The sequence below is a fragment of the Furipterus horrens genome, unplaced genomic scaffold (assembly GCF_987537825.1).
Source record: "Furipterus horrens unplaced genomic scaffold, mFurHor1.1.pri manual_scaffold_17, whole genome shotgun sequence".
Lineage (NCBI taxonomy): Eukaryota > Metazoa > Chordata > Mammalia > Chiroptera > Furipteridae > Furipterus > Furipterus horrens.
In genome coordinates, this window is record NW_028327187.1 from 97443554 (window position 1) to 97515642 (window position 72089).

Consider the following 72089-nt stretch of genomic DNA (forward strand, 5'->3'; position numbering starts at 1 on the left):
ACAATCATTCATTCTATAGTATAAAGTTATATATTGACCTTGTACCTGTATATATCTGAATTCTCTCTTCTCACCACACTGTGGAATCTTGGTCATGCATATATTATTCTGGTCACCTACCTATAAGTGCTTGTATACTAAAGTCTGTTGGTGTACTTTCCACCATCTGCCTTGCAGTTGGAATTTGCTAAACAGCAACTGTTCTAAGGATGTCCTTCTAGTTTTTCCTTCTGTATTGTAGCACCCCAATGAAGTATGATTTTCTGAGTGGTTTGAACCAATGTTAGACTCATTTCCCTGTAATTAGTTCAAATTCAGTTTAAATTTCACAGCATTGATAATAATAAAATAAATATCATAGTTTCACTTACCTATATATAATATTGGGTTGGCCAAAAAGTTCCGTATGGATTTTCCATAAAAAAAAAGAGACACATTTTTCATTTTCTCCAATAACTTTATTGATTTGGATATTTTGAGTATGCCAGCTATCTCCTGCATGGTAGAACATTGATTGTTCTCAATTAATGTCTCAATTTAATTACTATGATCTTCAACTGGTCTACCAACTGTGGAGCATCATCCAGTGAGAAATCTCCAGCACAAAACTTCACAAACCACTTTTGACATGTTCCATTAGTCACAGCACCTTCTCCATACATTGCACAATTTTTTTTGTGTTTCAGTTGTGTTTCCACCTTTCTTGAAATAATAAAGCATAATATGCTGAAAATGTTACATATTTATTTTTTTCACCTTCAATATTAAAATGGCTGCACAAAAATTCACCAATTTTGATAAGTTTTTTTTTTTTAAACGCAGGCTGATGTGACAGCTGTCACAATACAATCTAACAAAATTGTTTTGAATAAACTTAGAGACAGCTAAGCATTACTAGAATCATTATATGGAAAAAACTAAACAAACTTTTTGGCCAACCCAGTTATCTCCAAAGAGCTACAATATGACTTCTTATTATTTTTAAAGGAAATAGATCTTAATGGTAGTGGAAACTTTATTCTAGACTCTTCTGAGAGTTGTACATTTATTTGAATATTTTTCTTAAAATAGAGCCTGTTTTGCAGTTTTATTGGTTATGTAGTCCCTTTTTCAAATTATAGAGAATCTGTAAAATTTCCAAAAGAAGAGAAAATCCTGAAACTGTTAACTGTGTTCATCCCTGGGATTCATGGTTAGGAACACATGAAGCAAGAGAGAATTAGAAGATGGAGACATTTTATATAATTCATATTTTACTATATATTTAAAATTTTACATTGAAAGGATATAACCTTCTAAAATTAAAAATAATAAGGGCACTGTTGAATTTTTTCTATACTTCATCAACTCATTTATTCATTTTTGCATTCATTCATTCAATTCATATATATTGGGTACTTCATAAGTTATCACTCTGATGAATAAAAGAAAAAGAACATAATCTATGTTAACAGTCCAGAGAGCAAACATATGGTCACAGCAATAACTCTAGTACTTATGTCATAAAATTTGAAAATTATTGCATTATAGTGGTTAATAATGTGGCCTTTGTTATGTAAGGCTTTGCATCCTCACTGTATTATTTACTAGCCATATGTTGGGAATGTCACTAAACCTCTTTGTGTCCCATTTGCACCATCTTTAAAATAGGAATAATTAAAGCACCTACTTCATTATGTTGATGGAGAGATTAAATGAGTGAATATATGTAGAGTAGTTAGTACCATGTTTGGCAAAGGGTAGATAACCAATAAATTTTTAGCTATTTTACGGGGAAGTACAAAAAAACATCCAAAGCACTTTTCTTGTAAAGAAGAAATTAGAGAAGGCTTCCTTAGTGATGTTGGTAACTAAGTTAAATGCTTAAGAATATTTAGGACTTTCTGTGTGAAAAAAGACTGTATGGTCTGTTGAGCTTGTGAACTAGAATCCAGACTGCTAAAAAGCTTCATTTTATTTGCCGAATGTTTTAAGTTTGTAAATATTTTCTTCCAATATTTAATATCATGATATTTCACATAAAAATCAGATTTTATATTGTATACAGGTGATGTATTTTAGAATTATACACTTGATACTATATAATTTTATTAACCAGTGTCATCCCAACAAATTTAATAAAAATTTTATTTAAAAAATCATTTCATTTATTTATCTTTAGTGTGAGGGGAAGGGAGGGAGAAAGAGAGGGAGAGAAACATCAATGTGCGGTTACCTCTCCCACATCCCCAACCGGGGACCTGACCAATAAGCCAGGCATGTGCCCTGACTGGGAATTGAACTGGTGACCCTTTGGTTTGCAGGCCAGCGCTCAATCTGCTAAACCATACCAGCAATGGTCAATACAAATTTTAAAATAAAAATGTAAATAAATAATTTGTATTGAATTTATTGGGGTGATATTAATAAAATTATCTCAATTTCAGGAATATAATTCTATAATAACTCATCTCTATATTGTATTGTGTGTTTACCACCCCAAGTCAAGTTTTCTTCCATGATTATTTATCCCCCTTTTATGCTCTCCTACCTCCCCCTACCCACGTTCCCCTCTGTTAATCACCATACTCTTGTCTGTGTCTATGAGGTTTTTTTTTCTTTGCTTAATCTCTTCACCATCTTCACCTAGCTCCCAACCCACTTCTCATCTGAGAGCTGCCAGTCTGTTCTCTGTAACTATGAGTCTGTTTCCATTTAGCTTGTTAGTTTATGTTTCCATTAGATTCCACACATAAGTAAAATCATATGGTACTTGTCTTTTTCTTAGCATAATACTCTCCAGGCCCATCTATGCTGTCACAAAAGGTAAGATTTCCTTGTTTTTATAACTGAATACTATTCCATGCGTAAGTGTACCATAGTGTGATACACCAATAATGAACTATCAGGAAAGGAAACCATGAAAACAATCCCATTCACAATTGCTTCAGAAAGAAGAAAATGATGAGGAATAAATTGAACCAAGGATGCAAAAGGGATACAAAAGTGGAAGCATATACCATATTCATGGATAGGAATAATTAGCATAATTAAAGTGTCCATACTGCCCAAAGCAATCTTTAGATTGAACACAATTCCTATGAAGATACCAGTGACATATTTCATAGAGCTAGAACAAATATTCCAAAAATTTATATGGAACCACAAAAACCCAAAAATAGCCACAGCAATCTTGAGAAAGGACAAAGTTGGAGGAATTACACTACCTGATATCAAACTATACCACAAGGCCATAGTAATCAAAACAGCATGGTACTGACATAAAAACAAGACATAACAATGGAACAGAATAGAGAGCCCAGAAATACATTCATATCTTTATGGTCAATTAATATTTAACAAAGGAGGCAAAAGCATACACCAAGTAAAGACAGTCTCTTCAATAAATGGTGTTGGAAATATTGGACAGATATGTGCAAAAAAATGAAACTAGGCCACTTTTTTATACCATGCATAAGAATAAACTGAAAATTAATTAAAGGATTAAAATTTAGACTTGAAACCATAAATATTCTAGAATAAAACATAGACAATAATATCTCAGACATTTCTCATTGCAATATTTTTTATGTTGTATCTTCTCAGGCAAGGCAAACAAAAGAACATAAAGGGGACCACATCAAACTAAAAAGTTTTTGCACAGCAAAGGAAACCATCAACAAAATGAAACAACCACCTGCAGAATGGGAGAATATACTTATTGGAACATCTGATAAGGGCTTAATATCCAAAATTTATAAGGAATTTATACAACTCAACACCAAGAAAAAAAAAAAAAACACAATCCAATTAAAATGTGGACAGAGGGCCTGTGTAGACATTTCTCCAAAGAGGACATACGGATGGCCTATAGACATGAAAAGTTACTCAGTGTCACTAATAATCAGAGAAATGCAAATTAAAACCACAATGAGATATCACCTCACACCTGTCAGAATGGCTATTATCAATAAACCAACAAACAAGCGCTGGAAAAGATGTGGAGAAAGGGGAACCCTTTTGCACTGTTGGTGGTAATGCAGATTTATTCAGCCACTGTGGAAAGCAGTACAGAGTTACCTCAAAAAATTAAAAATGGGTCTGCCTTTTGACCCAGCAATTCCACCTCTGGGAATATATCCAAGGAGACCCAAAACATGAATTTGAAAGAACATATGCTCTCCTATGTTCATAACAGAGTTATTTACAATAGCCATTTTATTATCTACCCATATACTGATGCTGCCCATCAGTAGATGAGTGGATAATAACTACAATTCAAAAGAAATAAGATCTTGAAATGTCAGAACTATTAAATCCATGCCCAGAAGGCAGTCATGGGTCAGAGCTGTAGGACAGTGGCATAAGGTCCTTTGACAAGGTCTTCCCTTTCTCTTTCCCTGGCACACCTCTGGACTCCCAGCACTGGAGACTTGGATAAAATGCACTGTACTGTTGTTTTTCTTTCATGTCGTGTCCTCTGTACACACCCTGAAGCACTTCAGTTGTTCACCCATGATAAAAGGGATCCTACTGGTGATAGCTGAAGTAGATGATAAAGAGGTAAGCCGAGGTCAAATTCATGAAGAACCTACTGTTTATGATTGGGGAGTGGAAATTGTGCCCTGAAAGTTTCAGGGAGGCGCTGATGCTTATAACATGGGGCATTGAATGATATGTGTTCTTTGGAAAGGCCATACTGACATGACTTCGGGAGGTAAATAGGAAGGGTTTAAAGCAGTTTCACTTTTTTAAAAAGTTGACTTTAACATGGCCAAAAGATATATGCAAGCTGAAATCATTGTGTAAGTCTTATGACCAACTTTAATAGCTTAAGCCCTAGAATTGATGGGGTTACCCAGATGAGGAAGGGGAGAAGGTTGGAATTGAAAAGACAAGTGTATTCACAGTACTCAGACTAGGATATAGAGAATCTAGGGTCACAGGCAAACACAACTACTCTAAGACTGCAAACCATATTCTAGTTTTGCTGAAATACTGTTTATATACAATAAACTTCACCTATTTCAAGTGTTCAGTTTGATGAATCTTAGCAATTGTATGTAGGCATACAACCACCATCACAATTCAAATGCAGAATATTTCATCACACTAAAGTTTTTCCTCTGTCATTTGCTTTCCTTCTTTCATTCCCCTCATCAAGCTATGGAAGCAACATGGGTGGCCCATTTGTTTATTTTTGCTTTTGTTTCCCTTGATCAAGGGGACCTATCCAAAAAGGTACCCACCACTAACACTGATGTTAAATAGTTCACTACCTTTGTTTTCTTCTACAAAGTCAGCATTAGCCTGATAACAAAACCAGACACACACACACACACACACACACACACACACACACACACACACACACACACACACACACACACACACGAATTGCAGCCCAATATCCCTGTTACCCGTTTAATTTTTGCAGGATCTACAGTGATGTATTCTTTAATCCCAGATATTGCTATTTTCTGTTGTATCTCTCTTTGATGTCTTCTTTCTAGGTATAAGATTATAAGTTTTATTTACTTTTTCAAAGAACCAGTTTTGTTTTCATTTATTTTTTTTCTGTTTTATGATTGTATTGATTTCTGCTCATAGCTTTATTAAGGCCTTCCATCTGGTTATGTTGAGTTAAATTTGTCTTTCGTTCCTGATTTTTAAACTGAGAACTCGGATAATTGCTGGTAAATTTTTATTGTTCATGCTATTACAGTCATCTCCGGTTTCTCTCCCTTCTCCCGCCTCCATGTAGCCCCACCCTCTCCTCACCCTCAGTCAATTTCTATATTGCTGTACATGTCCATGGGTCAGATAATTGCTTTTAAATTCTCTTCTTTCCTTACATGAATGTTTAAAGATATAAATTTTCTTCTAATGCTGCTTAAGCAGCATCTCCCAAACTTTATATGATTTATTATTATTCACTTCAACATATTTTCTAATTTCCTTTTTTATTTCTTTTCTGACCAGTCTACGATTGAGAATTATATGTATTTATCAATGATATATATGTATATATCAATTATATATAATATATATAATTCCAAGTATTTGTTGCTTTTCTACTTATTTATACTGATCTTTAGTTAATTTGTGGTCAGAGGACACACCTTGGATGACTTCATTCTTTAAAATGTAATAATGTATTGCATTTTGATTTATGGCTCAGTATTGTCTATCACAGTAATATACTATGTACCCATGAAAAGAATATGTATTCTGATGTTATAGTGTTTAAGTTCTGTAGACACCAATAAAGGCTAGATGGTAAATATTTTTGTTTTGTTTTCTATGTCCGAATTTTTGCACAGATCTTTAAAAATTATAAGGGGGATAAATGGTAATAGAAAAATACAATAATAAACGCACAACTTCTATATTAATGTGAAATTTTATTTTTAAAAATCAATAGAATTTTAAAATAATTGTATATATTTAAGGTGTGCAATATGATTTTTTGATACACATATTCATTGTGAAATGATTATCAAAATAAAACTTATTAACATACCCTCATTTATCAAAGTTACCTTTTTTTGTGTATGTGTGGTGAGGACAATTGAGATCTACTCTCTAAGCCAATTTCAAGCATGCAATCCATTATTAATATTTATAGTCGGGTGGTGAAAGACAAATATCATATGATCTCACCTATAAGAGGAATGTAATGAACAAAAGAATCAAATGAGCAAAATAGAACCAGAGGCATGGAAACAAGGAACAGATTCACAATGACCAGAGGGGAGGGGAAAGAGGATAAGGGGGAAGTAGGGGAAGGGTCTCGTCAAGGAACTAGTATAAATGACCCATGGACATGGACAACAGGGTGGGGAATGACTCTGGGAGAAGAGGTGGGCTGGGTAGGGGGCGGGGAGCGATGGGGGAAAATGTGGGATAACTATAAAAGAACAACGATTTTTTAAAAAGACAAAACAAAAAGAATAAAACTACAGGGGCTTAAAAAATATTTATAGTCACTCTTAGGTCTCCTGTACTTATTCATGTTATAACTAAAAGTGTCTACCCTTTGATTACTACCTTCCATTTTCCCATCCGCAACCCCCTGGCAACTACCATTCTATTCGCTGTCATTATAAATTTTGTGTTTTTTTTCTTTTTAAAAAATTTCTCCTGTAAGTCAGATCATGTGGTATTTGTATTTTTGTGTCTGGTTTATATTTCACGTAGCATCATTCTATGAACTGTTAAAATCTTCAACTCTGATTTGAGAATTATTTATTTCTTTAATTATATTAATTTTGCATCATGTATTTTGAAACTGTAATTAGAGGCATACACATTTATGACTGCTTTCCTATATAACTGTGACTTTATCACTATGAACTATTCCTCATTATCTTTGTTACAATAGTATTTTATATCTTGATATTTATTTCATCTGTTATTAAAATGGCCATTAAGCCATCTGATATTTATTTACTATTTTTATGGTATATCACTTTTCACCTATTTGTTTTTTACCTATTCGTGACTTTATTTAGTTTAAATAATTTATTTATTTGTTTATTTATTTATTTATTTTTAGACAGAGGGGAAAGGAGAAAGAGAGGGAGAGAAACATCACTGTGTGGTTGCCTCTCACTCGTGCCCCCAACTGGGGACCTGACGTGCAACCTAGTCATGTGCCCTGACTGGGAATCTAACCAGTGACACTTGATCCACAGGTCGACGCTCAATCCACTGAGCCACAGCAGCCAGGGCTTCTATTTGTGACTTTAAAGTGCCTCTCTTGAAGAAAGTAAGTTAGGTCTCTCTTTATTTAATTTTTTAAAAATCTCTTCTTTTTTACTGTAGTTTGTTAACATTAAGTGTATTTATATGGTTTTGTCTCTACAATTCTGTTATACCCTTTTCGTTTGATTTCCATTCCAATTTTCCTCCCTTCATTTTTGGGGATTATTTTAAACATTTTTAGATTTTTAAAAAATTTTCCTACTCGCTTTTTAGCTATGTGGCTTTGTATTTTTAAGTGGTCATTCTGAGAATTATGATAAATATCTTTTACAGTTCACTGTACAGTTACAGTAAACAGTTTACCACTTCATATAAATTGCAGAATCTTTGAAACCTGATAGGTACATATTTCCCTCAACCTTTATGCCACAGTTGACAAACAATGACATAACTACCTGTTTTGTAAATAAAGTTTTATTGCAACACAGCTATAAATGTCCACTTATATATTATCTATGGCTGCTTTTGTGCTACAATGACAGAGTTGAGTAGCTGCCACAGAGTCCTTATGAACTTCAAAACCTCAAATACTTATTATTTGATCTTTATGGTTATAATATGTGTCATAATTTATACATTACAAATCCCACAAAATGATGTTTCAGTGTTTGTTTTACTTAGTTTTGTGTATAATATTTAAATTGAGAAAAAATAAGGCAAATAATCATTTGCATATCACTAGAAATTTATGATTTCCAATGATGTTTATTCCTTACTAAGCATCTGAGTTTCCATCTGATATTACTTCACTGTGGAACTTTCTTTAGCTTTTTTTATGTGTTTGCTGGCAACAAATTCTCTTATTCATTTGTTCATTTCCTGATTTATTTGGTTAATCTGACACTGTCTTTATTTGGCTGTGACTCTTGAAGAATGTTTTATAGAATATCCTGTGTAATGAATTCTGGGTGAACAGTTTTATTTGTTTGTTTGTTCTAACACTCTATCATTTTCATTGAATTTATTGGGTTGACATTGGTTAATAAAATCATGTAGGTTTCGAGTGTATAATTCTATAATACATCATCTGCACATTGTGTTGTGTGTTCACCACCATAAGTCAAGTCTTCTTCCATCATCTTTATCCCCCCTTTACCCTCTTCTCCCTCCCCTCACCCCCTTTCCCTCTTGTAATCACAAAACTATTGTCTGTGTCTATGAGTTGTTTATTTGGGGGGTGGGATGTTAATCCCTTCACTTTTTCCACCTAGCTCCTCAACCTCTCTCTCCTCTGACAGCTGTTCTAGCAGTTTAGTACTGCTGTTCCCATCTTTTCTGGCATACATAATGTCTGGTGAATAAGTCAGTTGTTAATTGAATTGTTGTCCTGCAGTAATGGGTTGTTTTTCTCTTCCTGCATTCAAGGTTTTCTCTTTTCTCCACCTTCAACAGTTTAATTGCTGTTCTTATGGAATCTGATTATAAGTTTCTATCTTTAATCAATTTTGGGGAATTCTTGCATGTTATTACCTCAGATTTTTTCTAACTTATTTTTTCATTCCTCTTCTTTTGGGATTCCATTTATACATAAAGTGGACTGTTTAGTATTACTGAACATGTCTTTGAGACTCTGTTCATTTATTTTCAATATTTTTATATCTGCTTTATACACAATTGGATAATATCTATTGATTTTTCCTCATGTTCACTTAGTCTTTGCTCTGTCATTTTCATTTGTCTGGTAAATCCATCAAAAATAATAATTTTTTTATTTCAGATTTTTTTTTTAAGTTCTGAATTTCCATTTCAGTTTATTTTGTTGCTTCTATTTTTCTAGTAGCATTTACTGTATTTTCAACCATTGTATGGATATTTTGTTTTATTTCACTTAGGGTTGTTATAATAACTGCTTCTAAATCCTTGTTTGCTATTTCCAAAATCTGGGTCACCTAAGAGATGGTCTTTGATTTGTCTTTATTTCCCTTGTTCCTTAGTAGTTCAGCTTAATTTTCTATTGCATATTGAAAATATAGATATTAAGTTTTAAGGATTTGGGTTTTTATTATTATTTTCTCAAGTGGGTTATGTTCTTTACTTTTAACAAGTACTTATCTTAGTTGCATTTAAATAGCAAAATCTGTGTTTTGAATGGCAGCTCTGGCCTTGGTTCAGATCTTTTGTTTTTAGGTGAGCTATTCTGAGTCTTTTCTGAGCATGCATGTGTCCAGGGTTAGGCAGAACTGTCAGCAAGAAGAATTAGCAATTTCCCATTCTTGAATTTCCTCACTGTTCTTCCACACCAGTTTTCCCGCCTTCAGGTTTTCAGTTCTCCAGACCAGAAGTTTTTCAGTTTTTCCAATACCTTGCCACCTGAATGAATCACTTGACTTCAGGCTAAAATTAATAAAAATGGACTTTTAATTTATACAACCCCTCTTGTGAGCATGTAGTAACCACTACATTCTGACAGCTGCTGTTCATTTTCCAATGCCTGCAAGTATGCACTCTTGGTATAATGTCAAATTTGTGTGTGTATGTGTGTGTGTGTTTATTTTCTGCCAAAGAGCCATTCTGGTAAGGTCATGTTCAGTCATAACTTAGGTAATTCTTGAGTTTCAATACATTTGTTTTATTAATATATAGTTGTTTCAAATATGATGTTTCCATAGTGATTTTTGCACTTTCATTCTCTTTGTAATTGTAATTAACATATTTTGTAGAAATTGCCCATCACTGATATATTACAAGACTGTGTTCTGTATTATCCCCTTTTAATGTTTTTCCTGTATTTTTTCTATGTTCTACAATAAAAAGTACATATTATTTTCACAAAACTTAAATTTGTGAAGCTTAAAATTTACAACAAGGTAAATATGTATTGCAATGGTACTTTATACAGATATTTGTGGGATTATTAATGTAAATTTACATCAGGCTTAATTGTTATAATTAGAGGAAATGAAAATAGAATTTATTCCTTTATCACTAGGCTTTCTTTGTCATATCTTTTCTGTACCACATCAACTGAATATCATGCTTGCTTTTAGGGAAATTTTTAAAATAAATATTTATAGCATTATGAGTTACATATGTTATGTGGTAAGTCAGCTCAATAGTAGATATCATCTTGAGTGATAGAGGCCCCATGGAATATCTGTGGGGGGAGCTCAATATCATTTAAAAACACACATATTTTTCTAGAAATGTGTTAGGAACTGATAATCACTTTCCTGTACAAACACCTCTTTTACTTCTTTTTAGTGCTTATAAATAGCTAGTGGATCATTAGAGTAATGCCCTGAGCAAGTTTAAACAGCTATTTCAGACACAGAGAAAGGAAACATCAATGCAGCAGAGATTTATTTTTAACACTGACTTCCAAGTCAGAATCAATTTTTCTTTTGTACATAATGGTGATCAAAAGGTGAGGGATAGGAATCAGAATCTAAATTTTATCTCATTATAGCTTATGAAATATGAGTGTTTTTAAGAGTAAATAAAATTCTGTGCAGGGATGTAATTGATATCAATCTAGAGAGTATTTTAGTATTGTGTGTTGTTTAAGATATCATATAAGTAGGATAACTTAGTGATTATTCTTTCAGTTACTCATCTATACAGCTTATTAAGTAATAGCTACCTCATAAGATTTTGTGGAATTTTCAAATTTTTGAAAAGTTGTAATTGTCAAGTAACTTAAATTTTTTAATTAAATTTTTGTCTGTGAAAACCTACATTAAAAATATTTTAAATCAATAACCTTTCAATCCACTTTAAGAGACAGTGAAAACTATAGTGAACTAAATCCAAAGGAAGCTTAAGGAAAGTCATAATTGAGACCATAGTTAACATAAATAAAGTATAGAATAGAAATGCAATACAGTAAAGTCAGTAATAGAAGTTGTTCTTTCAAAAGATTGATAAAATTAGTAAGCCTTTCACTAGACTGATGAATAAAAAAGGAAGACTCAATGAAATCAGGAATGAAAGAAGGAAATCACTATCAACCTACAAAAGAAAAATCTCTCTCTTTTTTAAAAAATGTTTTATTGATTATGCTGTTATAGTTGTCCCAATTTTCCTCCCCTCTGCTCCCCTCCATCCGGTGGCCCCCCTCCCTCCAGTTGTCCCCCCCTTTTAGTCCATGTCCATTGGTTGTGCATATAGTTCTTCTCAACCTCTTCCTGTCTATTCCATTCCCTCCTACTATGCTTCTTTTTCTTTTTCCAATTCAAAAGAAGTTATATCAGATTTTTATACATGTTCTTTTTTTAAAATTATATTTTATTGGTTATATTGTTACAATAATTCCAATTTTTCCCCTTTGCTCCCCTCCACCCAGCACCCCCTCCCCCAGAAATCCCCCATCAAATCCATGCCCATGGTTCATACATACAAGCTCTCCCACTTCACCCTTTCATATATTGTTCTTCTTTTTTAAAAATAAATAAATGATTAATTAATTATTTTAACAATAAGAAATAACAATCCCTCCCTCTCAGATATTAAGACCCTTTATAATCTTATAAAGGACAATGGGTGAAGGTCTCAAGCTCCTCTAACTGCTTCAAGCTGGACATGGTCATTGTCCTACCTGCCCTTGGGTTCAGAAATCCCTATTAAGAGTGGGGGTGTGGAGGGGAGGGTGGCCTTCCCACATGGGGAAGGATCATGAAGACTCTAGGTCAGTTGGCTGTCCCCGGACAATGCCGTGCTTGTTTTAACACACTGGCATCATTGTTGTATACTGGGGGCAACAGATTTGGCAAAAGGGTTAAAAGACATCATTTAATCCGTAACTACTAGATGACAAAAGGCAGGGATTAATTTTTCAATGTCCCACATTAGGGAAAAAAAGAGGCTTCTTTGGAGGAAGGTGTGCCAGGCACATCTCACCTGTCCAAAACCCTTTTGCCCATTATACTTAGTTTGAGCTGAGGGAAATATTTTAGGTTTTCCCCCTCTCAGACCTCTGAGCCCTTTCGGTCCAAGCCATTAGGAAATAATCCAGGCCCAGATCGTTTCACTGATAAATCGTACCAGAAGTTTAGAGAAAAATAAATTCCATCCCCTTAAAAATTTCCCAGAAAAGCGGTGAGAAGACTTTCCTAATTCTATATGAGACCAGCGCCAAAAGCAGACAAAGACATTAGTAGAAAAGAAGATTACAGGCCATAAGCTTTATGATTATAGATGCAAAATTTTTAAACAACTGAATATTAACAGTATATGAAAAGGAAATAAAGAAGTGTCCACATGTGGGTGTGGGTACAATGACCAAATGGGATTTACCCTAGGAATGCAAACTTAAAATCCAGAAATCACTGTAATGCACCATATCAATAGAGTAAAAGACAAAAAACACACGATCATCTCAGTAGACACACAGAAACCACCACCATTTCACAACAAAACTACTCAACAAACTTAGAGGACAACTTCCTGAAAATGATAAAGGACACTAAGAAACAGCCATATCTAACAGTACACTTATAGGTGAAGGACTCAACACTTTCCCATTATTATTGGCAAATAGAAGTGGTGTCAGCAGATGTCACTCATGCCACTTCTTTATAATACTGTACTAGACATTCTAGCCAGGGTGATTTGGCAAGAAAACAAAGGCATCAACATTGGACAAAAGCAGTAAACCACTATTTATTTGTATATAATGTTTTATCATATATAAAATACCCTGAATAATCCACTGAAACCTATTAGAACTAATGATAAATTTAATCATCATGAGTGGAAGACTTGTACACTAAGTAGTACAAAATATTGCTGAGAAAAAGTTAAAGAAAATCTAAATAAATGTACAGACATCCCATGTTCATAGATTGGAAGACTTCATATTGTTAGGATGGCAATATCCCCCAAATCAATCTTCAGAGTCAATACAATCTTCATAAAAAATTTTGGCATCATGTTTTAGCAAAAATTGACAAGCTGATTCTAAAATTTATATAGGGTTGCATGGGATACAGAGTAATTAAAATAACCTTTGGGGAAAAAAAGAAATTTGGAGGACTAACATGTCCCAATTTCAAAACTTATCCATAGTTGTAGTAATCATGACAGAGCAAAACTGGCATCACTGCAGGAATTTGTGTCATTAGAATTGAATTGCGAGTCCAAAAATAAGCCCTCACATTTTGGTCAATTGATTTGACATGGGTGCCAAAACAATCTAATTGAGAAAGTACTTTCTTTTTTATTAATGTTGCTGGAACAACTGGATATCCATATACAAAATAATAAATTGTCATTCCCAACTCACACCATTTGCAAAAATTAACTCTAAAAGGATCATAGAACAAAATACAGGTGCTGAAACTATAAGAATCTTAGAAGAAAACACAACAGTACATCTTGATGAGCTTGGGTTAGGGAATGAATGGTTCCCTTGATATGACACCAAATGCAAAAATGACAAAAGAGAAAAGATAAATCAGTTGTCATCAAATCTAAAGCTTCTATGCTTGACATCACCAATAAGTAAATTAAAAGACAACCCAAAGAATGAAGAAAGTAGATTTGCAAACCTTAGTAGGGGACTTGTATTCAGACCACATAAAACATTTTTACAACTCCAGTCAAAAGAACAAAAAAATTAATTTAAAATGACAAATTATATACATATATATCTCCAAGAAGATATCCAAAGACCAATAAGTCTATGGAATGATGCTTAACATCATTATGCATTAGGGAAATGCGGTGGAAACCATGAAATGTTATTTAGCACCTTCTAGATTTATCTATAATGAAAAATACAGAAAATAACAAGTGTTAGTGGAGATGAGGAGACATTGTTTGTGGAAATGTAAAATAGTCCAGCTGCTCTGGAAAACAGTTCATCAGTTCCTTAAAATAGTCAACATAGATTTACCATTCTACACCTGCAGATATGTCAAAAAGAATTGAAGACAGGTGTTCAAAACTTGTACACAAATGTTCATAGCAGCATACGTGTATTCACACTAGCCAAAGGCCTGAAACAACTTGAATGTCCATGATCTGATAAATAGATGAACATGTGTTATATCCATACAATTAAATATCAGGCAGTCATAAGAAGGAATGAAATGATATATTCTACAACATGGATGAACATTGTAAACATTATGCTGAATGAAACAAGCTAATCAATAAATGCCACATGTTTGATTTCTTTTATATGAAATGTTCACAATAGGTAAATATATAAAGACAGAAAGTAGATTTGTGCTTTCCTGAGGCTGAGAGGAGAAGGGCAAATGGAGCGTGACTGCTACTGGGGATGAGGTTTCTTTTTGGGGTGATGAAAATATTCCAAAATTATATTGTCCTGATGGTTGCAGAACTCTGTGACTGTACTAAAAACCATTGACATGTCCGGTTTCAGTGGGCATTTTATGATTTATAAATTATATCTCATTAAATCTTTTTTTTTAAATGTAATACCAGAAGAGGACACACTGTATAAGGTGATATAACTGGATCTTCTATTTCAAGTACTGGGTCCTGTATGGTTCTCATTCCCTGGCTGCTGGTGTTTGAGTTGTGGCAATTGACTATTTTTGACCCAACTACTTTTCTTTGATGACTCAGTCATTCTGAAAACCTAGCTCAGAATGTTTGTGCGCTGACCCCAGAAGGTAATGAAATGCCTACACTGCTGTCAAGAAGAACCTGTGCTTTTGGTTGCCAAAAGGACATAGGCATCAAAAAAAAAAAAAGATGGCTGAATACCCACCGACTGGATCATTTACCATTTGACAGAATTGGCCTTTCCATAATTAGACCAGCTCTCAGTTTTATAAGTGAATTATAAAACTGGATTATAGAATGTGAAACCTGAAATATTTCTTTTATCATTAGACTTCTCAACCACCCTCCGCCCATTCCTAATTTGTTTCCAAACTTAATGAGAGCTGTGGTGACTTGATAATTAATTTATCAGTTTAAAAATAATGAAAGTAGAGAAGCTAAATAAACAAACAAAAAAAGTGACCAGAGTTAGAGACACACAATAACTAGACTAGACTGGATGTCCAAGATGGTCTACTCACATGGCCAACAGCTGATGCCATCTGGCAGCTGAGAACACAGTTGTGGCTCTCAACCATAAAACTACACATGGCCTCTGTATTTAACTTGGACTTTTCATAGCAAGGTGACATATATACCAGTCTCTCTCTCATTTTATCTTTCTACCCTCCCCCCAAATAATTCCATAATCACACAAAGAAACTCTAGGACAAAAAACAAACATTTTCTTATTCCCCACTCTGGCTATTGCCCCAACTTTCTCTAATTTTAGCTACTCTTCAAGTGTATCTTATAAATTAATTTTGTTTTTATATCAGCATAGCATAGCTCTTAATAGTTAGGTCTCTAGAATCTGACCACCTAAGATTAACAAAACATGTGCAAAATGCATAGATTCTTACCTTCTTGTGGTCTTTTATCAATGGTCAGAAATGAGTTAAAAAAGAACTTTGTGTTTGTGTTTAAGAATAATAAAAATCATTTTTGACTGGTTTCTGATTTTAAAGGAAATTTATCTCAAATATTTCCAGTAAGTGTAATTTTTTCTGTAGACTTTTGAATATAACCACTTATCAAATTTAGTAAGTTCTCTTTGATTCAAATTATTATGAGAATTCTACTATTGAGATAGTTATATTTCTCCTTTCATGTGTAATATAGAATATAAATTCCCTAACGTTGAAACTATACATTTTATGATGCATTTCTGGGCAAAACTCTTTACCCGAAATTATGTTTCTAAAATATTATCATTCGATTTGCTTAAGTTAGATGTGATTTCTATGTTTATGGATGAATTAAGCCTGTAATTTTATTTTATTTTAATATCCTTAAAGTGTTCTGGAGCCAAGGTTGTACATTAGCCATACAAAATTGTCAACTTTCTTTTTGTTAAATATGATTTATTTCTCCCCTTTACTTTTTCACATACTGTATTTCTTGTTTCATTTTTGCTCATTTACTGCCTTACATTATAGAGATAAAATGTCTTCTGCTGGTAGAAGCTGAAATACCTTACTTTTATTGTTCTCATTCTTTTTGTGGAGTTTCTAGTTGTTTAGTAATTAATCAGTAACTTCTGTAATTTTGCTTCATACTCTATGCAATGAAAGTCTTTTTGATTTGATTGATTGATATTAAATTTGGTAACTTTTCACTCATCCCCTACCTGTCCCCCTCTTTGACAACTATCAGCTTCCTCTTTCTGTGGGTGTGTTTCTCTTCTGTTTTGTGTATTTGTTTTGTTGTTTTATATTTCACATCTAAGTGAAATTATGCGGTATTGTCTTCCTCCATCTAACTTGTTTCATGCATCATAATGCTCTGTAGGTCCATCCATGTTGTAGTAAATGGAAATATTTCATTTTTTATTGCTGAGTCATATTTCATTGTATATGTATACCACATTTTTTTTCTGTTCAGTAATCAATGGACATCTAGATTACTTCCAAATGTTGACTATTGTAAATAATGTTGCAATGAACAAAGAACATCATTTTTTAACAAAAACTTTAAATTAGTGTTTTTATTTTCTTCAGACCAGCACCCAGATCTGGGTCCTATGGTAACTCTATTTTAAATTATTTGAGGAATCTCTACACTTTTCCTTAGTAGCTGTATTCAAAATTCTGTATACATCTTCTTAAACAAGGCCACCAAAATTGTATAAACTTTGGGCATCACAAAATTTTTTATCTAACTCTGGGAGTCAAGGAAGAAAGACAGGTTGGGGAGAATTAGAGTCAGACAAGATGACTTTAATGTACCATGCATGGCTACAAAACAAGACTGAGGGTTATGTGACAGGAAAGCCAACTGAAGCAACAAACTTTTCTTTACAAGTGGGTAGCTTTTAGCTTCTCAAAGAGAGAAGTGTCTTTTGGAGGGGTTGAGGAGTGCTTTTGAGAGTGAGGACAAGAAAGGTTGATGGTTATGGCCATACAATTAGCTATTATTAAGTAAAAACAATCAAACACTTTCAATTCTATATGCCCCACAAAATACATATTCCAGGTGTGGCAATACACAAAGTCCCAAGCTGATAACTTAGCTGAGAATACCCCTATTTTGTGGCTACAGATACAACAAATAAGATTATTTGAACCATCTAAGACCTCACACCTAGGAAATAGCAGGATTATGCAGTGTGCACACTCTCTCTCCAAATGAGGTTAAGCACATTCTGAGAAATATATTGAAAATACATGCACCTTCAGAGATTACTGTTTAATTCTTGCTGCTGTGTACTATTGGCTTCATTGTTTCGGTTTCCATTTTATTTATTTTTTAACTTCAAATAGACTTCTGTGTGTTTTGTTTTGGCCATGTTATTACCTCTTTTATGCCAATTATAATACAAAACATGCTACTACAGCCAGAGGGAAGAATAGAAGGTTAAAGTAAAAATTAGGCATTTATGCTTACCCTATATTTACTGATTTTGTGCTACTCTTACTAGCAAAGCCATTCATATCCCAGAGCATTCCCTTTAATATGATTTGTAATTTTTGAATTTTACTTTTTCTGAAACTAAGCAGTCTTCTGGAATGAGTATCTGATCCTGCCAGTCATTTATACAGGGAGAAAGATGGTAGCCAAATATACTGCCATAACTTTGGAAGATTCCCTCAAGAAAAATGAGAGGGACCAACACATAATAAATTTCTTACACATCGATGGGAACATACAATTGGTTTTAGATGAAGTACTGTTCTTTCACATTCTTTATTTTTGTATACAGTGAGTATCACTTTAAATGGTGTTCTTCCCACCCATCTGACTTTTTTAAGTGCTGAAGTTTTTGTATTTGTCTTCCTCACTGAAGTACCGGTCAGTGAAGTGGAGACAATACTTGTTGGGATTTCTGAGGAAATAGCTTAAATCCCCTTTCAGTAAGGGAAAAAACAAAGCTCTTGTTGTAGAGGCTGAAATAGTTTGTACTAACCAAAGCATCACAACAGAAGGTACAGCATGCACACATTATGTTTAGTAGTAAGGCTATACTACTAGCTTCTAGTGCCTGTAATTTATTTTACTTTATTTTTATTGTTTACACTATTACAGATGTCCCCATTCCCCCCTCCTTTGCCCTTGTCTCTTTTTCCCTCTGGACATCACCACACTGCAGTCTGTGTCTTTTTTTTTTTTTGCATTTATTTATTACAGATAAAAACAGGTATGATGAGATCTATACTCCTAAATTTTGGAGTATATAGTACAGTATTGTAAACTATAAGCACAATGTTCTACAGCAGATATCTATAAATTTTTCATCTTCATGACTGAACCTTTACGCCCATTGAAAGGCAATTCTCATCCCCACCCCAGCTGCTGGCAGCCACTATTCTTTCTACATGAATGAGCTTGACTAGATGCATCATATAAGTGACTTCATGCAATATTTGTAATTCTTAACTGGTTTATTTCATTTTGGATAATGTCTTCAAGGTTGATGTAGCATGGAACAGACGTTCCTTCATTTTATGGCTGAATAATATTCCATTATATTCTTTTTAAAGTATATTTTATTTATTATGGTATTACACTTGTCACAATTTTTTTCCCTTTACCCCGCTCTGCCTGGTACCCCTCCTTGTTTCCAGCGGTTCCCCCACTTAGTTCATGTCCATGGGTCATGCATATAAGTTCTTTGGCTTCTCCATTTCCTTTACTATTCTTAACATCCCCTTGTCGATTTTGTACCTACCAATGATGCTTCTTAATCCCTGTACCTTTTCTCCCATTATCCCCCTTCTGCCTCCCAGCTGATACCCCTCCATATGGTCTCCATATCTATAATTCTGTTCATGTTCTCCTTATTTGCTTAGTTTGTTTTTATTTTTGTTTTTGTTTTTTTAGATTTAGTTGGTAGTTGTGAGTTTGTAATCACTATACTGTTCATAGTTTTGATCTTTTTTAAAAAATAATTCCCTTTAACATTTTATATAATAAGGGCTTGGTGATGATGAACTCCTTTAGCTTTACCTTGTCCGGGAAGCACTTTCTCTGCCCTTCCATTCTAAATGATAGCTTTCCTGGATAAAGTAAATATGTGAATTCTTGAGCCAATTTAGTTGTTAGAATAGAAACTATGCAGGGAGACCCCCCAAAATAAAATTGTGTATTGATTCCTGCATGTTTAAACTTCAGTCACCTTCAAAGTACTCTCCATTTGATGCAATACACCCATCGACACACTTTTTCCCACTGCTCAGTTTTGAATGCATCCGTTTTGATGCCTTTTAGCACTTCTGCCAGTTTTTGTTTCATTGCTTCCACATTGGCAAAATATTTCCCTTTGAGGACTTTTTTCATCCAGGGAAACAAAAACGAAGTTGCTTGGAGTGAGATCAGGTGAATAGGGAGCATGGGGCATATGGGTCATGCCATTTTGGGTCAAAAACTGCTGAACACTCAGCACAGTGTGGGCAGGCGCACTTGTAAATCACCCATCACGAAATGGGCAAACATGTTGAAAGTCTTCAAAAAAGGTGCACTGAATCTGAACATAGCCTCTCACAGCAACACCAGCTGGTGCACTGATACAGATGGGCTACTAGAACACTCATCCAGTGGGGGAAGCGTGTCCTACATGGGACCCACCCTCCAGAGGATAATTCCTGGTTGTTTGGGGTCCTCCCTCATAATCTTGCCACCAATAACCTTGTGTTTTCCACTGGTGTTCATTATCCCTCCCTCCTCCATACAACAAAACATGTCGTTTACTATATTGTACACCTAAAACTCATGTAACTTATATAATATTGTAAACCAACCATACTTAAATAGAAAGTAGACATTTTAAGTAATCATTTTAAAGGCAAACTAATTCACACATAGTTCTGCAAGGCTACACTCTAAAGTTAGTTAGCCTTAAGCCTTAAAGTTTTTTTTTTAAATAATACTTTGACATAGTGCTTATTTCAGATTATTTAATAATGCTTAAGTAACAAGAACTTGTGGAAAGAACATTATTTCAGAAGAGGTTCCCAGATGTTCAAGAGAATCATTATACCTGAAGGCTGTCCAGTGGTTCACATAGGATTGGGATTTTCACATGGTAAGAAGAACATTCTGTGTAAAATGAAAGAAGACCAAGGAAGAAGAAAAGAGGGCCAGGGAGAGAAAACACAAGCATAGAAATAAGAGAACCCCTCAATACTTCTTTAGTATCAGAAAGGGGAATGTGGTAAATACCATTTTTTTCTTTTAAATGCTCATGTTCATTTCAAATATCACACTACAGTCTGTTGGTATTTATTATTCTTCCTGATTTAAACTTTTAAGAAAATCTTCAATGCTTTTTTGGTGAAAAGCATATTGAAATTAAATTGTGTTTTCCTAATAGAAGAAATGGCATAGTCACATTATTATTATTATTATTATTATTATTAAGAAGACAGGTGGGATGTAATTGTGTGGGTTTCAAACACTGAGATACTTTTGAAGGTCTCAATGCCTTGAGACCCTCATTGCCACATCCATGGTAATTACTCTCCACAAGTGTTTGAAAAAGCATGCAAGAAAAGGTAACTTATGTGGAGTGTATCTTACTGATAAAAATGGTGTAGTAGTAATATCAGCCTCGGTATAAATGCATGTAGGCTTGCTGAATATTTTTCATGAGCTGTCAAGGTGTCTTCATTAATTCTTCCTATTAGAGTGATGTGATAAAATAATTTAGCATAAAATATAACAATATTTTAAAATCATAATATGATCCTCATACTTAAAACTTTGGCAATAATTTTATAACAGATATTAACAGGTGCACTTTTTTTTTTGTAGGAAGCCAAAAAATAATACTGAGATGGTGATACTTAATCTTAATTCCTACTATTAACTTAAAACTGTAGTTCACAAACCACAATCACCAGAATTGTTAAAACATAGATTTCTAGGAAACACTCTAAAGGAATTTGCATTGCTTTCAATAGCTTTTTTATTGACCTTGGCCACTGATAACATTTAAATGTAGAAATATCTTTTTAAAATTATTTATTGGGGTAATGAGAGGTTTTCTCTCCCGCAGCTCCCCTGGCGCAGATGAAAGAACTGACTCAGAAACATATTGTCTGAGGAGAGAGAAGGGTGAGTGTCTCTCATAGGAGATCACCAATCACTGTTTTCTCAATCAGGGTTTTTATTGAGTTTGCTGCGTGCGGAAATGCACGGGGTAAGCATGCAGACCCCTACCAAATGGTTGGGAGTAACAACAAAGGGAAGCATAAATCAGCATAGGGAGATAGGTAGCAACTGTGAGGCGCCGAGGCATATATTGTAGAAGTTCAGATGCCTCTTTTTAGTTAAACATTTTGTTCTCACATTCTACTGACAGGAATTTGGGGCTACACAGAGCAAGCAGGCTTCATTAGCTTCAAAGAGTACATTGTATTCCTATTCTACTTCTAATGCACACAACCACCCGGAGTGTGGGACTGGCAGTACGGCATGTGGGGCACATTTGCCAGCCGGTTAAGGCTTACAGGTCCAGATTTCTGGTCCAGGTGCCACTCAGAGGCTACAGCCCTCTGTACCATACATACCAGTCTCCCACACAATAACATTGGTTAATAAAATTATATAATTTAAATATAATAATTTTGTCTTATTATATTGGAATATGTACTCATTCCTACCCTGTTTCTCACGCAGAATTACAATAATTCTGTTAGTGTTGTGTATTTTCTAGTCAGTAGACATAGAAAAACCCATATGTATAACTTGAATAACTTGGTAAGTTACCTAAAGTCTAAGTTACGTCATTTATTATATGGATATTTAAAATCTTAAGTATTCTTCATGGGCCTTTGTTGATTATTTATTAATATGATAGGCTAAATCTAACCTTTAACGCATAGTATTTATTTACACTAAAGGTTAGTATAAGTAGACACAATTTTAATTCTAAATCCTGAAAATAAGACTACATTCCAACATTGTCACATAAGCATGAGCAAGCCCAAAGGACAAAGAAGTGACATGTATTTTCATGTAGCTACTCTCTTTCTCGCTTGGAAAAGTCATTTTTGTCTTAAAACTTATAAGGAGTATCTTTCTCATTTTAGTGTTTTTAAAACAATGTATTAAGAATATCATTTACTCTCATTGCCCTTTTGATACATATTGTACCAGTACTTAGCTCACCTTACAAAGGGAACCATGCAACACTTCTGATGGACATATTTCATACATTTTCTCTTCAGTATTTGGATTATAGAATGTAGCACCAGTTCCATGGTATAAAGTTTTGATTTTATTAAAAATACAAAGTATTTAAGTATAATTATACTAAGTATGTGGTTTTTAGTTTTGAATAAATAATATAGCTACGTGATTTACAATTTCAAAGTTATAAATAGCTGATATGGCCCCTCCCATTCCTATCAACCAATCACTTAGTTTCCTTCCCCAGAGGTAAACAAAGTAGGCAGTTTCTTCCCTGTCCTTTCACAAACATAAAAATATTCTAACTATATACTAAAATCTAACTGCAGGGATGAGCAAAAGTAGGTTATGTTTATTTTTTATGGAAATAAATTAATAATAACACAAAAATAAACTTTGTTTCATATACATACAACTGTAAACCTACTTTTGCCAACCCCTGTTCTTTCCTAATTTTACATGAATGCTAAACTTTAGTATTATATACATGGTCCTGATTTTTAAGATTTTTAAAGTTAAATTTCTTGGGATGATATTGGTTAATAAGATTATATAGGTTTCAAGTGTACGATTTTATAATATATCAGCTGAATATTGCATTGTATACCAAACAACCAAAGTCAAATCATCTTCTGTCACCATATATTTGACCCCCTCTACCCTTTACTACCCACCCCCACCCTTCACTCTGGTAACCACCACATGGTTGACTGTGCCTGTTTTATTGTTTGTTCATTTGTTGCTTTTCATTTTATATGCCATATATGACTGGCATCATATGGTTCTTTAACTTTTTCTGTCTGACTTATTTCACTTAGCATGATATTCTCAAGGTCCATCAGTGTTGTCACAAATGGCAGTATCTCAATTTCTTTTATGGCTGAGTAGTATTCCATTGTATATATGTACCACATCTTCTTTATCCAATCATCTGTTGAAGAATACTTCTGTTGTTTTATATCTTGGCCACCATGAATAATGCTGCAAGGAACATAGGGGTGAATATATCTTTTTGAATAAATGTTTTTAAATTTTTCAGGTGTATACCCAGAAGAGGGAAACCTGGGTCATATGGTAACTCTATTCTTAATTTTCTCAGGGACCTCTATACTGTTTCCTATAGTGGCTGCACCAGTTTACATTCCAACCAGCAGTTTTTCTCTACAACTTCTCTAACACTTGTTATAAGACTGTACTTTCAAAGATTATTTCTACAGTTTGTCCTGTCCTTTTTTTACTTAAAATATATCTTGAAAGCAGATTCAAGATGGCAGAGTAGGTGGAAGTTATGCTTACCATCTACCAAGACCAAAGTGGAATTACAACTAAAATATAGAAAAATCAACTGGAAAAACCACTTGAAGTCTAGTTGAATGGACGTCTTATAAGCTTGGGTTTACAGAAGAAGGCACATCAAGATGTAGGAAGGACAGAGACAGGAAAAGCCCTGTTGACTGAGATTCAGAAGAGATATCCTAGCTGCAAAGGTTCCCTCTGAGGCGTGTAGGGTCTCAACCCATGCAGAGTCCCAAGCCCAGAGCACCAAAGCCTAGAAGAAGCATTTATATAACATCTGTCTGTGGAAAGCAATGGGGATTCTGTTCACCATGGAGAGATTGCTAGATACACAGGTGCCCTTGCCTTCTTAAAGGGTCAGCACACAAAATCTCATTCACAGCCACTCAGTCTGGGCTCTGGCAGAAGGAAGGCAAAGTGGACTAAAGTTGTGTGAGGACAGACTGGGGTTTGTGGCTCTCAGAGAGAGCTGAAGGAACAGCTTCCAGGATCCGTGTGCTGACTCCCTCTTCCATGCTAAAGATGCCATCCTTCTTGGATGGAGCTATCCCCTCTTATGGCATCAGTATAGGGAAATAACAATAGCCCCGACACTCTGAACTCCCTCTTGCCCCACCGTAAGGAGCTTGGGCCCTGCTGAGGAGTCAGTTGCCGGGGCCCGGGTATAGAGGTCTGGGAAGACTCAAGGAGTGTTAGTGACTTGAATTATGTGGCTTTGGGACAGGGTACATTCCTCCATTTTTCTATGAACCTGACTGGTACCTGCCCCTCACAGGAGATCTGCTAGCCCCACCATATGGGCTTCTGGTGGCCTCACTCTCATGACAACCAGCAGCTCCACACTGTTGATCTTGATCCCTGAAAGAATCTGGAACAAACTGAGTTGTGTGACTCCAGGACAGGGGCCATTTTTCTCTCACACACCCAACTAGTACAGAGCCCTCCTTTCACAGGGCCAAAGCTTGCTCTGTTTGGATTCGATAAACTCTGGGGCTTCACCCTGATGACTCTCTGAGACCCCACCCACCACAGAAATCTGCAGGAACTGGCAGGGGGAGTGAGATTTGGTGTAACCCTGGGACTTTTACTGAGTGGACTCAGACATAGAACTGGCACTAAGTTTGAACTTGTATCAATAAGGTGAAAACTACTTGCCTCTATCTGGTGACTCACTGAGAACCTACCTCATGCATTTCAAGTACCACCAGAAGCTCTTTTAGTGACTGAGCCTAACAGACAGCTGGCAAGCAGAGGCAGGCATAACGAGATCTCAGCATGTCTTGGACCTTTTGCTGACCAGTCTCCAGGCTCAGTGCTGGAGGATGCCAGCCTTGGTGTACAGCTTGATCCTTCCCACATACACCAAGGCCCTGCAGAGCCAGCCACAGACTATGGATCACTTGGTTTTTCCAAACAGGTTGTCCAGGGCCAGTCACAGGGAACTTATGACATTTACCTGGACTGTAGTTCCTCCCAAGAGGCCCAAGGGCAGACACACCCAGTGGCCAGATTCAGACAACATAAGAGCAGGATCCAATGAGCTTCACAAGTAGCACATCCAAAGGGAGATCTCAGCAGTCTCCAGACCCTGTTGAGGTGAAATCCACTTCATGTGGTAAGCATCTGCACAGCAGCTTGTATAATGTGGTTGGGTCAGTCTTCACAGTCAACCAGCATGAGGGTCCACCCCAGGAACAAATGGACCAATAGTGATCAAACTCAATTACAAGAGGAGGGCTTATATAACCCACACAAGGAACTTTCCTGGAGCACCAAACTGAGGAAATCAAGGAGACTATGCCACTGAGTTCCACAGGACACCTACTACATAAAGCCAACCTACTAAGACTGGGAGATATAGATGATCTACCTAATACATAGAAACAAACACAAAGAATCAGTTGATAGGGAGACAAAGAAACATGAGCCAAATGAAAAAAGAAAAAAACAGGTATAATCTCCATAAAAAGAACTAAATGACATGGAGGCAAGCCATTTACCAGATACAGAGTTCAAAAAATGGTTATAAGGATACTCATGGAACTTAGAACTTCAGCAGCATGGGAAAGGACATAGCAGCCATAAAAAAGAACCAATCAGACATGGACAATACAATATCAGAAACGAACAATACAGTAAAAGGAATAAAATAGGTAACATGAAGCAGATCGAATCAGTGATTTGGAAGAGAAGGTAGCAGAAAACAATCAGAGCAGCAAAAAGAAAAAGAGTTTTAAAAAGTGAGGATAGTTTATGGGACCTTTGGTACAGCATGGAGCATAACAAAATCCTCATCTTAGGGGTACCAGAAGGGAAGAAAGAGAGCAAGGGATTAAGAACCTATTTGAAGAAATAATGTTTGAAAACTTACTTAACCTGGTGAAGGGAAAAGACACATGAGTTAAGGAAGTGCAGAGTCACAAACAGGAAGCAAAGAGGCCTTCACAAAGATACCTCATAATTAAAATGGCAAAGTTTAAAGACAAAGGGAGAATGTTAAAAGTAAGAAAAGTCATTTAGTTATCTACAAGGGAGATCCCATAAGACTGTCAGCTGATTTTTCAACAGACACATTTCAGGCCAGAAGTAATTGGCATGAAATATTCAAGGTCATGCAAAGCTAGGACCTTTAACCAAGACTACTTTACCCAGCAAGGCTATCATTTAAAATCGGAGGACAAGAAAAAGCTAAAGAGGTTTGTTACCACCAAACCATTATTAAAGTACCTCATTGAAGAAGAAGAAGGGCCCTGTTGAAGAAGAAGATGGAAAAAGAGAAGAAGAAAAGAAAGAAGAACATGGTTTTAAAGACTAAAATGGCAGTAAATACATACCTATAAAAAATCACTTTACATGTAAATGGCATAATGCTACAATGAAAAGACATAGGTTTGCTAAATGGATAAGAAAACAAGACAGATATATATCCATATATATACTCTCTACAAGACACCTACCTCAGAATGAAAGATACACACAGACTAAAAGTAAGGGAATGGAGAAAGGTTTTACACAAATGGAAATGAAAAAAGCAACATGAGGTAGCAATACTTCTATCAGTTAAAACAGACTTTAAAACAAAAGTCATTGTAAAAGACAAAAAGGACACTACATAGTAATAAAGGGATTAATCCAACAAGAGGATATAACCCTTGTAAACACTTATACACCCAATATAGGAGCACTTTAATATGTAAGCAAATATTGATGAACATAAAGGGAGAGATTGACAATAATACAATATAGTAAGGGTTTTAACATCTTATTGACATAAATGGATAGATCTCCCAGACAGAACATCAGCACGGAAACAGTGACATTAAATGACACAATAAATCAGATGGATTTAATTGATGTCTTCAGAGCATTTCACCCCAAAGTGACAGAATATACATTATTTTCAAATGCACATGGAACATTTCCTAGGATAGAGCATAGGTTATGACACAAAACACCTCTCAATAAAGTTAAGAATTTTGAAATCATATCAAGCATCTTCTCTGACCATAATGTTATGAAACTGGAACTCAGTCACAAGAAAAAAAAGAACAAAACTGAAAACACACAAAGACGTGGAATCTAAGTAACACGTTACTAAACAATAAATGGGTTAACAATGAGATCAAGAAAGAAATCAAAAGATACCTTGAAACAAATAAAAATGAGAACAGAGCAACCCAAAACTTAGGGGACACAATTAAAGCACTCCTTTGAGGGAAATTCATAGCATTATAAGTCTACTTCAAGAAACAAGAAAAATATTAAATAATCTAACTTTACACTTAAAAGAACTAGAAAAAGAACAACAAAGCCAAAAGTGAGTTGAAGAAAGAGCATAATAAAGATCAAAGTTGAAATAAACAAAATAGAGTCTAAAACAAATATACAAAAGTTCGATGGAACCAAGAGCTGGTACCTTGAAAGATTAAAAAAAAAAATTCATCAAGAAAAAAAGAGTAGACCCAAGTAAAGAAAATCAGAAATTAAAGAGAAATAACAACTGACACCACAGAAATACAAAGGATTGTAAGGAATTATTAAAAACAACTATATGCCAACTAAATGGACAATCTGGATAAAACGGATAAATTCCTAGAACCATACAATATTTTAAAACTGAATCAGGAAGAATCATAGAATATGAATAGACAGATTACTAACAAACAAAAGTTCTGGACCTGGTGAATTTTACCATACATTCAAAGAAGAACCAAGTGCCCTTCAATAGATGAATGGATAAAAAAGTGGTGATGTATTTACACAATGGAATACTACTCAGCCATAAAAAGAAGGAAATCTTACCCTTTTGATGGTATGAATGGACCTGGGGAATAGTATGCTAAGTTAAATAAGTCAGTCAGAGAAAAACAAATGCCATATGATATATGATTTCACTTATATGTGGAATCTAATGAACAAAGTAGAAACAGCCTCATAGATACAGAACAGAGGCTGGCAGGTGTCACAGGCAGGGTCGTTGGGGGGCTGGGTGAATGATGTTAGGGATTGAGGAAAAAAAACTCATTGACACGGACAACACCATGGTGATCACCAGAAGGTAAGGGGCTGGGGGAGGTAGAAGATGGTAAAGTGGGGACAAATGGTGACAGAAGGAGACTTGACTTGGGTGATGAACACAAATTCAATATACAGATGATGTATTACAGAATTGTACACTGGAAACCCATATAATTTTATTAATGTCACTCCAATAATTTCAATTAAAGCAGTGCAGGGTGGTGGGTGAGCAGTGCAGGAACAAGGCCACAGAGGTCACATGGCAGATGGGGAACATGTAAACATGTGGTGGTCATGGGGGTCCCAGAGTGGGCTGGGCCATGGGGGCCACACCCCTCACAGCGATGTGGAGGAGGAGGGTCACAAAGACAAGAACCCTTTTTCCTTTGGTTAAAACAAACAAACAAAAAGAAATGGAAATAAAAAATAAAATAAAATTTATCTGGAAGGTATTTTCAGATCAGTGCATTAGGAATTTCTTCAATATTTCTTAGGGCAGTATAACATTTCATTGTCTAGACATACCAGAATTTATTCAACCAATCTCTTACCAATGAATTTTTAGGTCACTTCTGATTTTTTTGTTAATATGAGGAACACAGATTAATTATCTTTTAGTTATGTCATTTCACATTTGTGCATGTATATCTATATGATGAATTTCTAGAAGTGAATTTGTGAGGTCAGAGAGTATGTGTGTGTATTAACATTATACTTTTGTACTCCAATCAATAATACCTAAAAGTGCATTTTTCCCCTTATATCGTGGACATAGCATTTCACCAAGCTATTCAGAGATTTGTCAGTCTGGTATTTGAAAATGCCCTTTCAATAGAATCTCAATTTTCATTTTTTAAATCTTTTATGAGATATTTAGCAACTCTTTATATGTTTAAGATCTATTTTTATTTCCTTCCTGGGAACTGTTTCCTTTGCTAATTTTTCTATTGCAAAGTTAACTTTACCTTTTTTTATTGTAGGAGATATTTATATAATAGGGAAATTATTGTGAAATAATGTATTATTAGGGATATTCTACATTACTGTATCAAAAATAGCCCAAAATAGAGTGGTTTAAATGTGGTAGAAATATTTTTTCCTCTCATGATTCTACTAGATACTGAGTCCATGTATCACCATATGGCTTCTAATTATGGGCCCAAGATGACACCTGTGATTGTTAACATCCTCAGAGACCAAGAAGAATGGAGAGGGCCAAAGGAGTGTACCCACATTTTATTTTAACAGGAGTGTATGGGGGGATAAATGATGGAAGGAGACTTGATTTTGGGTGGTGAAGACATAATACAATATATAGATTATGTATTATAGAATTTTACACTTAAAAACTATATAATTTTTCCCTGACTGGTGTAGCTCAGTTGGTTGGGCATCCACCCACAAGGTGTAAGGTCCCCGGTTCGATTCCTTGTCCAGGCACATACAAGAAGCAACTAATGGATGATAAATAATAAAACAACAAATCAACAAAAAAATCTCTCTCTTTCTCTCCTCTTCCTCCGCCATTTCTCCCTCTCCATCTCCCTTCCTCTCTCTCTCTTTAAAATAAGTAAATAAATAAAAATTTAAAAGACCCTATCTAGAAGCTCAGGGGTCTGGGAAATACAGCCTTTAGTTGGTAACCATGTGTACAGTGAAACTAATACTATAGGAATAAGCCCTGGCGGCTGCAGTAAAAACGGTGCAGGCTGGTAGGTGAGCAGTGCAGGAACATGGCTGCAGAGGTCACAGGGCAGGGGGTGAGTATGTAGTGTTCTTGGGGGTCCCAGAGAGGGCTGGTCCATGGGGACCATGCCACTCGTGGTGACACAGAGGAGGGCAAGAAGGGCAAGAAGCCTGGAATCATGAGGACATTTCAGCAAGTCTTCCCCAAAGGTGAAAAGAGCAGAGATGAGAAAGTCCCCAAGAAGGTGACAGAGCCTCGCCCTTGGCGCATGTGGTGCTGCCCCTGCCTGAGTGAGTGAAGTCTGACAGCCTGCTGAGTGACAACATCGAGAAGGTCAGTTACCATGCATATGACGATACCTAAACCCATCCAGTAAGACAGAGATCCTGCTCCCCAGATACTTGACCCAGAAGCACGATGGAGGTCACTAGCCTGTCTGCCTACAAGATCAAGCTGGCCTGGAGGGACAGGGAGGACAGCATCGTCAGGGTCCCCATCCCTGACACTGCACCACGTCTGACATGTGGGATGACACCTCACACCTAGTGGTCCTGAAGATGGCACAGGACCCTGATATATCCGCCCGCCAGAGTCTACGTGTGGAAAGTTCCAGAGGCCTCACCATAGTCACCCTGTTGGAGAGTGCAGTAGGGCCTGTGGAAGCCTGCTGCCTGGTGACCCTGGCCATAGAGAGCAAGGTGGCCACAGGGGAGCTGCACTCCCTCCTGAGGCAGGTTTTCCGGATCAGGCCATATTTGATGGGGCCTCAGCACCCACCCGCCACCCGTTCCTCCACAGTGGTGATGACCCTTTCACCAAGGTGGACATGAAGGAGCCCCGCAAGATGGACACCAGCACCTGCTCCATCCCCGAGTGCTTGCCCGCAGGTGGCATCTTGCCCTTGTCCTGCGTGCCCATGGCAAGACATTCCACAACAGAGAGCTGAGCACCATGGCTGTGGAGCTGCTGCACAATTACATGTCAGGCTGCAAACCCAGCTGCCCTCGCAGGAGATACAGTAGTTCACAGCACTGCTGCATGAGTATCGCAATGGAGTCTCAGGAACAAGTTCTGCATCAACCTGTGGAGGCTCTAGGAGGACAGTTGTAAGCTCCTCCTGCTGTGTGTGTGACCCTTCATCCCTGAGAACGACCTACAGTACTTCACGAACTTCCTTGAGACAATCAGGATGAAGGACAGCTATGGCATCATCACTGACAGGTTCAGCTGATTTGGATGGCATGAGCTCCACCTCCTCTGGCTTCTTCCACCTCCACCTCCACCCTCCACCCACCACTCACCACCTTCACCTCTGCTTGTAACAGGGCAGCAGGCAGCTCCAACGACCAGCCAGTGCCCTCTATTGGGGATGAGTGGGACTGCATGATCTCAAACTGCAATGACTTGGAATCGCTGGGCTGCAGCGTGGACCAGGACTTGGCCTGACAGTGCCAGAGCGCCAGTGAGTCCGCTCTCCCTGGGCAGGGCTGGCACTGGGTCAGGCCCTCAGTGCATGTGGCCTTCTAATGTGAAGGAGACCCTGGTGCGTGGGCAGAGGCTGCCCAGAGCCGCCTATACACAGCAGTGCGGAGTGGGGTCCTGCAGGCCAGACGCCAGACAGCCATCGGTTTTGTATGTGACGTTCCTATTGAAACACAGAAACCTTAAAAGAAGTTTACTGCAACATTAGAAAAAAAAAAAAGCCTTGAGGGCATTCTTGCTATGGGGGAAAATTATCAATTTGACACAAATTAGTTAAACATATAATTTTTCTAGTTAGTCCTTTTGCCTTTGCTTATTGTGAATTGTGTCTTGCAAAATGGTTATTTATTTCTGTATCTGAATTTATCATTTTTATGGTTTCTAGATTTAGTGTCACCTTTAAAGGTATCTTTTTCATTCTGTGATTATCTTTTGAAAATCTCCTATCATTTCTTCTAGGAAATATTGTAGGAGTGGCAGCAGAAGTCCCTGCTGTTTTTACCTCTTCTTCCCTGCCTTGTTCTTCCTCTTTTGACATTCAAAATTTATAATTAGATTATTAGTTTCATTATCAGTCAAAATGCTTGACACTGGAAATAATATTTATATTCTATATTTTTGATGTTGTATATCCACACACATTTTAGTCTCAAATATTTCTAAGGTTTATTTTGTTAGTATAATCATTCTTCATGGACAAGTTTCAAGATATACTGACCTCCACTTATTTGTTTACTGCATTTATGTCCTCAATCTATTGCTCTTTGGAAATTAAAAAGAACTGGTGCAGTGTAAGGAAGCACATATAATAGCTCAGGGAAAGATACAGGAAAGAGAGCTTGAAATGTTCATTAAGTTGAATTAATATTTGAAATAAAAGTAATATAGTTTTTAAAAGGTGATTTAATGACTTGGAAAATTTAATTACAGTGATATGATTAAATTAAAGTGTCACAAAACATTCATATCATCAGAATTGATATGTGAGCACCATTGCAATTTTAGATTGATGGAACTACAACAGGACATAAAACAATTTTCCCTGTAGTAAAGAGTCAAAGAAATGAACCTGTGATACAAAAATATATACAATAACTTGGCACTGTGCCTGCCTCTTTTTCCTCCTCTCTTTCTCTCTCCTTCCCCCTCACTCTCTCCCCTCCTGTTTTCCTCCTTCTTCCCCCACTTTCTTTTTTCCCCCTATTTATTTCCATCTCTTCCCCTTTTTCTCTTACATTTTGTGTTGGTTTCCTACTTTTGTCATTCACTGATTATTCTGATCTCAGAAATTAAGTTCTTTAATTTTCCACTTGTGTGACTGAGCAGGAGGGAGAGTGGCCCCCATCACAGATCTCATTACCACTCAAAAGAACAATTTTGACTCGTTTCTTAAAGATTGTGTTTGCTATTACCTATTAGTGATACATTAAAAATTGTATCTTAATACAAGTGTGATTATAGTTAAATTATAGCATTTTCAATGTCAGTTATTTGACATGCTAATCTTGGCTTTGAAGTCAACCAAAGTGTTACATATTCTAATGCTTCACTCTTATTTATGGGCCCGGTATTTTAAAATGTATTTGTTAATATTTAAATGTTAACATTATGCTTATTTTTATCATGTTAAAATATACATAATACAAAATTTACCTTTTTAATCATTACTAATTATAGTGTTGGTGACATGAAATACATTCACATTGTTGTGCAACCATCATGACGACTGCCAAATCATTTGCAGAACTTTTTCATCTTCCCACACTGAAACTCTGTATGCGTTAAGCTGTGATTCCCTGATACTTTCTCAACTGAGACCCTGGCAACTACCATTCTACTTTCTGATTCTGTGAATTTGAGTACTCTGTGTGCTTCGTATATGTGGAATCATACACTATTTATCTTTTTGTGACTGGCTTATTTTATTGAGTATCATGCTTTGAGATTTATCCATGTTATTGCTTGTGTTGGAATTTTCTTCCTTTTAAGGCTAAATAAAATTCCATTTTGTATATATATCACATTTGGTTTATTCATTTATTGGTATGTACTTGGTTTGTTTCCACCTTCTGGCTGTTGTGAATAATGCTGCAATGCACAGGAGCATATAAATATGTGTTCAAGATTATGCTTTTAATTTTTAGGGTATATAACTCAAAATGAAATTGCTGAATCATATGCTAATTCTATAAACATTTTTGAGAAACCACCGTATTGTTTTTTTTTTTTTTTTTTTTTTTTTTTTTTTATGGTGCCTGCACCATTTTACATTCCCACCAGCAGTGTAAAGGGTTCCAATTTCTCCACATCCTTGTCAACACTTGTTTTCATGGGCTTTTATATATATATATATTAGCCTTATCACCATCCTAAAGGATATGAAGTGGCATTTCATTGTGGTTTTGATTTTCACTTCCCTAATAATCAGTGATGCTGAATATCTTTTCATGTGCTTATTGGCTATTTGTAATCTGTTCAAACTTTTTGTACATTTTAAAATAGTTATCTTGAGATGTTCTTTTTTGTTGTTGTTGAATCATTGGAGTTCTTTATGTATTCTGGAAATTAACCCTGTATTCAGTATGTGACTTGCTAATATTTTCTCTTACCATGTTGGTTACCTCTCACTCTGTTGATAGTGTTCTTTGAGGTATAAAATTTATATCTGTGGTTGTTGCTTATGTTTTTGATGTAATTTCCAAAAATTAATGCAAAACCCAGTGTCATGAAGCTTTTCTCATGTTTTCTGAGAGTTTCTGAAATTTTAGCTCTTACATTTATGTCTTTGACCCATTCTGAATTATTTTTTGCATATGATGTATGGTCAGGTTCAACTTCATTCTTTTATACATGAATATTGTTTTCCCAACATGATTTGTTGAAAAGGCTTATCTTTGTATACGTTTCCAAGTTCTATTTTTTAAAGTACAAGAGATGGAAAAAATCCATCCCCTCATGCAGTGATTTACTTTTTTTTAGAAACTTTTAAGTCAGCTTTAGAGATAAAGAGCTCAATTGTGTAGTAGTAAATTTTAGACATGGAATAAGTGATTCTTCAATGACACAACCAGTTATTGTCACAAATGCTACTCTCATCTCTCAACTCTGTGTGTCACCATTACCCCAACACTGGAGTATTACTAGAAGAAATGAGAGGAAAAAATGACATCTAGGTTGATAGGTATGCTGGCAGGCAGCCTGGGAGAGGCACTTGTATTATTGATTAGCATTGCTTTCATCATACATTAGTGAAGCATCCAAACCACATAGCTCCTCAGCCTACATGGTCTGAAGAATGGACCTGAGTAAGTAAAAATAATAAATAAATAAAAATAAAGTTGACATTTTTAACTGGAAAATGCCTCTTCTTTGAGCCAAAAGAACCATTCCTTTGCATTACTTGCAGATTGTCACACAGAATATACTGTAGCTTTCAGAGGCATGCACGTAGTCGGCGCCTCTTTGCTTTGCTTTCATTCCACTCCTGCTTCCACTAGAAACAATGTATTTGAGGGAGGATAAGGACATGAAATAGGCAGCCAGCCAGAGTTCAGTCAGCAGAACATTAAGTTGTGCAAAGCTCAGAATGCCTAGGAAAATGCTAGTGAAGTGGAGCACAATGAACATTGGGACTAAAGCATATGGCAAAGAGGAAATATTTCTGTAGGTAAGTGGAAATGGTCCAGTGGATGATAAAGGAGCAGTAAGAGGTGGCTGTCATAGACTTGATTTCAGCCGGGGCTTTGTATACTCTGAGAAGACACCTGTGACAAGCCAAGAGAATAGGAGCTCTATTAACCTAGGAACAGTTAGGTACATATTTTGAAATAATAGAAATGTATTTATTTAAAAATATTTCCTGATGCCCAAAGAGACAGTGTGCGAGGTGGCAAAAACCTAGATATTGAACATAAGGGTCAGTAAGAAAAGGATTCGAACTCTGGTCGTCCTACTCCCTGCCCATATAGCCAGGCATAAGTCACCTTTTCTTTATAAAATTGCAAGAAGCATATTTAATGTACAAAATAATAGCCTAAGATAAGACATGTAAAGCTTACTGGACAGTGCCTGGCCTGCGAATCAAACATAATTGGCATTCATTGTTGTGGTGGTAGCTTGCAGACAAAGAAGCAAAAGGATTTTGTCAGCGTCGTTGCAAACAGTGAATTGTGTATGAACTGATCTTTTAAGTGTACAGTCACAACCAAGTTTTAAGTGGATAAATCAGTACAGTGAAATTTATATTGTACACAAGTACAGGAAAAGGATCACCATGAGCTTCAGACAGAAGAATGAAAATTAACCTAAAATAATAACTAAAAATAGCATGCATTTTAAATATTTTTAAAAGTACCAGTTTTTAAAAAAGGATTTTATTTATTTTTAGAGAGAAGAGAAGGGAAAGAAAAAGAAAGGGAGAGAAACATCACTGTGTGGTTGCCTCTCGTGCGCCCCCAACTGGGGACCTGGTCCGCAACCCAGGCATGTGCCCTGACTGGGAATCGAACCAACAACCCTTTGGTTTGCAGGCTGGTGCTCAGTGCACTGAGCCACACCAGCCAGGGCTAAAGTGCCAGTTGAAGGAGCAGAACATAAAAATGCCAGAGGTTAAGTCCAGTTGAGTATGTAATGTTTAAACATTGCGGTGTTGATCCCTCTATGGGCCATCCTTCCCTGGTTTTTGAGGCTTAATTTATTTCAAATTTTCATCTTTTGGAATAATTTTATTTTAGATTTTTCTTTCCCATTTTACTTTGCATCTCTTAAACATGCCTATATTTCAATTAACTGTCCATCCGCTATGTGTTAGACCAAGATTTTCTCTAAGACTTACATATGAATAAAGAATAAAAAAACAGACACCAGAATCTTAAAAAAAATTAAATGACTGGGCAGTCATTGCCAATATAGAAAAACACTGTTGCCTTACCTTTGAGTTCTGCTTTGGTAAATATTAATATTTAACCTGTTGCTAACACTAACACCACTATTTCAGTAGTTACCCTTTTGTGTATAGTAAATGTTGGATGAACTTCCCATTTGGTGAAGCAGACTTGGAAAAAAGTTTGTAAGAAAGCATGTATCCATTTCAATACCAATTTAAATGCAGAGAAAAGGAACATAGCCTCTTGCCATTGCTGTTGATTTACTGCAATAGAGAGTACCTTCAAACGCTAAACTATCTGATGCCCAGAGTGACTTCTGTTCCTGCTACTAAAATAAGCAATTAAGACAATGAGGATAATCTTGAAAGGGTGCCCCCAAAGACAAGAGTATTCAGCATGTTATTTTCATCTAATTGTCATTCTTCCACAGGTGCAAACTTCAAACTCGAAAACCTGGACCCATTAAAATTTTGAATATGTTGACTAAAGAGGTATTCATGATTTGGGCATTTTCCTCAGGATTACACTTATGGGAATTTCCTATGGCGGCTTGAAAGGCTCTCAGTGAGTCACTGGAAGCTTTAAAAGTGGGATCCCTGGTATCACGTACAATTGTATTTAACTGGATTCCTTATAGGGAAAACAGGGTAGAACTTGCATCCATTCCCAAACTGAAGGTAAGGAGAGTGACATTTTTGCTGCAGGGTTCCAGTGTGGCTAAGACTTAGAGCTAGGTGGTCTTTTTTGGGTTGATATTGGATGCTCTTTTCACAGTGGCCTTACAGCTTTTCCTGTAGGTGATGATTAGTCATCACCCTGTGCTACAAGCAAACTGGTTTCATTTGCAACATACGTATAGAGTGGGGCAAACATATGTTTACAGTTGTCAGCATGCTATACATAGTTTATTCTTATATTATTATTATATTTTTATACAAACAACTGTGAACCTACTTTTGCCGCATCCTGCACTGTAGTTATAAGCAGATGGACCTTCTGGGGAACCTGGTAGGCTTCGGCTTTGCAGGTGTTGTTATGAAAGTCTGTTCTTGCTCACAGAGTGCTTTTGCCTTGCTGAAGTTATTTGAAAGGTATTTTTGGATAGTAACTTCACAGAGTTTCACAGTTACATTATGCATGGATTCATCTGGTTGCCTCTGACACGTCAGTATTTTTTGTCTCTGTATGCCTTGCTGTCAGGTATGGATTCCAACACCTTGATTCCTTTTGTACTTGCCTTGGGAGAAATGGTTGTGTCTGACAAGTTATGAACAAAACTGAACAGCTGGGTACTATAAGGTGTTGCACTCCTTATGAAATTGGGGGCCAGTATATATCCTTCTTCAAAAGCAATCACTGTCCTGGCCTCAGAAACATTCTCTTGACCACAGCAGCTGCTATTTAGTTCTTCTGAATTAGATGGTGTATTCAAGGTCACATTTTTTATCACTGCTTTTGCATCATAGTTCCTTAAGAGGGCAACGTGAGAAGCCGTCCATTGTGCAAGCTGCTCAGTACCCGGTAAAGCGCATCCCATGCACTGTGAGACAGTTCTGCAAGCAGCAGCAGGAGCAGTTGCCTCCAAGCACCACCCAGGGATTTCAGGGGCCCGAGCCATGGGCCGCGAGGCCCAGCTGGCTTTTACCTGCACCTCTACCATCTGCCAACATCTCTAATGTGCCTGTCTACATTTGGAAGTTAGGGAATAGGCAAAAAGACCAGTAGTCTAGGGGTTAGAACTTGGCATGAAAAGAAACATGCCAGCAAAATCGAGATGTACTTTGACTCTGTTCCCACTGGCTTGGGCCCTGCAGACTGAGAAAGAGACCTGGGTAATGCAGGCAGCTTGGCCTATCCCATGACTGCCATCACGTCAGCTCTCTGCTGTGTTGTCATCAATTTTAAGCTTTCAAACTTAAGAAGCCTCCTACTTCAATGTGACCGAATGGGCGAGGTTTTCCTTTATGGCCCTATCCTAATATTTGCCAAAGTCAGCCACTAAAGTATTCATATACTGTATTTGGCCTTTGTAACTTGTCATTGCCAGTAATGGCATTGTTTCTGCACCTGCCTTGTTATGCTAGTCCTAATTTTCTTACTTCTTCCAGCAGCAAACTCTGGTGTGAATTTTAGTTTGCTGGATAGTTATGAAGGGATGGCCCAGTGATGGGCCCCCGTGTAAGGAAGAGAACAAAGCAGGAGAAGTCCAGTTGTTTGTAATACTGGGCCTTGGCTGTCACCATGGGGGAGCTCTGGGGAGCCTGGGTCAATGTGCCCTGCTTCCATCAGTCATTGGATTTGGGCAGACCTGGGAAGGGGGTACCCTTGAAACATGTGTCTCTTTTACAGTAGAGGCATTCCCTGAAGTGGATGACGGATGGAAGCTGGAGCAAAATGTCCTTCCTTGAAGAAGGAGCTTAGTGAGTCATTGCATTCATCACATAAGTAATACTCTGAAAATTTGACACACCAAAATATAGGCTACCTGGTTGTAGTTCTGGTTTATTTGTTTTCAAAGGTATCTTGCAAACTGTTGTCTTGATTTTGCAATTAAAAACAAGCATTTCTTAGTTTAGAGGTAGAGCTATGTTTCATTATGAAGTACTGCTTTATTTTCTTTTAATATCTTCATTGATTTAATGATATAAAGATAGTGACATCCAAGATTTTAAGTCTATCACCAATGCGTTTTCCAAGGATATAGAGCCTCATTCTTTATATTTATGGATATATACAAATAATAACAGACAAAATAATGAGGTTCTGATTTACTTCAAATTAATGTTCGATTGAATACATCATGTTAGTTTGCCCTTGAATAATATCCTGCATCTGTGTGGCTTTGTAGACTATGTTTTGGAATATATGTTTTCCTCTTTTAAATATGACTGCCTGAATATTGCTTTTGTTATTCATTCGATGATCATTAAAAAATGCTAGACTAACCTAGGTGCCCTATAGACCTATTTATATAAAGCTCGTTGCCTGGGTAACTAAGTGCTTCTCATTTAGAAAATAAACTCAGTTGGGAGTAAAGGAAGGGTAGTGGCTCAAGGAATTCTTACCATGTTGAAAGCCTGGTTGCTAGAAGTGGAAAGGGGAAAATAGGAAAATAATTTTTTAGTGTTACAGAAATTCTTAGTAGCTCTTCCTGGGTCAAGTTATTAAAGAATCAGTCATGTGGAAAAAAAGAGTTTGCCTTCAGGTTTCATAACAATTTTTGATATTTATGGTTCCATATATTTGCCAAATAATCTATGCTCAATAAAGGAGTGACTGTAAGAATTTAACAAAAATCATTCTTCTTTGCTACCAAATGAAACCATCAACCCAATGTCACGTAACATTTAAGAAAGATACGGCAAAAATCTCTTAGCTTTATTCAATGATTTTTAATAGAGAGATTTTATTCATTCTCAATTAACTTAAACTTCCAAATTGCTAGCAAGTTTTTAATGTAGAAAAAAAAAAGAAATTTCGCTAACTAAATGTTGCATGTTAAAATGCATTTTGACATTTGAAATTAAATACTTTAATTTGGTAATGCAGTCATGAAGGATTTTTGAAGGCTGAGATAATTACTTGATTGAAGTTTTCTCAAGCAGTGAAATCAACCGCGTGGCAAGAAATGGATTCTTTCCTTCGGTGTGTATGGTAGGACCATTATAATGCAGTTAATTCCTACGAGGAGGCAGTTGAATGAAGTCAATGATTCCTTTCTATAGCAAATGCTTTTTGTAGAATGTATTAGGAAAGGTCATAACATCGTTAGCGTGAGGAAAATAGTCATCAGAAACCCATTACAGGGTTATCTAGCAGGTACTAGCTCTATTTCATCATGAACGATGTTTCCTTTCCCCTCCATATGGGGATGGGTTAGGATTTGCATCTGTTTGTTGTTTGAATGTTGACCCCAATTTTTTTTAAAGAGTTCATATGTTGGAAAGTAATTCTTATCAATGAATTCATCAGTAAGTCATTTGGTACCATAGGATGACTTTTCAATATTCAAGATTGGAAAGATTTAGATTCCAAAATGCACTGTGCTTTGTTTTACTCTGGTCTGTTTTATGTACTTGCTGTCAGTTAAGGAGATAAAGTTTATGCAGGAATAGCTAGTGGTTAACAAGTTATCTTGGTCAAATATTGGTTTGATTTGTTAGTGTTGTTTTTCACTCTAGTGAACTTATTATGAAACTCATTTTATCAGTGTTTTTCCATGCTAAATAATTTTTACATATGTACAGACACATATATGCACATCTCTGTGTATTTATAATATTTCTGTGAGGGTCCTCTTTTTCATTTTAAATCTTTATAACACATCTGAGAAAATTTTTGTAACAAATTTAAAATTGCGAAAAATCATTAAATACTTTAGGGAGGTGGGAGGAACTAGAAAAATACATGGTTTCACATAGTTACAATATTGCCAGTTATAATATTTAACATATTCCCATTATTTTACCATGATTTAGGGTATGACTTGTGAAGAAACTGTACTCAGTAAATATCTATAAGGAAACATATGATTATATATCCCAGTATTTGTCATTGCTAAATATTTTCTCAAAAATTTTCATTTTCTATAAGATCCATAACAAGATACCCCATTTCTTAGCGCCGATGTGGTATCCTGCTTTGCCAACTGTATCAGTTAGTTAGGTGAAAATTACAAACAAATTTTAATATCTCCAGACAAGATTTTTTTTCTCCCTCACACTAAATCTATGTGACTGTTGGCAGCACTAGAGGGCAGCTCTCCAAGTGCAGACTCTTGGAATTGACACATGTTTCCACAAGTACAATGGCAGAGGAAGGCCAGGTCAATAATGCCTTCTGTACACTCTGCTTGCATTTTGTAGGAAAAAGCAAATTATGTGATCTCAACGAACTTTAACTGTGTGGGAAGGTTATACCTGCTCTAGTCCTGGGGCAGGGGAGAAAGTGGGAGGTAATGACGGAATCACTACTATTTCTCATGTGTGATATCTGCCATTTCAGTGGAACACACAGTAACTTCCAGGAAAATGAATAATAACTTCATGATTACTCTAATACATGTGTTATTTTATGATGGTACAACATAACATTCATGGTCATTTCTTTGATGCTGCTTGACCAGTTTTTGTTGAAGTGATAATGAGGAAGAACCAAATGCACATAGACTTTTTGAAGTGGACAAAGAATCATGAACAGAGTTGTGTTTGTTCGTTAGTTTTTTAACATGGCATAGCCTACTTTGTTATTCATGGGAAAATACCTATTTTTCACTTTTTCCCTTCATTTTTATTGCTGACACTATTGTAAATGTCCCCACTTCCCTCTCCTTGTCCCCCTCCTACCAGCCTCCACTCCCCCTTCCGTGAGGCTGTTACCACACCACTGTCCATGTCCATGGGTCATACATGCATGTTCTTTGGCTAATCTCTTCCCTTTCTTTCATCCAGATGAGGAAACTCCTATTAAATCACATAGGAATCAATGTTGGAAATACAACAACGGAAGCCACATTCCAGCAGCACTGCCATATTTCATTTCCAATGTAACCAAATGCGTTTTATGTTACGAATGATAATATGGATAGAGGATATCAGGAGGGACTGACAGGAACCCGAAAATGATGCATAATCACTATATGCATTGTGTATTTAATCACCTATTGTAGACTAACTGTAAACAATGAACGGATTTAAAGTCAGACATACCTCAATTGCTGCCTGACAGTTTTGACTTGAGTTGTGCTGTCTGCATCTCAGAAGCTGCATCTATAAAATAACAGTGAATTATTTGCACAGTTACTGTGAAGATTGAACAAAATGACACATAAAGCTCCTATTACAGAGGCTAAAATATAGTACACCTTCTCTAAATGTGAATCATGACAACTGGTCATATACTATGGGAAATAATAATCTCATTTCTATGCAAGGCTGTGGCAAGTAAGCTTGAAACATACTACCTGCTTAGGTAGTTCCTTCATATTAGGCAAACTTCCTCTACTTATGTAAAGATATAGTGCTGTTCTACACAGGAAGAAAAGAAATGTAAAACTTGCAAATAATAATATTAGCTTCCTATTTTTGTCTTCTTCTTGTAATTCAGGCACTGTACCAGGTCCTTAACATATATTATGTGATTCTGTCCCCAGAAGAATAATTTGAGGCTGGTTTTATTTGTCTCATTTACTGAGTAGAAAATTGCAATACTACATGTAGTACCAGTAGGCAGTGAAACTGTACATGTCTATTTTATTGCTAAAATGCTTAATTATATTCTTTAAGAAAGGAAAGTACACTAAAGCCAGATCTTAACACGAGAATTAGATTCTAAAATCAGAAAATAATGTTGGAAACTAGGACAGCTAAAATTATGCTTGAAAACTCTTAAGCTACTCCAAATTATAGCATTACAAGAGGTTCACACTCTTAAGTACACATTAGGCAAGAGAGAGGCTAAGGGCCAAAGTCCTGAAAGAAACTACAGATCTTTTCTACTGGTTCTTTTGGGGAAATAGGCATTATCTATTGGGAAGTTGGACATAACAGCATATACAGGTTGATCTGCCTCTCTCTCTGTCCCTCTCTTTCCCTGTCCCTCTCCTCTTCCCCTTCCCCTCCCACATACATTTATTTTTCATTTTCTCTGCACAAGTTAACTAAGATATGCTGGCACTATACAATACATTAATGATACAACAGAGATGAAATACAATTGTGCAAATGACATGATACCTGAAATCTTCTGTGAATTCTTTTTCACTGTATTAATTTCAAATTGAGTCTATCTTAATACCAAGTTATTAGAATAGCAAAATAAAAAATTGTCACTATCTCATTTTGTGTATCAGAAAAAGCAATGGACCTCAATGCCTCCTTTTCTTAATCTTATGCCCCCCAACACTAATATTTTGTATCATTTATTGATGTAATCATTTTAATGAATAGTCACCTTTGTGAATTTGTGAAACTGTAGGGGGTGGGACCACTCAATGTGTGAGATGTAAATGGGACATGAAATTGGGGTAAAACTTGCCTGCTTGGCAAGAAGGAAGATGTATTTAGAAGAAATCATTTTAACTTTTAATAAGCGTGCTCAAAGTAAAGGTATTACTCTTGGGCATTCTTGATGCATACAATAAAGAAGAAGAAAATTTCTGTTGAAGGAAATGTTGAAAAGGGCACAATAAAATGCCAGTTTTATGTTCTTTATTCAGCAGTCTGAGTTCATGTGTTTTAGCTTTAAAAGCACATTCAAAAATTAGGGTTTACGTAAGTTCAATGCCAATATTTGTTCCCCATCTCTATTTTTCTCGTGAGGACTCAAATTTATCTATGAATTTTGTGTTTTGTGTTTGGGGTTTCAGCATTTATGACAAGGAAGGGAGTAATGTCCAAACCAAGAATCAGACACTACAATTCCACAGAAAATCTAGGGCACGTGAATGCTTTAGGCTGGTTCAGTTTCTGGTGTTCCATTGTCTTTGAAACTATTTGGCAGGTAAAACAAAATAGGGCAAATGGCCTTATAAAAATCAGCCATATATTATACAAATATTGAATCATTCTGTTGTGTAACTGAAATTATATATCAATTAAAAAATCATGATATGAGGATTTTTGGTTTTTAGTTTCCTTTCTCTTTATAGTAAAGGAATGGTTTAAGAAAGAATGTTATCTGGAATTCCATAAGTAAAATACAGTAGTCCCTCTATATATCGTGGTTCATTTATCATGGCCTCACTGTATTGTGGGATTTTAAAAAATATTATATTTAATTACTTATCACGGATTTTTTGCTGTATCGTGGGATTTTGCGGTACTGTATACATATGTTGTTGAAGTTACGTAGGTTTAAGAGTGTAGAATATGTTTAAGAACATAACTAGTGTTTATAAAAGTGTGGAAAAGGTTAATAAGAGACTGGGAATGGTTTATACGTGTGTGGAAAGGGTTTATAAAGCCTTAAAATATATATAAATACTAAAATAAATGTAAGGTTCCTACTTTGTGGGTTTTCATCTATTGTGGGGGGCGGGCGTCTAGAACGTAATACCTGTGATAAGTGAGGGAATACTGTAATAGTAAAAATCTTTCTCTTTGCCCTTTATTGTGGATAACAGTGAAGGTTACCCATAGCAAGGGAAACCATCCACAAAATGAAAAGACAAGCAATTGAATGGGAGAACATATTCACCAATGATATATCTGATTAGAGGTTAATATCCAAAATTTATAGAGAACTCGTATAACTCAACACCACAAACAAACAAAGAAACAAACATACAATCCAATTGAAAAATAGGCAAAGGACCTGGAGAGATACTTTGCCAAGGAGGACATACTGATGGTCAATAGACGTATGAAAAGATGCTCAAAGTCACTAATCACCAGATAAATGCAAATAAAAAACACAATGAGATACCACTTTACACCAGTCAGAATGGCCATCATCAATAAATCAACAAACAACAAGTGCTGATGAGGATGTGGAGAAACGGGAACCCTAGTGCACTGTTGGTGGGAATGCAGACTAGTGCAACCACTGTGGAAAGCAGTATGGAGTTTCTTCAGAAAATTTAAAATGAAACTGCCTTATGACATTGTGATTCCATTTCTGTGTATATATCCTAAGAAACCTGAAACTCTAATTTGAAAGAATATATACACCCCTGTGTTCATAGCAGCATCATTTACAATAGCCAAGCTATGGAAGCAACTCAAGTGCGCATCAGTAAAAGAGTGGATAAACATGTGGTGGTACATATATACAGTGGAATATTACTCAGCCACAAAAAATGAAATCTTACCATTTGTGACAACATGGCTGTACTTTGAGGGTATTATGCTCAGTAAAATAAGTCATACAGAGAAAGACAAATGCCACATGATTTTACTTATATGTGGAATCTAAAGAACAATATAAATAAACAAACAAAATAGAGACAGACCCATACATACAGAGAACAGACTGACAGTTGCTAGAAGGGAGTGGGGTTGGGGGACTAGGTGGAAAAGGTGAGGGGATTGAGAAGTACAGATGGGTAGTTACAGAATAGTCATGGGATGTAAAGTACAGCATAGGGAATACAGTCATATGTATGGTGTCAGGTACTGGAAATATCAGGGGAACACTTTGTAAAATATGTGAGTGTCTAAACACTATGCAGCACACCTGAAACTAATAAAAAATAATACTGAATGTAAACTGTAATTGAAAAAATAAAAATTTAAATTTTTAAAAAAACATTGAAGTACTGAACAAAAAACAAAGGAAAGAATGAAAGAATAAATATATTCTCTCAATGGTATGTGATGTCACCCTTCTCTTAATCCTCATTCATTGTGCTTATATATTTTTTGTATAAGAGTATTTATATTCTGCCTTAAGGTAAGATATGATCTTACCTTAAAAAATGGAAAATTCTACTTGCATATGTAAGTCTCTGATCTGATCCTCAACTACTTTTATTTGCGGTCATCTTTTAGGCAAGTGATTGCTTATTGGCTTAGATGTTTTCCTCATTGACTATGCATATTTATTGAAAGTCCACCAAACAATCTCTTCACTTATACATCTTTCATTATTCCTTCTGTTTTGTATACCTGCCTCCTTCATCCATGGTTAAGTGAAAGTGAAGATGCATTGACTTCTTATCTCCTGAAATAAACTTTAAGTAACAATGTGGAGTTGAATGCATTTCATAAAATAAAACTTATGACTCATAATATTTGGGTTATTTTTGTCTTCCAGAGAGTTTTCTGTCGTCAAATTTGTAAAAGATGTAAAAAGTAAAAAGTAAAGCATATTAAATGTCTCTATTGGTTTTCTCTTTGAGTATATTTAGAACATTTTTTTCTGTTCTGGAAGTTCACATTCTCTTAAAGCACTATGCTGCTTAATAATTTTATTTTACTTTGTTGGCCTTTTCCCTTTATTTTGAACTAATTCTTGTTAAAATGTATTATTGATATTAGTGTTAAGTCTGGAAGAAACATTCTGGGGTGGAAAATATTTTTAGGGAATATTTTAACATAAAGGAATTGGTTTTGGGTTTCACTGCAGATAATGTTGAATTACTTTGATTTTCTTTTTAGGTTGAATCATTCTTCTAGAAAAATCTTTTGATAGGCAGTGACATCTGCTAGAAAAGTGGCCAAATGCTGCTTACAATTGATATGCCAAATGGGTACATGAATTACACTCAGACCAATGCATGTCAAAATATCAAAGTTTTCTCTACCTATTTCCTGCCCCGACCCCTTTATCTTAAACTAAGAAAAGCAAATAATTATTCAACATGCATTTACATCTGTTTGTTACCCCATATCATTTGGAATTGAAACCCAGGCTCATTAGATGAAGCCTAGAAAAATGAGTTTTACTTTGCTCTCTCTTCTGTACTCATACATATAAGAATTAAATATTGTTTGTTTAGATATTTGTATTTCAATGTTTATATATAATATATACATGTATAGATATACCTATACATGTGTGTATATGTTTGTATTTGTGCATATATATATATATATGTGTGTGTGTGTGTGTGTGTGCATGAATGTGTGTATCTTGATAAAATGTAAAAGACAGTGGTACAAATAGAAAGTAATATGCTATTATTGGATAGACTTCAGTTTCCACAATTTTGAGAAAATTGATGATAGAACTTATTTCATAGCTAGGTGGCAAAGTTCCCTTAAAAGATCAGTTCCTTATTTTTCCCACAGCCTCACTGAGGTATAATTGACATATAACATTGTGTATGGTTAAGGTGTACAATATTTGACTACTGCAGAATGATTAGCACAGTAAAGTCAATTGACATATCCATAACCTCACATACTTATATTTTTGTGAGTGAGAAGAGAACTTTTAAGATTTACTCTCTTAGCAGCTTTCAAATATACAATACAGTATTATTAACTATAGTCAACATGCTGTACATTACTTCCCCAGAACTTATTCATTATATAAGTGGAAATTGGTGCACTAGAAAAACCTTCACCCCTCTCCGTGAACCCACTCCTAACAATTACAAGTCTACTTTCCATTTCTATGAGTTTGATGTTTCTAGATCCCACATATGTGTGAGATCATACAGTATTTGTCTTTTTCTGACCTCTTTACTTAGCATAATACTCTCAAAGTTAATCCATGTTGCCATGAATGACATAGGAGTTCCTTTATTTCCATGGCTGAAAAAATATACTTTTTTTCCTCTTTCCATTCATTTGTCTATAGAGATTTAGACTGCTTCCATGTCTTGGCTATGGTGATAATGCTACAATGCTTCCATGAACATGACCCTACACATATCTCTTTGAGAGAGTGATTTCATTTCCATAAGATATACACCCCGAAGTAGGAATTACTGGATCTTTTTAATTTTTTGTCAAACCTCCGTACTGTTTCTCATAGTGGCTGTATCAATTTCCATTACTACCAACAGTATACAGGGCTTCCTTTCTCCACATTTTCTCACCAACACTTTTCTCTTCTGAGGTGGTAGCTCATTGTAGTTTTGATTTGTATTTTCCTGATGATTAGTAAGATTGAGCACGTTTTATGTACCTGTTTGCCATTTCAATATTTTCTTTGAGAAAGTGTTTTTTCAGGTTCTTTGCCCATTTTAAAAATCAAGTCATTTATTACTATTATTATTATTTTTTCTGTTGTGTTGTATAGGTCCCTTACATATTTTGGATATTAACTACTTATCACATATGTGATGTGCATATATTTCCTCCCTCGTGTTGATTGCCTTTTCATTTTGTTGATCTTTTATTGCTGTGCAGAAGCTTTAAGGTCTGATATGGTCCCAATTGTTGATTACTGCTTTTGTAGTTGTGCTTTTGGTGTCTAAAAAGTCATTGCCAAGGCCAGTGTCAAGGAGGTTTCCCCCCTACGATTTCTTCTAGGAATTGGATGATTCCTGGCCTTATATTTAAGTGTTCATTTTGAGTTTGTTTTTATGAGTGGTGTGAGACAGAGGTCAAGTTTTATCTCCTCAGATGAATATCCAGTGTTCCCAACACCATTCAGTGCAGAGAACATCCTTTCCCCATCAATTATTCTTGAATCACTTGTATTGACCGTAAATGCATGGGTTTTATTCCGGGCTCTCAAATGTGTTCTATTGGTCTATTTCTCTGCCAGTACCATGCTGTTTTGCATACTATAGCTTTGTAGTATAATTTGAAATCAGGAAGTGTGATTCCTCTGACTTCCTTCCTCTGTCTCAGGACTGCTTTGGCAATTTGAGGTCTCTTTTTAGTGCCATATGAAATGTATGATTGTTTCTCTATTTCTTTGAAAAATATCATTGTAATTTTGACAGGAACTGGAATTTGTTAACCCTATTGACTGTATACTAGTTGTGATACTAGACCCATTTACATGTTATTATTTTGTCTTCACAAGTGTAGGGTGAGAAGTATAATTGAGGGTTGAGAAATTATGTAACTTCTTCAAATGGCAAAAGTGTGGAGTGTCTCCTGTGTTCTAGGTACAGCTCAAGTTTCTAGGGATACATCAGTAAGCTAAATCAAAATAAAAAAATATTCCTGCTCTATGGAGCTTTGGGTCTAGTTGAAGGTTATTTAAAATAAGATAAGTGTTTATTAGTATGTTAGGTGATGATAAGTGTTGTGGGGAGAATCAAGCAAGAAAGGGGGATAGCATGGCCTGAAAAATGAGGAGGTCCATTCTAAATAAAGTAGTGAGGGAATGGGTTTTATCTGAGATAAATAATGCTAATTACCAAAACTGATAAAGCCTCGGAACTCTTTGAGTTAGCACAATCAAACATTATTTGTCTGATTGCAGTTTGGGTAGCTCTCCTCCATCTTCTCATCACATAATTTATTACATTTAGTCACAGTCCCTTGGATGGAACTAGTCACATGAGCCAAGCATAAGTGCAGGAATCTGGGAAATGTATTTGAGAACATGGAATATTTCATCACCCCAGTTGTCTCTTCCAGAGAAGGCTTCATGAACAGGATATTTGTGCTAAGACTACAACAATTTTCCATCTCTATTTTAACATGAAAGCATATTAAATGAAAATGTTAAGGGCCTGTAAGGTCAATCATCAACATTATATATTTAATTGAACTTTTTCACAAAAGCAAAACTTCTAATGATTTCAAATTTATATGTTATGTGCCTTGTAATAGAGATGGACACATGTGTTTCTAAAAACAAAATGTGTCCTCTGAAAATTTTATAGATGACAGTTAAATTCCCTAGCATAAGTATAATATAGCAGGCCAGAAAAGTAATCAAGAAAAGAGAAAAATGGAAAAATATTAAATTAAATATATTATCATTTTAAGCTGCCACATGTTTCTTGCAATAGTCACTAAGAAGGTGACTATGAAGAACTTTTTCCAATGCAAAAGAAACATAGTAGGATATAGATTGCTGGTGGCATTACTTAAGGAAAGTATGCTATTAGCCCCCCTAAGAAGTCACTTCAACATTGAGTCAACTTGTCATCTAGAGGCAGTTGGATGAAATTTTCGCAGAATTTATCATCTAATTTACTGACCAGTTTTTATAGACTTGCAAATAATAAGATCATTTCTGTTATAGTACAGAATAATTAAAAACTAGTCATCTTTGATTTATTTGACTCTTATTTTTAATCAGTGCTTTAACTAGAGAAGAACCCAAATTAGATTACTTTCATAACAATGGAAAGAACAGTGAAATAATCTGTCTTCTCTTCCTGTGTCCTGCTGCCCACAGAGAAGCATAGATTGTAGAGGATATTCATTCAGATAACCATTGGCTGAATGACCTTGACATTCCAAAGAATGTCAAATTGGTTGCCTATGTGGCACTGAGAATGCAAAGAGACTGAATTATTTTTCAGTATCTGCTCCCCTACTCCTTTCAAAAGCAGTGCTGAGGATGGGAAAGGTGAGGTGTGATAAAATCTAGGGTTTAATGTCTAGTTGTCAATCTAACTGAACAAATACTGAGTCCACTGTGGAGAAGTCTCTGGCAAATGTTTCGGGGACACAGTCATTGGAAATTGATCCTGCAGTGAGGAAGCTTACGTGTACAATGAAAAAGGACAGAAGTATAGAAGACATTAAGAGAAAAGGCAAAGTTCTTTATATGGAAAGAGCTCATACAAATTACTGAGTAGAGAAAGGAAAATGCCTTTAGGTTTGTGGAGTCAAGAGAAATGTCAACTATCATACAGAACATCATGGCAAATGATCTTGAAGAACAATTAGAATGTTGCTGGACAGAGGGTAGAATGGCAGAAATATAAAGAGCTGCTTAGTTGATGCATTAGTGGGGTACAGTGGGGGACCTTAATGGCTTTCCTTTATTTATGAAATGAAGTCTTTATTGCCTCACTCAAAATGCCTCAGTATCAAGCTACCACCTCTTTAATCTTCCCTCTGACCAAATTTACCACTATAAACTAGGCAACCTACACCTCCGACTTCTGTTTTCCTACCAAAAAATAACCTGCATTTCTACCACCACCCCTACACTTGCTAGTGTATCTTCAATAAGAAAGCTGGGCAATAAGTGTAGAAAAGAGATGAAACCAAGAAAGTGTGATTTCATGTCAAGTCCCATACTCAGTCTGATGCCACAAAGCCCTGGGGAGTGCAATTTACACTTGAGAGTCTGTCTCTTCTCAAAGTAAAGGAACTGGACTTTCATTCTCTCCTTCACTCATTGGCTAGGGGCCTCCCATGGAGGTGGGGGATGTAACACTAGCAGGCACTCCTAGCTATCCTCTTGTAGTGCCCAAGATCAATCCTAAAAATGTCACAGAAGGGAGCCTTTAGCAGCAAGGTATGTAGGAACTGGGGCAAGGATGTACAGGGCGATTAAAAGGCCATATGCCTGACTGCTGTGGCTCAGTGGATTGAGCGTTGCCCTGAGAACCAAGTGTCGCTGGTTCGATTCCCAGTCAGAGCACATGACTATGTTGCATGTCAGGTCCCCAGTTGGGAGCGCGAGTGAGAGGCAACCACACAGTGATGTTTCTCTCCCTCTCTTTCTCCTTTCCCCTCTCTAAAAAGAAACAAACAAATAAATTCTTTAAAAAAAAATCTTCTGCAGTGAGGGGAAGCCCATCTGAATAGGGTGTCAGCAGCACCCCCTGCCAGTCTGACTTCTTCCCTAGGTCAGAATTAATTTCAATTCTCAATTTTATTCCTCTAATGTACTATTTGTATTTCTCTTGGCATTTAACATGTGCTGTTTTATATTATTATTCACCTAATAGTTGCACTGTACAAGATACTGAATCCCTTGAGGAGATTTTATTTTCAGTTAAATTACAGTAAATACTTGAGTTCATATTATGTACTAGGTATTGTGCTAGGTGGATAGGTAGACCAAAAGCAATAGGGATAGCCACTACTCTTGAGACTTTGTAGCATATAACTGTATGCTGTTTTAAATGAATTGGAGAGGCACTATAGAGAAGAGAAAGAATCTAGACGCTTCAGTCTCAGACCTAGTGTCAAATCTTGATTCTGTATCCAATCATCCATCAGTGGTCACTTAAGTATTCTCCATATCTTGGCTATAGTGTATAATACTACAATGAACATAGGGATGCACACATCTTTGCCAATGAAGTGTTTTCATATTGTCTGGATAAATGCCCAGAAATGGAATTGCTGGATCATATGGTTCTTCTCTTCTTAATATTTTGAGGAGGCTTTGTATTGTTTCTCATAGCAGCTACACCAATTTACATTCCCATCAACAATGTACAAGAGTTTCCTTTTCTTCACATCCTCTCCAACACTTGTTATTTCTTGTCTTTTTGATACTAGATATTCTAACATGTGTGAGGTGATAAAAGAATGAAATATTGCCATTTGAGACAGCATAGGTGGACCTTGAACGTATTGTGCTAAAAGAAATAAGTCTGACAGAAAAAAGTCAAAAATCTGTATGATGTCAATCATATGTGGAACAAAAAACAAAAAACAAACAAGGGGACAAACAAAATCAAAGAAAATCACACTCATAGATACAGACAACAGCTTGGTGGTTATCAGAGGGGAAAAGGCTAGGAGGAGGGCAAAATGGGAAAAGGAGGTCAAGTTTATGGCAATGGATGGAAACCAGGCCTTTAATGGTGAGCACACTATAGTGTACACAGATATCAAATCATAATGTTGTACACTTGCAACTTATACAGTGTGATTAACCAATACTACCTCAAAAAATCTTTAATTTTTTAAAAATCTTGATTCAAATAGTTTCTAATTGTATGACCATGGACAAATAACCTAGCAAAATATTGGCAATTAACTTGTTTGAATCTAAGTTTCCTCATTTCTAAAATGAATGTTTAATTCTTTCTTAACAGTGTTTTTGAAATCCCACTGCCATGTGATCTTTAGAAGTCACTCAACTAATATTCTTTTCTTCCCTTTAAATTCTTTTAAATATTGAGCACAAGGCTTTGCACAAAATACACTCCTAATGCCATTATTAAGCACGAGTGGAGAAACAGGAAGGACAGAGCTCTGAGCATATTCAGTGAATGGTGAGTAATGAAGTTTAAGTAGATAATGAAATATGAATATCAATATTAATCTATCTCCCTCATATAAAATTTTGAGATAAGCTGAAATGAATGTAAAATTCCAGAGCAGACTATTTATATGTAATTTGATATATGATGGAGAATTTTCAAAGTTCTTTCAGAAAAGCACTCCAGAATTATTTCGAAGCATGGTCACTTCAACGAGAAACTGAAGGTGGTAGAGGTTCCCCAACATTTTTTTTTCTGCTGGAACACTATCAGAACTAGACATGCCATAGGGGAGCCCACATTCTAAGGGTCACTTGCTGTTTACCATGGACAGGTTAAACATAACTCCTTATGCCAGCTTTTCCCCTCCTACTCTGGACCCTGCAATGTGCTGAGAACCTTCCTTGAGACCTGTTTGCAAGTGGATAACATAGGAGACTCGTGATAGTCTGGATGAGAGAATGGCAAGTAATAGCAGTGAAAGGAAGTAGTAATAGACAATAAGGCCAAAAAGAAAGATCAAGCTGTAGAATTTATATATGTCAGCTATGTTTTGTCTGACTTTTTGTTCTTTCTTGGAAAACTGAAATTATATATGTGGAAAGAATGTTGAGTATGTGTCCCTGTCTTCTGGGTACACTATGAATATGCATTACCATGGTGATCAAGATAGTCCATCTTACCTTTTGAACACCATCTTCTGCCAGATAATCCTGCTGCAAAGCCAGCCTTCCTGTTCTTGTGAGCTTCTCGTTCCATGAGGTTTCCAATCTCCGCAGTGTACAGCTAGTTAGGTACACAGCAATATGTCCCCTACGCATGGGGCTCATAATTGCATCCCAGTGTGTTCAACTCTAGTGATAAGCATTGTTGTATTTTTTATGTGGTAGAGATGTTTATTTTGTCCCGCATTTATTGGGGTTTAATTGACAAATAAAAATTATGTCTATGAAAGTTGTCCAACATTGCATTTATATATATATATATATATATATATATATATATATATATATATATATATATATAAAATTAGGTGATTACCACAAACAAGCTAATTAATATATCTATCCCCTCACATAGTCACAGGATTTTTGTGGTGAGAACACATAAAGTCAAATGTCCTAGCAAATTTCAGATATACAATAATATTACATATACAGTAATACTAACTATATTTACCATGCTGTACGTTGGCCCTTGGCCCTTGGCTGGTTTGGCTCAGTGGATTGAGCGTCGGCCTGCGAGCTAAGTGTCGCTGGTTCGATCTTCCAGTCAGGGCACATCAGAGAAGGAAAACTCTGATTCCAAAAAACCTCCGCTGCCTTGCGGCATACCTCTTCAGGGGAAAGGCTAAGGGAGTAAACCCCGACAGAAAATCCGGAGCCGGAGTCCCTAAGGCGGTTTGACGTTGTAGTCAACACCGGCAACTCCTGCGGCGCACCTGAAGCCAAGCTGTATTGACTCCGTCTTTCCCTTGGACCCTTCAGCTGCGAAGAGAGGGGGGGTCTGCTGCATGGGCAACAGCAGACCCTCCATATCACCCTGCCCAGGCTCTGTAGCTTCAGCTCCACTGGAGAGGACACTCCAGCGTCATCGCAAGATGTCGATTCAACATGGGAGGAGACAGATACCGTGTCACTCCCGAGTCGGACTGCACAGCCATTCTCGGCGGTGCAGACAGACTCTTAAGAAGCTACACCATCGTCTCTCGAGACGGACGGCTGCCGACGACGATGTTGGCCCTCCAGAACTTACAGGTACTATTATATTTTGGGTGATATAACTGTGGTGCAAAACCACCCTGCAGCTTAAGCCCTTTGGCATGTGTCCTCAGCTCTAAACATGCAACATGGTCACACATTCCTGCTTAGAATGTTCACTGAAGCTTTTATGAAAGTCACCATGTGGTTATTTGAATTCTCCATGGTTTTAAGTGCGTGGCTCTAATGACATCATTTTATTCTATCTTCAGTAAATGTCTAAACCACTTGCCTTCAATTATCGATAGGATTTGAGAAATTTTAGAATAGTCTTTAGTCACTAAATCATGTTTTCTTTCTAAATAAAAAAAAAATCATAGTGAACTGAGTGTACACTTTGGAGAATTTTTTTCTCATATATATCTAGAATCATTTTTCATGTATATATGTAGATACAAATATATAGATATATACACACATATAGAGATATTTACACAATACACGTGTGTATGTTTTGTAAAAAGTTTTGTTTTAAGATTATTTTTAATTCTGTTCCTTCAAATTTTGGCTTTCAGCGAAGTGATGCTCTGAAACATTTTAAATGTAATAACACGTGGAAATTCAGACTATCAAATCAAAGAGGCTTTCCCCAATGGATGTATTTCTGGCAGTTAGCTTTCTAGAATTGTTTTTGCTTTTTGAGTTTCTGTTGTGACTAATTATGCTTTAGCCCAAAATAGCAACTCTAAATATTCAGGTGTTTAGGCACTTCTCAATTTAATGTTGTAGACCTTGGCATCCATTCATTATGTACAGCTCATGTTGATTTGGGGGTTTTGGTCTTTGTTAATTACCCCCATCACTCGTAAAATAGTGTCTTCAAAAAAAATTGAAGACGTGGCTTCTCTGAAAATCTGCAAAGGAATTGTTTACCACTGATAATGAAATCATTAAACTCAGCTATACTTTTTTTTTTGCATGAAAGACTGTTGGCAATTTGAATTAGTTTGCACTAAGTAGCCTGATACTGTATTAGAAATGAATTAGAACGTGGCCTGAATTTAGAGCAAGGGATCCAATGTTCAGGTACTGTAACCATATGTACTTGGGTTGACACACCCCATGTTTGAAATTTTTTTCCCCAGTTCACATGGCTCAAAATGTTCTTATTGGATAAACAAATTCCTGACTTCTAAGGTGGAATTCTTGACAGTTCACAGATAATACTCTATAAATGATTCGATTGAGTAAGTGGCACAAAAGTACTAGAATTAATTCAGAACCCATAACAGAACTGGGTGAGCCTTTACTCCTAAGCCTGCATTGGAGTCCCCTGCAGGGCTCATGGACACACCCCCTTGGCTATGACTCACTCCCAGAGCCTCTGAGTCAGTGGGTGGTGCAGGATTCAAGAATCTGCATTTGCAACCAGTTTTCACATGCCGTTGATGCTGCTAGTTCTGGGACTACACTTTGAGAACTGTTATTCTAAGGCATCTCACTCATTGTCTCCTCCTAGTGCAGACCTCACTCCTCTCACTTGGGTAACTACAGTAGCTTCCTGACTGTTTCATTGCTTCTAGTTTTACTCCTCTTCAGCTTTTATCCACGTTGGAGGCAGGGAAATTCTTTTAAAATGCACATTGAATTATATCTATCTATTGGCTTCTTGCCCATGTTAAAATAAAATTCAAATTGTTAACATTGACCTGTGAAGCTCACCTTATCTGGCTCCCTGTGCTACCTCATTTCCCACCGTTTCCCCCCCCAGACTCACTGTCCTCCAAGTTCACAGGCCACCTTGACTTTTCTTGACCTTCAATGCCAAGCATATGCCTACCTCAGGGCTTTTGCACTGAATTTTTCTTTTGCTGAGGATGATCACCTTTCTCCCCCACAGGTTTTGAATGGCTACCTCTTTCACTTCATAAAGATCCTACAGGTTTGCCCTGGCACCCTATCTAGCACAGCACTCCCTACCTGGTGCTCATACTTTTATCTGTAATAGGGCTCCCTACCCTAAAATGCAAGCATCTTAACAGTAGGAAATTGTTCACTGCTATAACCACAATGCCAAAACAGTCTCTGCCACTTAAGAGATATTCAGCTGGTCTGTATTGAATGAATCAATGAATGGATGGGTGGAGCAATGTCCCTTTCACTGCTTCCTCTTCCTCCCAGTCCAGACAATCAATTCTTCTGTCATATTTCTCTTGACATGATGCCCTCTGGTATTATTCTTTGCTCATGCAGAGTTTCTCTCAATTTTACCATATGCACCTTACCACCAACCCTCATCCTTTAAGTGATATTAAATGGACTTAAAAAGAGTCTATATATACATACACACACACACAAACACACACAATTGAGGATCTTTGACTTTTATTTCCAGACCACTTAAATCATGCACCCCTGCCTTACTTGTGGCTTGCCCATGTTAAGTACTTAGTACACTGACTTGATATTCTGCTCATTAGGCTATTAGCTATGAAGTGCTAATATACAGAGTTCATTAATTGCCAGGCTGAGGTTTAGTCTTTTTGTGTGAGAATGATTCAGTTCCACAGCTAGAAAGATGCTAGTAAATGTTATGCTGCAACTGTTCACTCAGGGTCTGGCTTCTTTTGCATGATTTCTTCCTGATCACTGCTTTGATCAAGGAATGAATTATGAACAGCCAGACTATATTAGGGCATGTCCAGCAGAAGCTACTTGAAATGATGCTTTTTCAGCAAGTTCCATAAGGCAGAATCAGACACATTTGAAAACAAGAATTATAGGATCGAGATTAAAAATGACTTCCTTTTGATCTCCAAAAGTTTTTATTTCAACGCAATGTTCTGGCCTGTGAATTTTTCTTCCTTTACTCTCTAACTTAATTTAAATCTCTGATTTTGCTGTCTTTCACAACTCAAGCCTCACATTTCCTAGTGGTTGTTTCCCCTAAAATACGCCAGTAGTTCATCAAACTTTAGCCAAAATAAGTTCATATTTATTCATGGCCCTGTTTCTGGTAAAGGTACATTTCTTTTTTCTTTTCTTTCTTTCTTTTTTTAAGTTTTAATCTAGCTTCAATTTATTTATTTATTTATCTGGGGAACCCCCACTCTATAAAAATCCCCCTTTATAATCTTATAAAGGACAATGGGCGAAGGTCTCGAGCTCCTCTAGCTGCTTCAAGCTGAACATGGTCGTCATCCTAACTACCCTTGGGTCCAGAAATCCCTAATAAGAGTGGGGGTGTGGAGGGGAGGGTGGTCTTCCCACATAGGGAAGGATCGTGCAGACTCCAGGTAAGTTGGCTGACCATGGGAAATGGCGTGCTTGGTTTAACAGGCTGGCATCCTTGTTGTATTCTGGGGGAATAGATTTGGCAATAGGGTTATAAGGCATCATTAAAACCATAATCACTAGATGACAAAAGGCAGAGATTAATTTTTCAATGTCCCGCTGTTTTTTCTTCCATAAACATAGCATTAGGGAGATATAGAGAAGCATGTAGGTGCAAATATACTTGGACACATTAAAGTGTATTTGAGCACTATATGTAATTTATCACATATCATATTTACTAGTTCCTTTAGCATCATCCAAGTCGTACAATTTCTATAAATATCAAAAAGAAAAACTATGAACCTTTTGGTATAACTCAGATGATCTGGACAATGTAGTAAAGTCATCTTCATCTAACATTTTTATTCACACTGACAAGTGCACAACATTATATTAATATTACTGGGAATATAAATATCATAATCTCATTTTATATTTCCAGTATTTATATTTCTAGACATTTTAGGTTGTAAATTCTTTTGTAGCCATTATAAGTACTTGAAAACTGTATCATATCAATATGTCTTTCATTATTTGTTCCCTGACAATTTCTCAGTATCTGTATCTCTTCAACATCCAAGAAAGCAGTGTATTTTTAGGGGGCAGTAGAGGGGATAGGAGGTATCTCTTTTCTCCTTCCTTTCTAGCTCACAAGGGCTTCACCTAGGTCAGAACTCTTGGAAGCTGTATGACAATATCAATCATTACTGTGGTCAGAAGAAGTAACCTGTAGTACTCAATGATATGTCATGACCATAGATGGTGGCCCAGGTCACTTCATATCTTAATGATGCTGCACCTCTGCTTTCAGTCTGCGATTCAATTGCCCAGATCCATAGACTGCCTTCATATTGCCCTGTGTTCTTCCTCCTTACTATACCCATTGTCATCGACCAGTATTGTGTCTGCAAATCTTTCAAAGCCTCTTATGTGGTCACATAGGTGATTTCTTGTAGTGCCCCCCATTCCTGTTAATTATATTCAGTGTAATTAAAGCTGTCTTTCCAAAGGGCAGGTCTAATAGAATCAACCTTCTGCTCTGCAATCTTCAATGGCTCCCTATTGCCAATAGCCTGAGATCAAATTTTTTTCTTTGCTGTTTCCTGACGTGACATCAAAATGAGCTTCCATCTTTATGTCTCTGGACTTTTCCTGGCCCTTTCTCTCTCTTCTACTTGACATGAACTACACCCATGACCCTCAAGTCACTATAATAGGTTAATACTTTAGTGTTTTATGTGTATTTGTGTTCTTCCTTCAGAGTAAAATGTCATTTTCAAAGTTCTCACTGTAAAAACATTATCACTTCTTGCCCTCATTAGTGTGGCTCAGTGGACTGAGCACTAGCCTGCAAACCAAAAGGTCACTGATTTGATTCCCAGTTAGGACACATACCTGGGTTGTGGGCCAGGTCCCCAATTTGGGGCATGCAGGAAGCAACAGGTTGATGTATCCCTCCCACATTGATGTTTCTTTCCCTTACTTTCTCCCTCTCTTCCCTTCTTTCTATAAGTAAATAAACAAAATCTTTAAAACAATTAGAACCTTTTTAAAATGATGATTCCTCATTCAAAACTCTGCTTACTCAGAATCTATCTGCATCTCACATTGCCCCGGGGTGAAGGGCACTCTGTTCCTTTGGTTTGAACCAACATGACCCTTTTATGATAGTATACATTAGCAACTATATTTTATCTTGCATGTGTTATAGATATGAACATATATGCTGTATTTTCCCACATTTTTATCTTACACTACATGCCAAAACTTTAAAAACATTTATTTCCTAAAACTGGTGTTTGGAATTAGGCCTGGGTTTAAACAGTTAGTATAAATTATCATCTGATGAACAGAGTGTTTATCCCTGTGCAGGGTTCTGTGAAACCTTGGTTGAAAATTAGCCCTGGATGGTGTGGCTCAGTGGATTGTGTGTAGGCCTACCTACCAAAGGCCAACGGTTCGATTCCCAGTCAGGGCATAAGCCTGGGTTGTGGGTCAGGTCTCCAGTTGGGGACATGTGAGAGGCAACCACACATTGATATTTCTCTCCCTCTCTTTCTCCCTCCCTCCCCCTCTCTCTAAAAATAAATAAAATTGTTTTAAAAAAATGTTGCATATATGATGACCTGAGCTCTTCATTGTAAAAAAAATCAAGAGGCTAAGACAATTTCTGCCCATCACCATGCACATATAGTCACTTAGTCATGTACTCCCTAGATATGTCAGTCTTGTTCATTTAAGCCAGATAGTTTGGTTCTGTGATCCCGGTGTCCAATTTGGAATTTTGAATTCGCCTGAACTGACTGAAGTGCTAAGTATTCAAAATCAGAATGATGCAGAACAGATGGAAGGGCCAAAAGCACAGAGCATGTCACACCTGAGAATGATACCCAGATCAGTTACCCATCAGATTTTGGGCTGCTTTCAAGGTGTTGACTTTGATCTTTCTCCAATTGTAAATGTTTCATCCAAAATGACTGCGATCTTGGCACAACTATTTTCAGGAACTGCCCGGGGGAAAAAATAACAGGATTCTCCAGACTAGAACTAAAGCTTGTTACAGTCCTCTTACTCTGTACGTGGCGAGAGAAACCCTCAAATTCAGAAGCCTAACCTGATATCATAAATATGAAACAAATAACTTTCACTCATAAATTCTGGGTTATAATAAAAGCTAATGTGTTGTGTTCTTGAGATTAAGTTATCATTGGCTCAAAATGCATGATTCTTTGGACAGGAGCCATCTTACAATCTGTCATAAATTCAAATACAGTGACTAAAATAGGAGCTTATCTCTGTAAAGAAAACTTATGTTTCAGCAAGTTTATTCTTGATTACACTCATTGTTTTGGCAAGAGAACTTGGTTATACCTAGTGTTTGGCTCTATCACACATGGTTTTCATATCTGAATACTTGTCAAAAGATCTGTGCTTAAAATAACGTTGTGTCATTTAGCCATATTGTTACCTAACTCAGTGACGGTGTTACCTCTAGTTATGACATCATTTCTGTGCACAGAACTCTCTAACCTAGGAAAGAGATTACTTGTAGGCCTTTATTTTCCTAATCTTTCTCATGATCCCAGTGCCTGGATTTTGTACTCTCCTATTGGTAGGAAAAAATACAGTTATGGAGACACTCTCGATGTGACTCATGCCACCTCAGTGATTGCTGAGCCCAATTTGGCAGACACAGCAGGCCTGGCAGGCCTGTCTCCCTCCCTCCCATTTACATGTGGGGTCCCTTCTTGAGCCAGCATGCATGCAGCTTCCAATTTGGAATCTGTGCTTGACACTCATGGCAGTTAAATTCCTGGGTCAGCTCACAAATGGCTGTGTAGCCATGATACAATTGCTCTCGTGCAGATAGCACTAATTTGGCACCTGCTTCCCAGATGATCTGGATGGTGTGGGAAATGGAGATGGATGCGGCTTTGGGAGAACACTTGGGGAATGACAAAACCTGTCTGGGGAGATACTCTCAAAATCCACTCAAAACACCACTGATTTCTTCTCTAGTTTCGCAATGTTTTGTCTTTATCCTACAATACACAGATCTCTTATCTCTCTCAGGTGATTTATTTGTTAACACAGCAGAACCCATTTTGACAGAGGTAATAGGAAAGGTGAAGTGTTTTTGTTTTAGTTGTTGGGATGATCTGGTTGTAGGACCGCTGGATACAATAATTAATTAGTCTGACATGGCTGTTTCTCTTTCCTTCCACATTTTCCCAGGTTTTTCCTTCCTTCAGTCAGTTAATTGTTATACAGCCATGCAGATTGGACACTGTCATCATGGGAGGGGATATGTGACTTAAATCCATTTAGGAGAGCAGAACACTGTTCCTTTTGGAGGGAAATGAAGATCCACTGATCGGTATGCTCCCCTACTGGGAACCACAAGATTCTGTCCTTTCTCAATGTCCATTTGTGGAGGTTGCTTTGAAATTCTGGTGAATGGTAATGACAAGTATGCACTAATTTTCAGAGATATCACCACCTAATATTTGATGTATTATAGCTTTATAAATCTTGAATTTAATGTCTTCAGATTGCATGAAATGATTTAAATACTTTTTTCAAGATATAACTTAAATAACTAGGTGTTTTCAGTTATTTCAGGATAGATATTCTTATATCTTAGAGTCATTGGGTTATGGAAGGAGCACAAGACTGAGAGCCAGAATGTCTTGGTTCTGGTCCTAATTTTGCTTATTTAGTGTCATTACCATTAATAAGTTATTGATCTTCTCTATTTTCTATTTTTATGTGTAAAATAAGACATTTTAAGTAATACAGTGAACAGCAATAAATACCAAATTTTTTTCCAGGTCTTGCATGCCAGCTACTCCACCAAGTTTATATATCACAGCCCTATGAAATGTGATTTATTAAATAGTTTTTTAAAGAAATAAGACTTCTAAACATCAACTTGAGGAAAGTGTTGTTCTTATTTTGATAGGCTTTAGAAAGAAAGTGTGTCAAGAAGTTTTGAGTTATTATATCTTGACTCGAATTGTTCCCACGGATTTTGGAAAATAAGAGAACAGTTGCTTTGCTCCTGTTCCAAGTGGATGAATGAGCACAGGAAGAGAGGATGTAGCAGATACTGCGGAAAATCACCACAGCTACTTGCTGATCTAAACTCTGTGAATGTAAGAGTCAATGTAATGCAAGTTCCAACTTTGATCAAATCCAATTAATAAATAGTTTGTGATATTAACTAGATTCCTGGCATCTACGTCTGTGTTTTAATGACCATGCCATTTTAGATTGACAACATATAAGATCATTTTCTAAATTATAAAAGCAGGTCATTCTATGACCAAGAGCTGAGTCTTGTAATAGTCTTCTCACACAGCCCCAACTCCACTTGAAAGAATAGTACTCCATGGCTTCATACATTAATTTACGACACTGGAAACCATTTTCAATTTAAGTAGTATATATCCAAAGGTGCATAGCAAAGTTAACTGTGGCAATAATTATCAACTGAATGCTTCATGACTTGCACAGTGTACAGGTGCACATGTGCACACACACATAACCACACTCACAAACCCAGACATTCCTCGCTGACCTGCCAATGTTTAAGTCACATTCTCTGGCCTGACTTGGCATATTCTATCTAAAAGGTAGACTCTCTGGTGCGGTGGGCTCCCTAAGTCCTCCTCTTTCTGTGACAGCTGTTAACTCTGTGTGACTTGTGGCAGCTGCCTCAGGCACAGCTTTGAGAACAACCCAATGTGAAAGGGATCCCTGATTTAATATGGGAGCTACTTTTGAATGAAGACATGCACTTTAGGAAATGTTTAATTAAGGAAACCTGTGTTTTTTGTAACAATACAATTCTTATTATTTTTATTATATGCCCTTTGCCTACATATATATATATATCACAGAATGACTATGATAAAATACTTCTTTTTCTCCAATATCCCCAAAGATATATTATCTCATGATAGCTGTGAAAAACTATTCTCCAGAGATACATCATTCCTTAATATTATATGTGTTTCACAGTAACAAATTTTATGTGCATAGTAAGATAGACACTAAGACATACCTTAAATTTTATATTAGGAAATGGGCATCGCCTATATGCACATCTCTTACATTTATAACAAAAATGTCTATTGTTTTTGTCTTATGTGTGAGACAAGAGTTAATTATATAGAGTACTTGTAAATGCTGAGTACTTGTAGACCTAGTAAAATTTGTAAATCTAGAATAAAATAGTAATTTTTATTGGGACTTTTTCTTAATTCTCATAGTAGTCATTCTCATACTCAAGGGATTCATATAAAATAGGAAATAAAATTCAGTTAAATATTTTAGAACATCATCTGAAAGACATTATAAAACTGGAGATCAAAGGAATCTAAGATGTATTGAGTAAACTTCTGCAACTTAAAAGCCACATATGAGGTTACAAAGAAGTTATAAAAGCCTATACACTTGGCATGGCTTCTGTATTTTATAAGCAATTAAGGCAAGAACAAGAATTGGCCTAAGAGGGAACTCTGTGACATATCATTTGAAACCTTCCTCCATGTTTGCTTATTTTATTCATTTGTTCATTCATTCTTCTCTTTATTTCATTAAAATCTGAGTCCTGTAATGGTGACACCCGCAAGTATATTTTAGTTAATATACTTTATTTTTTTAAGGCATCTGTAATATTTTTAAAAACCTGACCATGCATTCTGTTCCTAGTGCTAGATTAAAAGCTGTATTTATTTTCACAACAACCATACGAAGTATTGTATTTCCCATTTAACAATTTAGGAAATTAACCATAAGTGTGGCAAAATAACTGACCCAGATCCTATAAAAATGCTAGAGCCAGGAATTTTACTCCCACATCAATGTGTTTTTCCTCTACTTCATGGTGCCTGTGAACTTTAAAGTATCCCTAACCAACACCTGTGATTGTGAGAGATGATAAAGGAGAAGATGGAAGAACAACTCATGAATGCAGGGTCATGGTTTGTCTTGAAATATCTTTGTGTCCATAGCTTTTACTAATAATTACTTAATTCAATCATTCCCTGGGTTCTATAGAAATTTGTAATGCGGTCTCAAAGCAGTGGCCCCCCGCTCTCAGGACTTTGGGCCCGGGATGGACAGAAAGTCACCATGCCAACCCCACAATACTTCATGAAATCAAAACAAGGACTGATCACCGATCATAATCAATATGGTAGTATGATGGTTTTTTTTTTTTTATTTGAGAGAAAAATCAATGTAAATACATATCTTGAAAGTTCCAAAGCTTTTTCATCTATTTCTTTTTATTCTGTTTCAGATCCTCTGAATAAACTTGATATTTTCTTAAATTGTTCTTCTTGAATATATTTCAACAGTTCGCCTCTTCTCACACAGTAATTTACATAATCATAATCACCGATGTCAGCCCATGGCTAGTTTCTCACAGGGTATTGAGACTATACAGGCTTTTAATTCCCCTACTTCATCCTATTTATATATTCAGTTACATTAAAAATAAAAATAGATTTGACATTTCTGAATGTGAAAGAGACATGTCCATGGGTAGAGAGCCAAGGTTTTTGTGCTTATTTTTCTAACATTATCTTCTTTAATCCTCAAAAAGAAATCTTTTAAGCAGCTATTGCTGTTATCATTATTAATATTTCTTTAAAGATAAGAAGATCACATCTCAGAGATTCAAATACTCTAATCACCTGTATCTGAGGAATGATTTTAAGATAGTGTAATTTTTTTTAAATCAAAGAGAGTAACTATGTACTTGTCAGGTCCGTGTATAATGTTATATATATTCAAGATACATGATTCTAATTCAAATTTCCCAAGCAATAAGTTCTTGTTTTGTATGAGAGGACTGTTTGTAATGTTGAAGACAACATGACCCTTCCTTTATCACCTTTCAGTGCAGGGATGGGCATGGACAATGAAGATACTATGCTCTGCAGCAATAGTTTTATGCATTTCCATTTGGACACCAAAGGATGTAGACCCACTGTGCTGACATCCACCATTCTCTTTATCTTTCACTTCAGATTTGGCCCTATCACAAGGAAGGTATGAATTGCTTTCACCATATTATTATGGTCAATTCAGAAGAGCAGAGATGAATGAGAGTTTTCATAGAGTCAGGCAAGATGTTAAGATAATTTTTATATAGAGCCATAGTTTGGGCAATTGCAGGAGCAAAGGGAAGCTTGGAATAACCAGTAAGTATCTTCAAGTATCTAGCTGTATAAAGATTCTCCTTGATTTACAATAGGGCTACATTCTAGAAACCCAGCAGAAAATATCAGTCAAAAATGCATGTCATGCACCTAACCTACTGAACATCATAGCTTAGCCTAGCCTACCTTTAGTGTGCTCAGAACACTATGTTAGTCTACAGCTGGGCAAAATCATCTAGCACAAAGCCTATTTTATAATAAAGTTTTGAATAAAGTGTTGTAATTTATTATGCCTATTGTTTTTGCCCCATCATAAAGCTGAAAAATTGTAAGTCAAACCATCATAAGTCAGGGACTATGTCTGGATAGCAAAATTTGCTAAAGCACAAACTCAGTTAAGCTAAGAATTATTTCTATCATATAACAGTCTCTATCCCAAGGTCCTTTCCTTCCATCTAGTTACTTTCATGTGATTGTAGTAATTTATTTATTTATTTTTTTTGTTTGGTTGGTTTTATTGCCCCTCAGACATTTCAGGTTTCTATTCAACCATTTCAGGGGTTTCTCCCTCCTCCTTTCTCCCAAGGTTTGGCCATAGATTATAGAGTGGTGTGGCTGGTTTGGTGGGGCAGAAGGGAGGGGGTCGATTGGTAGTAAGAAAGGTATAGAGTGGTATGGACCATACTATAATGACATTTTGTTGATGGGGAAATGTGTCTTCACCTCTTAGACATTTCTGTTCCCCTCTTAGATAGTACAAGAAATTTAGGGATGCTCTCTGTGGCCATAGATGCTCTTTGCTCTCAAGAATTCTTTCTTTATATGTGCCCTGACATCATTATAGTCTACAACTATCATGCCACACAAGAACAAAAAAATTCACTTTAAATCCGCTTTTTCCTGGGACTTCGCCCAGGGAATGAGTCACAATTCTCTGTTTTTGGATCACCCAAAACCTGCCTGAGATTTTCATCTCTCTGGGTTGAAATGGCACAGGCCCCTTCTTAGTGACACTTCATTCACTTCCACAACCTCTGCCTAATCTGTGAGGATAGGGTAGTCTGAATCTTCTTTTATCGATTTCAGATCTGTCATTTAGTGTACACATTTTCTGCCCAGTTCCTGTCAGGCTGAGCTTTGTGTGTAGCAAAATACCTGGCTCTTGAAAATAAAATGACTTGGTTCTCAAGATTTTCTCTGCTCTGCAGTTCAAAAGACTTTTGTAACTCAGAGACCAAATTTTATTTGATGAATGACACTATTTCAATGAATAAAGGACGTATATGGTAGAGCAATGAAATCAGGGGAAAAAAAAACAATTGGCTATTTGCAAAATGTATTGTATCCCATGTATATGCATATACACTATTACAGATCATAGCAAAATTTGTTTTGCTACAAAGATACAGAACTTCTTTATAACTATAAACATAAATTTATTTTCATGGAGACAATATCCCTATGAAATGTGACTAAAATAATTATATTATCTCCAAAAGTCAAAATGGTGATTACTTATTTAAGTGTATTCATTATATTGTGCTAGTGTGACAAATATTGATTGGAAAAGCCCATCTTCTTTCAAGTTGGTACCTATTTGTTTTAACTGTAGCAAAATAATGAAAGATAGATCAATATAATGGTGATTAAAACAAATCCGTATGTGAATATACACGAAAACCCTTTCAAAGGTATTGCACAAGTTCTTTCCAGCTCAGTGTCTTCTGGAGACAAGCTGTGTCTAGCCCTTGAATGCTTATATGGCATTTTGAGTTCCAGTCGAGCATGATGAAAGGTGCACTCCTGGATTTCTTGGCATTACCTGGATATCTGGAGGGGTTGGCTGTCACTGGTTGATCTTGTACCTTTTCCTTGTCATCTCCGGGATGCCTGAAAAAGATCAGACCATTCAAAGGGCACCTGCATGCATTAGATTTACCATGCTAAAAATGTTCTGCTATTTTCAGTCAAGTGATACTTTAATTTATGGCAACCTTAAGGAACCGAGTCTCTGAAAAACTTTTATTTTATTAAAATTTAAATTTATTTACTTTGTTTATCTATCTATTTGTCTGTATGTCTGTTAATCAGTCTCTCTCTGCCTTGGAGTTAACTTAAACATCCCTTATTAGGTAGCAGAGGATCATATAGATATGGAGTGAGACAAAAGCAAGTACTTTCTTAGCTAAAAAATAAACATTTCAGAAATCCAAATGTTTCCTAAGAATATTTGCTAAGTAGTTGACCTACTTGTATTAATCAACTGCAGTTTTGCTAGGTACCGTGACTGTGGTATTGCTGGAGTAAAATTTTCAATGACTTCCTGCCAGTAAATGAGCAAATAGCCATTCCTTTAATGTCCTAATTATAGAGGTGCATACATGTGGATGCTGAAGTTGTTGTCAGCCGTCAAAAGTTTATCTGCCTCCTTTTTTTCCTTTATAATTCATGTGAATATCATGTATTCCACAATAGGTCTGTTGCTGATTTTGATATGCCTTCTAGTATAATGAAAGCTCTAGGAAGATGTGCCATGTTCTCTGTCCTGTGTTCTCAAGTTCTCCTTGGCATACCATAAACAAAGCATGTAGGCTGGAGTCCACAGTCATTAGCCTGACATTTAGACCATTAAAGATATTTCCCCAATTACTTTTCCTGTCTCATCTTTCCCCAAGTCCCACTTAAACCTTTTATAGATCCCCAAACATGTATACTTTTGCTAATGTTGCGGTTTCTCTCTTAACCATTTTGATGTGATTTACCAGACAACTTCCTATCCACTTCTTCTATGTAATTGAATGACTGGTTTCTTGCAAAGTCTTTTTTAAAATTTACTTTTATTGCTTTTCTATTACTGTTGTCCCACGTTTTCCCCCATTGCTCTCCCCGACCCAGCCAACCCCTTCTCCTATAGTCAATCCCCACCCTGTTGTCCATGTCTTTTGATATGCATCACCTAATGTCCTTCATGCCTCCAGTGAAGCTTCCTTCTGCTACATAGTATCATAGCTTCTATATTTCCTTCCCATTAATTCTCACCACACATTATTGTAGTGTGTGTTGGTGTGTCTGTCTCCCATAGATTATTAGCTCCAAAAGTTTGAGACCATTGCTTTCTGCTACTGAGTCCATAGAACCAAGAGCAAAGCTTGCCACATAAGAAACAAGACATATTTTAAATGGATGCATAAGGAACATATAAAGGAATACTCACAGCTCTTGAAGTGGGTTTGAATCATATGACAGAGATAGGGGAACTGAGCTTGGAAACTCTAAGTACTTAATCCATGGTAATATTCTTATTAAGAGCCAGCTCAGATCATATTTGCCTGTGTTCAGAAATATCTTGTTACCTAGTGCCATGTAGTAAATGCTGTATCTGTCTTGTTTTTCAAACCAAACAGTCCCTCCAAAACCCTTTGAACCTTTGGATGATAAATTCATATCCATCAAGGATAAAAGGCAGTTTCTACAGCTTGAAGTTAACAACATTGTTATGGAAACTCTGGTCATTCCCTTTCACCCTGTGACTTCTCTTATTGAACCTTGAACTTGTCTAGCTTTGTCCTGACTTCTTCCTAAAATATTCTTGATATCTCTTCTTTAAAGTGAATTAAATTGTCATTGGGATCTTAATATTAATGGCCTGGACATTTTTTTGGATTTTCAGAGTAGATTTTCCTTTAATTCTTAGAAAAGGTGGCACTTGCTCAAAATTCCTTGTTGTTTTTCCTTCAGATTCAGGAATTAAAATTAAATGGTTAAATTCTTACAGCTACTTCATGCAGACTTGGCAAGGATCAAAATCTATGCAAAACTTTTGTGAAAGATGTTTTCTGAACATAACCATGATCTCATAATTAGGCAGAGAGAAAAAAACTAATGCTTAAGGAAATGACAAAAAGAGTAAAAACTATGTACTCTTAAAGTTAGTGTAAGCAACTGCCATGACTCTTTGCCAGGACACTATCATTTGTCCAGCAGATACCCATGTCAATTCATCCCTGGGCATCCTGTAAGCAGAGTCTGCCAGAAATGTAGATATAAGCTAAATTAATCCAATCATGTTATTTTCATGCCGCTTTTCCCTAAGTGGGAGTTATTTCAAATTCAGACTTTAGCTTTGGCTCAGCTTGAGGGAACTCCTATGCTATTTTGGACCTGAATTTCCTTGTGATTTTAAAGGTTCACTTAACTTGGTTGCAAATTTTCATTTTTCAAATCATCATTAAAAGTTTCTGGTTGAAAAAAATGTAAACCAGTTCTGCTAAATTTCTGTCTACCTTTGATTGAAATCAAGAACCACCTTAAGAAGACATCTGAATCTCTTGAAAGAACCAGCTAAGCAGGTATATTTTCCATGTTAAAACTCCAGACAATGTAACAGAAAGTTTATTTGACATTCTAATTAATGTATGTCAAGTCCGCTTGTATACCTCATTTATATAGTGAAAAGTGATCCTGTTGATGATACTGGTTAGCTTCAGAATCCTATGGTGCCTGTCTTGTCACCTAAGGTATTTTATTCTTTCTGAAAATATTTATTGAGTATGAGATATGGACCTTTTATTACATTAGGACCTACTTATAATACACAACAGAAAATGAGACTTTTGGACGAGTAATTAATCGCTTTAATTTGGGGAAGGTCTGGGTATAGGAGATGGTGATACATTAAAAGTCTATCTTCTATATTTAATGATCAATCAAAATTGGTATATATATAAGATGGTTTGCTCAAGCAGCTACAAAGATTTCCACAATATTATATATCCCCTAGACATACTATATATTAAACTTCCCTATACACCATTACTTGTGGAGAAGAATAAGACATCATATACACAGTAGGGATAACTGACATTAATAGAGAATTAATTGAATGTTTACCGTGTATCGGACACTTTAAGTGATTGGCATATATTTTCTCATAAATTTTTAATTTCATTTATTTGAGGTCTAGATTTTTATCACCTCTTTTACAGATGAAATTTCAAACTCCGAAAGTGTGTATTATGACTAAGTTAGTATACTCATAAGGTCATAATAGAAAACAGCACACTCCAAATAGTACAATTTGATGAGAGTCAATTTACACAGGGGCTATTCAAAAAGGTACACAGCAAGACAGTGCAGAAACTCAGAGCCATTAGAGTTGTTAACACCATTGGTCCTTAGTCAGTCATGGCCTTTAGGAGCTCCTGAAGGACACGGAGCCTAGGACTGGCATTCAGAGCTTTGGTCTCAGCATACTTCCTAACTCTTCTCTACTGTGGGCTGTCCTTTCCAGCCTTAGTCTTCTCTCCCATAAATAGAAAGGGCTGAAAGAGATGATCAGAATGGACAGTTTCTTCTTTTTTTAATATTGTCTGATTCTATCTTCATGTAGCAAAATTATCTAAATGCTTAGTCCCTCATATTTTGTAATATTCTTTGATTCCGTGTTCAAACAGTGAATTGTTGGAACACAGAACTGTCACTCAATGTGTAGATGACTCCATCTGAGCTTGTGGGTAGCTGAGCCATGCACGGAGTTACTGGGCGATCACTGTGTCTGGCTTTGCAAAAATACGATAAGGCTCATATATTTTGTGGTCATTACAACACTACTTAAGCTGAGTATCTAGACTCTTTCTTCTATTTAAAATGAAAACGAAATCTGATTTCTCACATATAACACTGTTAGGAAAAACAAATTGTATGCTTCTGATAGAAGTAACACTTTTGCTAAAGAATAATGTCCAGAATATCACCTTAGTGAGAAATCTTATGAATTTAAATGCTCAGCATATTTAGGTGAACTTTTGAATTACATTTGATTTTACTAAAGAACATAGTTCATACAAACATTTTTTTCTTTTCCTAATATTTATTATTTTATTTATTTTTTCTTTAAGTTTTATTGAATTTATTGGGGTGACATTGGTTAATAAAATTATACAAGTTTCAGGTGTATGATTCTATAACACATCATCTGTGTATTGTATTGTGTGTTCACCACCCCAAGTCAAGTCTTCCATCACCATTTATCCCTCCTTTACCCTCTTCTCCCTCCCCACATCCCCCCCTTTTCTCTCTGGTAATCACCAC

At 36.2% G+C, this 72089-nt stretch overlaps 1 pseudogene; it reads left to right on the forward strand.

The window, feature by feature from the left end:
• Positions 1 to 4494: 4494 nt before the first annotated feature.
• On the forward strand, positions 4495 to 31834 carry LOC149991670 (cerebral cavernous malformations 2 protein pseudogene; annotated as a pseudogene).
• Positions 31835 to 72089: the final 40255 nt, after the last annotated feature.